The 72089-nt window shown below is 36.5% G+C and overlaps 1 protein-coding gene across 1 annotated transcript; it reads left to right on the top strand.

Moving 5' to 3' along the window:
* The first annotated feature begins 27936 nt into the window (after window positions 1–27936).
* On the top strand, window positions 27937–44452 carry LOC104887105 (hypothetical protein). The gene is made up of 7 exons (XM_010671694.3): window positions 27937–28434; window positions 30309–30368; window positions 30678–30926; window positions 33105–33181; window positions 35855–35931; window positions 43417–43549; window positions 43645–44452. Exons 1-7 carry the CDS (start codon window positions 27987–27989, stop codon window positions 43798–43800), a joined length of 1200 nt encoding a protein of 399 aa, XP_010669996.2. The 5' UTR covers window positions 27937–27986; the 3' UTR covers window positions 43801–44452.
* The last annotated feature ends 27637 nt before the right edge of the window (window positions 44453–72089 follow it).

The raw sequence follows: 72089 nt of genomic DNA, 5'->3' as shown, positions 1-72089 counted from the left end.
AACTTGATTTATATCAAATAGTTGTTACAACTTAAATATTATAGGTACCTAGAAGACTAAAAAAGATCATAGACATTCAACAACACAACTGAAAAATAAAAATAACAATATGTCAAAGTTCATTGCCGAATTCTAGCTCTCCAACTATTAAACATATCTTGAGCGAGAGTATTTCTGACGTTAGTCCAGGCATCCGAGGTTTCAAGAGTTGAAATTAACTCCATTTCGTCATCTGAATCACCATCTAAATCATCATCTTCAGATTCTTCATCAGAATCATAAGCTATGTCATATGTAGGCATAATTGTCCTAATGAGATTGTGGAGTAAACAACATACCATGACAATGCGGCCTTGAGTGCGAATAGGAAAGAATGATGGACTTCTCAGTATAGACCACCTCCCTTTTAGCAAACCAAAGCACCTCTCAATCACGTTTCTAGCCCTAGCATGTTTCATGTTGAAACACTCTTCGGCACTTCATGGTGGGTTATCCGTCCATTCTTTGAGATGATATCTTTGTCCCCCTAAAAGGAGCCAAAAACCCATCGCAGTTGGTGTATCCAGCATCAGTCAAGTAATATTTACCTATATTTTAAAAAAAATTACTACATGTTTCCTATATTTAGAAACTTTTTAGATATAGAATACTATGTTAAGTTACCTCGAGGAACCCTTAACCCATTTGGCCTCGAAATAGCATTCTGTAGCACACGACAATCATGTGCAGAACCTTCCCACCCAGGTAGCACATAGACAAACTCCAGATTAGGCGTGCAAACCCCTAATACGTTCATGGCTATGGTGCCTTTCCTTGTTCGATACCTTCTTATCTTTTGCCGGCACCCTCACGTTAATGTGGGTGTCATCTAATGCACCTAAACAATTCTACAAAACAAGTAATAAACTTTAAATCATTTGAACTCAAAACAATTCGACCCCTAATTCTATTCAATGGGCATAAAGGATTTGGGTGAAATACCATGAAAGGTTTCCATCTATCATCTTCACAGTCATCGGCTATTGGTGTAGGCTTGGTAAGTAAGTGCTCATGTAACTTTAGGACAGCCATAAGACAAAGGTGAAACTTTCTACTCACCGTTTCTCCACTTATAATGAAAAAGTGTCCAATAGACCTATTTTTCTTATGGTGAGCCAATATATACATAAACATAGCTACTATCTCCTTAAGTGACATGTTTCGAGTCCCACTAAGTCCTCCTATATCTCTAAGCATCTCACAAAGCACATTAAAAGTATGTCTAGTCACTCGAAGTTCATTTTTACAAGATACATCACTCTCTCGAATTAGCCTTCTTAAAGTCTCCATACGCATTTTTTTTTCTAGACTTTTTCCTCCCCGTCAAATCAAGACTCTTAACAATTGTAATGCTCATCATGTACCACATAAAATACGTTATATATGTAACACAAAATTAGTGACACTACCAACTGAATTTGTTGTCATTTCTTCTTCCTCCTTGATATTTGGTTAAAACGGTCCATTTCTGAAATAAAAAAAAAAGCTCCTAGAATTATCATTACACCCCACAACAACAACAACACATAAGTAAACATCCATAAATTAAGTTAAGATATATTGATTCATTCAACAAAACACAAAACAACAACATTGCCAAACAGAAAAGAGAAAAATATATAAGAAAAACCACACAAAAACAGTCACCACCCTCTTTATTTTTAAGATATCATAGATATGTAATTGATATTAGGCTCGGAATGGCCTCTGGCCAATTATATTGCCTGGTGGACTATAGCTGCAAATAACTAAACCACCTAGGTATAGGTGAGACATTTCGTACCAGTTGCATAAGTATTATAACTATAGTTATATTTAACTTTCTCACTCAACCATAGTTCTACTGCAGCTACGCCAGTGAAGAAATCATCAATAATCATTATTAATCACCATAAAAATACAATCAAGGAACATATATTTCGCAAAGCTGATGTTTCCATGGTAATCTGCACTTATAATGTTGAGAACTGTAGAATTTCGTATAAAGATGTTGATCAAATTTTAAAACAAGATCATGAACAACCAATTATTTTCCCCTTCTTTATATTTTTTGTTCAATCAACAACAGCAACATCAGGACAAGTATAGGCAAAAAAACCCTAGTTTTGAGAGGAATATAGAGATGGATACCTAAGCTTAATTTTGCTGAAATAACAAGGACAATCCTCGCAATTCCTTTGATCTGCGGAGAATTCGACAAAAAAAAAAGAATAAAAGCATCAATATAGTGAAAATCGCACAAAAAATACTGTAAAATCACTTGAAAATTACCTGTGAAAAAAAGATGATTGGTTGTTCTTGCGTAAACATCATCTTCAGAACAAATTTGAAGAACTTCGTAGTAGATTTGAAGATTTCGCAGCAGATTTGAAATATTTCGAAAAGATTTCGCAGCAGATTTGAAATATTTCGAAAAGATTTCGAAGATGAATAGAGGAGAGAGAAAGGACGTGAAGGGTTTGAAGATGGGGAATCAAAGTAACGTGATTTGTTTCCTCTGGTGGGAGGAGGGTTTCAAGATGGGGGAATCAAAATTGGGCCAGTAAGGGAGTGAAAAAAATGGATAACCCAACCAAACATAAAATAAGATAGTGTGTTACCTCAATCCGTTTCCAAGCCCAAAATATCTCCAACCAAACAGGCCCTTAGACTTCTTTTCCAAATCAGATTCGTATTTCAAACCTTTTTCAAAACATGCCTAAATAAAATATTTTTAACTTTCTTAAATCCTTAAAATAATTTCATTTGACTTTTAAAATAGTCAACCTTCTTTAAATAATCAAATCATTTAAAACTAAATTATACTTAAATATAAATATATAAATACTAAAATATAAATATATAAATACTAAAATATATTTATAAAATCCTTTAAAATTATGGGGGATTACAGTCTACCCCCTTTAAAAGAAGTTTCGTCCCGAAACTTGAAACGAAAACTGACATATTTTCAAAAGTTTAAAACGAATTGTGCCTCTTGTGCACACTTTTGCTAACTTAAAACACTTGTGTTACTTATGAACACATTTTCTTATGCGGAGAATCTACTTCTTTTGCACTAACATGTGCCAATTGCACAACATAGGCATACAAATGCATAAAAATTGACAAAAAGTATCGCATTATATCCCCCTTAAAGAAAACGAGTTACGCCCTCGTAACTCACCTCAAGGAATAAGTCTAGATACTTCATTTTCATCTCATCTTCGGCTTCCCACGTTGCCTCTTCAGACTTGTGGTTAGAACAAAGTACTTTCACGATGTGGACGTCCTTATTGCGAGTACTACGCACTTTCCTGTCGAGAATCTTAACAGGTCTTTCCTCATAGGTGAGGCTACTATCGATCTGAATTCATTTAGGCTCTAGGACATCACGCTTATCAGGGATATAGCGCTTCAGTTGGGAAATATGGAACGCATCATGCATCTTCTCAAACTCCATTGGCAATGCCAATCTATAGGCTACTTTCCCAATTGTCTCTAAAATCTCATATGGGCCTACATACTTAGCACTTAACTTGCCCTTTTCCCAAATCTCATGACGTCCTTAGTGGGTGATACTTTCAATAACGCCTTATCACCTATAGGAAACTCATCCTCACGTCGTTTCAAGTCAGCATAACTCTTCTGTCTATCTTGTGCAGCTTGAATTCTAGCCTGAATCAGTCTGACATTCTTGACGGTTTCCTCAATAAACTATGTCCCCAAGACTATATTTTCACTAAAGTCATTCCAGCAAATGGGACTTCTACATTTCCGTCCATATAATGCCTCAAAAGTTGCCATCTTTATGCTCGCATGATAACTATTGTTATAGGAAAACTCAATCAGGTCTAATTGGTCCTCCCAACTACCTTGAAAATCAATAGCACATGCTCTCAACATATCCTCCATAATCTGGTTAGTCCTCTCGTTCTGGCCATCAGTCGCAGAGTGAAAGGGTGTATTCATTTTCAATGTTGTCCCAAGATTTAATTAGACCTTTTTCCAAAATTTCGAAAGAAGCCTAAAGTCACGGTCAGAAATGATATCCTTTGAAACTCCGTGTAGTCTCACCACATGCCTAATGTATGTCTTAGCAAGTTGCTTCTTTTTTCATGTCTCCTTAATAGGTATAAACACAGTGGATTTGGTCAATCTATCTACAATAACCCAAATAGTGTCATTTCCACTCCCCGTTTTAGGTAAGGCAGTCACAAAGTCCATAGAAATAGAATCCCACTTCCATTCGGGAACCTCTAAGGATTGAACCTTCCCCATGGGTCTCTTATGATCTATCTTCACCTTCTGACAGGTTAGGCACTTAGACACATACTCGGCTACCTCTCACTTAATATTTGGCCACCAATAGATAACCTTAAGGTCTTTATACAATTTATCACCCCCAGGGTGACAAAATATAGAGTATTATGCCCCTCATCCATAAGATGTCTCTTAAGGTCATTACACTTTTGTGGTACACACCACCTCCCTTTAAACCTTAGACTTCCATCATCATGAATCTTAAAGTTAGCTTCCTTACCTTGCCTAATTTTCTCCTTGATCTTATCTAGGTGCTCATCCTCAACTTGACCCTCTTTGATCTCATCGAAAACTGACAAACCCACAGATAGAGTACTAAGTCTTGCCTCACTTTCCCCGGGATTTAAGATCTCTAAGCTCAGCCTTTGCATATCCCGACATAACTCGTCATGGATTATTAAGGCACGCAAGCTATGACTCAATTTTCCACTCAAGGCATCAGAAACCACATTTGCTTTCCCCTCATGATACTAGATGTCTAGGTCATAATCCTTAATCAACTCCAGCCATCTTACAATTTAGGTCTTTTTGGGTGAAAATGTACTTCAATCTCTTATGGTTTGTGAATATCTTACAAGTCGCTCCATAAAGGTAATGTCTCCAAATTTTCAGTGCAAACATTATGGCAGCTAACTCTAGGTCATGGGTAGGGTAATTAGCCTCATAAGGTTTCAATTGACGCGATGCATATGCAATTACCTTTCCATTCTGCTGTAACACACATCCTAGACCATTCTTCGAAGCATCACTATATACCTCAAATCCCTCATTCCCATCAGGCAGGGTCAAAACAAGTGCAGAGGTTAAACGATCTTTCAAGATCTGAAAGGCTTCTTCACACTTTTCACTCCACTTAAATTTTGACTCCTTTTTTTTCATCAAGTTGGTCATAGGTCTCACTATCTTCGAGAAATCTCTCACAAATCTCCTATAATAGCCAGCTAGATCTAAGAAACTTCTAATATCTGACACGCTCTTTGGAGTTTGTCACTCACTCACAGCTTGAATCTTAGCAGGATCTACAGAGACTCCTTCCTTAGACACATAGTGACCCATAAGCGCTACCTTCTCCAAACGAAACTCACACTTAGAGAAATTGGCATATAATTGGTTTTTCCTCAATGTCTCCAAAATGATCCTCATGTGCTCATCATGCTCATCGGCTTCATTCCCCATATATATTAGTATGTCATCAATGAAAACCACCACAAACTTATCTAGAGTCTCATGAAAGATCCTATTCATTAAATCCATAAATATAGCAGGAGTATTGGTTAACCCAAATGGCAGTCTTAGGTACATCCTTATCAGCTACCCTCAATTGATGATATCCCGAATGTAAGTCAATCTTTGAGAACACACTCGCTCCATTCAACAGGTCGAATAGGTCATCTATTCTAGGCAAAGGATATTTATTTTTGATGGTTACATTATTCAACTCCCTATAATCAATACATAGCCTCATGCTACTGTCCTTTTTCTTCACAAACAACACATGAGCTTCCCAAGGTGATGCACTAGGCCTAATATAACCTTTATCTTAGTTCTTGCAATTGAATTGTTAGCTCACTCATCTCAGAAGGTGCCATTCTATAGGGTGCCTTAGATATAGGTATAGTTCCAGGATCTAACTCTAGTGAACTCAACAACTATTGCAGGTGCCATACCTGAAATCTCACTCGGAAACACATCCATAAACTCATTCACAATTGGGACATCCTCAAGCTTCACTTCAGCTTCCTAAATCACATCCTGCACGCTACAGAAGAATAACTCACACCCCTTTCTCATCAGTTTCCTCACTTGCATAGCAGAGATAACTCCAAACTTCTTGGGTTTCCCAAAACATCTATAAGAGGTCAATTTTCCCAAAGGCTTTCTTAACACTACTTTCTGAATCTCACAATCGATATTGCCCTTGTAAAGACTTAACCAGTTCATTCCAAGAATCACATCCAGGTCTCCCAAATTGAATTCTATTAAGTCAGATGTAAAAACACAGTCTCCTATCTTCAAAGGTAAATTTCTAAACAATTTGGTACACCTTATGATCTCTCCTGTAGGTATACTAATAGACAAGTCAATTTCTTCGTAATCCACTAACCCCAGACTCTTTAGGACAGAAGATGATATAAATGAATAAGTTTCCCCCGAATCAAATAATGTTTTAACAAGGACTGAGTTAATAGAAAAATTACCAGAGACTACGTCAGCAGATCTCTCAACTTCCTTTCGACTCATCACGTACATCTTTCCCGCGAGCTTACTCTGGTTGGGGTTATCACTTGCAGGCTTATTATAGTTCCCCTAGTTTTTTAGTTGACCTACAGACTTAGGACCATGGTTTCCAGACTAGTTGAACCCTGATATGACTAATTACCATTCCTTTGACCTTCCTGCTCCTTACCGTGCTTAGAGTAGCACTCGTACTCCCTATGACCCTTCTTCTGGCAGTAGTTACAAATCACTAGGTCTCCCTTACCGTCTTTTCTAGGGTGATTTTTGTTACAGCTCTTGCAGTGATGAACTCTCTCAGGTTTACCCTTGTTGCGGTTATCTTGGTTGTTTCTCCCTTGGAAATTCCCATTGTCATTTCGAATTCTCTTGAAATTCCCTTGGTTTCCCCCAGCATTAAAATCTTTCCTCTTCTCACCTACTACCTCATTTTTCTTATCTCTCCTTGACTGTAGTCCATAATTATGGGATGATCTCCCATACACAACATCTAGGGATATAAAGGTCTCACCTCCTAATCCCAATTGTATCTCATCAGTTAAACCTTGCTCAAACCTTTGAGCCTTAAGTTCTTTAGTGGCTACAACCTCAGGTGCAAATCTGGACAAGGCTATGAATTTGCCGTAGTACTTAGAGATGGTCATGCTACCCATCCTAAGATTAATGAATTCTTAGGCTTTTTGCTTCCTCGTAAAGGCAGGGTAAAACTTCCCTCTCAAGGCAATCACAAAGGCATCCCAATTGAATCCTTCAACAACACTCAATCTAGCTCCACTCTCTCTCTCTCTCCACCATAAATCAGCCTCATCTTTCAGATATAGTGTAATACCCCATATTTTCAAGTATTTATTTATTAATTAAAATATTTATTTTCTAAAATAAATATTTTAAGCAAAGGATATTTTAGCAATTTCACTCGTTTTAAATTATTTTAGCGGAAGATGGCGCCAAAATTGGATTTGTTAAACTTTTGTTTTTAAATCCTAGTCAAAATTATTCAAAAAAAAAACCAAAAAAAAAATTGTTTTTTTAGGCCATTATTTTTGACGGGATTGTGAAGTTAATGGGGGAGTTTTGTTTTCCTAAAACTTCCAAATTTATGATGAAGGTTACAAATCTTGGTTTAATCTCCTAATTTATGGTGAAGGTTACAAAATCTTTAATTTTGAAGATTAAGTACTACCTATTCTACTCCGATAAATACCCCACACCTTTGGCCATCTTTTCCACACAAAACTTTGGAGAATCCATACTTCAAGTTTCTTCTTTCTCTTCTTCTCTATTCTAGTTTTATATTTCTTATTCAAGTTCTAATTTCTTGGGTTAAGAAAAGAAAAAGATTTTCCATGTTTCTTACTCAAAAATATTATGCTCATGATAGGTTATTCATGTTTGCATTCATGATTAGGTTCATGTGATAAGTTACTTATTAGATTTTTATTATTGGTTTGTTAGGAGATTCATGATTAAGAATAAGTGGAGATACTAGTATACTTTTTATGCAAGATCAAGGTATGTTATGTAGCTAGATCTTTTGAAATATGATTTTATGTGATAAAGTTGTTTATTGATTTAATGGTTGGATTGGTTTAGAGATTTGGTTTGAAATGGTTACAATATTTTATTTTTCACTCTTGGAAGTGAAAAGAAAGAATGATTTTATCAATCATTTTTATATAGAAGTTTTGTTATCCTTTTTGGAAAATTAAATTGATTTTACAAGAAAAGATTGATTAGTTTTTATGAACTTTGAATGTTCAAAAAGTTATTTATGAAGAAAGGAGGTTTATTCATGACTTACAAGTCATATTATTATTATTTCCCCTTGATTAATATCAAGAGATTCAAAGTCCACTTGTTGGCAATTATAGTTTACCCCTTGATATATCTCCGTGATGAGATGACTAGCTTGGGGGGTGTGCACACTTAGCAAAATAGAAGGGGAGATAAGAAGAGGAATTGTTTTCAGGATTATTTTTAATCCAAGTTGTTTGGAAAGAGTTTATTCATAAAAGGTTATTCTTGAATTACTATTCAAGTGTTTGGAAAGAGTTTGTACTTAAAAGGTTGTTCTTGAATTACTATTCAAGTGTTTGGAAAGAGTTTGTTCTTAAAATGTTATTCTTGACTTATTATTAAGTGTTTGAAAATAGTTTATTCTTAAAGAGTGATCCTTGAATTATTGGTGACGGAGTTTTCGAAATGAAAAATTATTACGAACTAACAAATGTGTTACTTATCTAGTACATTTCGTACTCAGTTTTATACTGACGCGTATTTTCTTTTTCCTATTTGGCTTTTCCCTGTTTACCTTTTTGGTAAGCAGATTTGTAGGTGAATTTTGGATGTGCATGGGAGCATACTAGGAAGGGGATCTTCACCTAGATTAGAGTGTTTCATTTATTTTGAGTATTGAGACAATATTTATTTTATTAATAAAAAGTATTATTATTTTGGTTAAAGTCTTCCGCTGCAAGTTATGTTGGTTAGTTAGTAGTTGGTTGCCGAAAGTGTGTTGGTCACGTGGCGGTTATACTCCTAAATTATTCAAATATTATTTACTAAATTATTTATTTAAAAGTGAGTAATTTGGGGTGTTACAAAGTGGTATCAGTTTTTCAGGTCTTGAAAAGATCAAAGTTGAACATTAAAATTGATGGGTAGACATAAGATGGGCATATAGAGTTGCATTTGCATTCTAAATTATTTTTGTTAAGTTTAATTTATTTCTTTTAACGATTTTATAGATGCATCTTGCTAGTGCCACAAAAAGATATATATATATGTATATATATATATATATATGTATATATATGTATATATATGTATATATATATGTATATATATGTATATATATATATATATTTCTAATTTTATTTGGAAAGATGAAGGGTGTAGATATGTCGGGGTAACAAGCTCTGTCTAGGATTAGGAAGGCTCTCCAAGACGTTGTGGGTAACTTCCTTACCTGGGAGCTATAATCACCTTGGTTATTCTATATCTTGAAATCAAGTATACTTAAAATTTTATATGATTTTTTTTTTTGAAATAAATATTTTAAGCCAAAGTGGTGCATCTAGTACAAATCTTGAACTATATTTAGTTATCATATATTAGTATTACTCTTATGATATTCTTGTAATATCTCAATTCTTTTTAATTTTATATGATTGTTGTTGGAAGTAGAGGAAAAAATTTATGTTATTCCCTATGTATGGGATAAGTAAGGAGGTCATGCTGCATTGGCCAGCAAATAGTAGTATTATGTGTATTATATTTCTTTTAATGAGTAATTTTGTTAACAGATGATTAACCATATGAGGGACATGTATTACTCTGAAGAACTTCTTTTGGAAGGAAAAACGGTCCCTGATTTTATAGATGATATTGTTGAGGCCAGTGGTATTAATGCATTTGACTGGGAGCCATGGGTCAGTGAGGAACCCTACCAAATTCTGTTAGCCTTAATTCACCTTCCTCAGACACCCAAATACCAAATCCTCCATGATAAGTACGCTAATGTAGTCTTACCAACTGGGGAGTGGAACAGAGATAATCATGAGTTCCAGGGAGTTTGGTTAGCCACTATTCTTCATTTTGGCACCGAGTTAATGTATATAGAAATAGATGGAGCCCAAAGGGGTGGGGATGCCATTGATATTGACCTACCTAGCCCAGTATCCACAATTTCTTCAGTTGATAGCATGGGATATGAAGGTTCATCTGAGCCTGATAGCCCAAATATACCCCTCGAGAATACCCAGGCCAATATGATTATATGGCTATTGACGAGTTGGAGAATGTTATTGAGGCGGGCTACCCAGAGTTTGAAGTCTCCAGTAACCAAAGGAATATATAGTTTTGTTTCGGCCATGAAACGGCCTAGTTGTCTTAAGAATATTTTGATACACTCAAATGTTCTAGTAGTTGTTATGAATAAGGCCTCATATTTGGCCGTGATGTACGAAATATGTGATTGCTATATTTTGAACTAGTTATACTGCATGGTTATATTATGAATTGTTTGGTAGATAGACATATTCTCTGAATGTTTATATATGTATATTTACTCAAACACTTTTACTCCTAGCAGAATGGCAGAAAGAAGGAGAAGGAGTATGGTTCTATGGTTAGAAGGCTAGCAAAGATCACTGAAAACATCACTCAAGTGATAGCTAATCAAGAAACCAAGCAGAGTGAGACTGATAGTTTTGGTGAGGTCTTTAAGAGGGTAGCAGCTGTCAAACCTCCGACTTACCATGGGAAAGAGGACCCAGCTAGCTTAGAAAACTGGATCCGAGAATTTGATAAGCTTTTTGATGCCATAGTGTGCCCTGAAAACCTTAGAGTTAATAATGTGTTTATTATTTGAGAGATGAGGCAGACCTATGGTGGAAACAACGAAAAGATGATCTTTTAGAGGATCCGAACTTTGGGTGGGACGAGTTTAAAGAACCTGAGGACTAAGTTTTATCCTGCGTACTTAAGGAAGCAAAAGGCTATGGAGTTCACCAATCTGAGAATGGGGACTATGTCTATTAATGAGTATTATAGCAAATTTTTGGAGTTGATGAGGTTTGCACCTGAGATAGTACCATCTGAGACTTTAAAGGCCCAAAGGTTTGAGCAAGGGTTAACCTTAACTCTCCAAAGTAAGCTGGAGGAGTAACTTTTGAGACTCTTGATGAAATTTATGGTAGAGCTGCTCACTTATATGGGATTAAAGGAAGAGAGATTGAAGGGACTTCCTCTGGGAAAAGAGGAAGTATAACAACAATGGGAACCAACAAATTGGAGATAAGAAGCCTAAGCCCAATGGTGGATTTAACCAAACTAGAAAGACAATAGGTACCCTAGTCGGAAGCCTAATGGGAACCAAGGGAATGGGAAGAAAGCTGAAAGAACCTTTTTCTGCAAAAGGTGTGATAAGAACCACCCTGGAAAAGATTGTCAAGGCAACTTGGTGACATGCCATTATTGTCAGAAATTGGGCACCGTGAATATGAGTGCTTTAGAAAAGCTGGTGGAGAACCTGCAGTCAAACCTGACCCGAGTAGTAAGGCACCTCAGAATGATCAACAGAAGTTAGCTTCTTCCAATGCTGGTGTTAAACCAGGGATGGGAAATCAGTCTAAAGGCAGAGTTTTCGTCATGAACCGCCGTGAGGCTCAGAATGTTTCTGAGGTAGTAGTTGGAACCTTTTTCATTAATTCCTTGTCTGTCAAAGTGTTATTTGATTCAGGAGCATCTCATTCATTTATTTCTAGCACTTTAGTAGAAAAGCTCCAGTTAAGCAGTCCAGTGTCTATTTCATTAGAAATTGCATTGCCATCAGGGGAAATGTTTAATTGTACTAGGTTGCATAGTCAAGTACCTTTAGTGATAGTTGGGTGAACTTTCCATCCGACTTAGTTGAGTTTGATTTGTCAGACCTCAATGGTTTTGGGGATGGATTGGTTGGGAAGATTCAAGGCTCAGATTGATTGTGAGGCCCAGAAGGTGTCCTTAGTCGGTCCAAGAAAGAAAGGGTGACTTATAGGAAGCTTGGGAAGGAGAAGGGAATGAAGATAGTGTCTGCGATGAGAATTCAATCTTATGTGAAGAAGGGGTGTCCTTATTCTTATGTGGAGTTCAGAGGATTGAAAAGGAAGAAGAATAGGGAGACCAGTCGTACCTGAGTTTCCTGATGTGTTTCATGAAGAGATACTGGGTGTCCACCGGTTAGGGATCTTGAGTTCACCGTAGACTTGATGCCAGGAACCGGACCTATTTCAAAGGCTCCGTATAGAATGGCTCCAGCTGAGATGAAAGAGTTAAAAGTTCAGTTGGAGGAGTTATTGGAAAAAGGGTATATAAGACCTAGTTCGTCTCCTTGGGTGCACCTGTATTGTTCGTGAAAAAGAAGGATGGTAGTTTGAGGTTGTGCATTGATTATCGGGAGTTGAATAATGTGACGATCAAGAATAAGTATCCGTTCCGAGAATTGATGATTTATTTGACTAGTTGAAAGGAGCGGGAATATTCTCGAAGATAGATTTGAGGTCAGGTTATCACCAATTGAGGATTGCTGAGGGTGATATTCCTAAGACTGCGTTTAGGACGCGTATGGTCACTATGAGTTACAGTGATGCGTTTGGTCTGACCAAGCACCTGCAGTGTTCATGGATTTGATGCATAGGATTTTCAGGCCATACTTGGATAAATATGTGGTTGTGTTTATAGATGATATTTTGATATATTCAAAGGATAGGAGCTGTCATGAGCTGCATTTGAGGGAAGTTTTGTCCACCCTAAGAGAGCATAAGTTGTACGCCAAGCTCTCTAAGTGTGAGTTTTGGTTGGATGAGGTTGCATTTTTAGGACATGTTATCTCAAAGGAAGGAGTTTCGGTGGATCCTACTAAGATTCAAGCGGTGCGCAATGGCCAACACCGAAGACGTGTTGATATAAGGAGTTTCCTTGGGTTAGCTGGTTACTATCGAAGATTTGTAAAGGATTTCTCAAAGATATCGAGACCAATGACTAGCCTGATGAAGAAAGAATGTAAGTTTGTTGGACTCCAGAGTGTGAGGAAGCTTTTTCGGCTTGAAGGAAAGGTTGACTACAACACCTGTTTTGGCTCTACCTGATGAAAGCCAGCAGTATGATGTTTATAGTGATGCTTCGAAATTTGGGTTAGGGTGTGTATTGATGCAGAACCGGAAGGTCATCGCTTATGCTTCTAGGCAGTTAAAACCATATGAGGTGAATTATCCAACCCATGATCTTGAATTAGCTGCAATAGTGTTTGCATTGAAAATATGGCGACACTACTTGTATGGAGCAACTTGTAAGTTGTACACGGAGCATAAGTGCTTAAAGTATATTTTCACTCAGAAGGAGTTGAACATGAGGCAGAGGAGGTGGTTGGAGTTGATCAAGGATTATGATCTGAGATCCAGTATCATGAAGGGAAAGCTAATGTTGTTGCTGATGCATTGAGTCGAAAGTCGAGTCATTCAGTTAATGCAATGGTGCTGCCAAGTCAGTTATGTGTCGAGTTTCAGAAAATGTCATTGGAGGTACTAGAAGAAGGGGTGTTGAAGAATTATTGGGTTCTTTGTCGATTCAACCCTCAATCTATGATGAGATTAGGGAGGGTCAATCAAAGGATGAAAAGTTAGAAAAGATTCGAGAGAAGATCCAGGATGGTCAGGTATCGGATTTCCAGATAGCCGATGATGGAAGTATTCGGTTCAAGGGAGGTGGTGTATACCAAGTAATAAAGAAGAGTTGAAGCGGAAATTAATGGAAGAAGCTCATAGCTCACCTTATTCAGTACACCCAGGTGGTGATAAGTTGTATAAGGACATGAAGAAAACGTTCTGGTGGCCAAACATGAAGCGAGAGGTAGCAGAGTTCGTGGCTAAGTGTCTCACATGCGAAAAGGTCAAGTTTGAGCACAAGAGGCCGCAAGGGAAGGTTCAACCTCTGGATATTCCGAGTTGGAAATGGGATTCTATATCAATGGATTTTGTGTCTGCATTACCAAGAACTAAGGCTGGAAATGATACAATTTGGGTAGTGGTAGATCGTTTAACTAAATCGCAACTTTCATACCTATGAAGAATACTTGGTCGATGGATCAATTGGCTAAAGCATATGTGAAGTGGGTGGTGAAATATCATGGTGTGCCTAAGGACATTGTTTCGATCGTGATTCACGATTCTTGTCAACTTTTGGCAGAGTTTGCAGAAGGCTTTGGGTACTTAATGAGTACAACTTTTCATCCGGCTACAGATGGCAAACAGAACGAACAATTCAGACTTTAGAAGATATGTTGCGATCTTGTGTTATGGAGTATCAGGGTTCGTGGGAGGATTTCTTGGATTTGATAGAATTTTCCTACAACAACAGTCATCATGCAAGTATTGGTATGGCTCTGTGAGGCTTTTATGGTCGGAAGTGTAGAAGTCCAGTCTGCTGGAATGATATTAGTGAAACGTGGTGCTTGGACCCGAGTTCCTCGAAGAGACGGTGAAGCAGGTGAAAGTGATTCAAGAAAAGATCAAAGCAGCTAAGATCGGCAGAAGAGTTATGCTGATTTGAAGCGAAGGGATGAAGAGTTTCAGGTTGGGGAGAAGGTATTGTTGAAAATATCTCCAATGAAAGGGGTGATGCAATTTGGGAAGAAGGAAAGTTAAGCCCAAAGTATATCGGGCCATATGAGGTGTTAAAGAAGATCGGAAAAGTGGCATATAAGTTGAATTTGCCAAATGATTTAAGTCGAGTCCATGATGTTTTCCATATATCTCAGTTAAGGAAGTATATTCCGGATGTGTCTCATGTGCTGCAACCTGAGACCATTGAATTAGATGATAGTTTGACTTACGAGGAAAGACCTGTAAGAATCCTTGATAGTAAAGTTAGAAGTACTCGAACTAAGGATGTAAGATTAGTCAAAGTATTATGGTCAAACCATCAGACTGAGGAAGCAACATGGGAAGCGGATATGCGCAAGAAATATCCGGCATTATTTTCCGAGGTTAGTTGTCGAGTTACGGGGTCGTAACTCCTTTAAAGGGGGTAAAATGCGATAGAGTTTCGCGCTTTTACTATAGTTATTACATTTTAGCATATTTTTGAGTCATTATATCCATTTTAGACATGAGCATTTGAGTTAGAAACTGCAATTTTAAATTTTAATCAGTTTTTGGAAAGTGATCATGACTTTTTGTCTTAAGTTTCGAGGTCGAAACTTCTTTTAAGGGGGGTAGACTGTAATACCCCATATTTTCAAGTATTTATTTAGATAATTAAAATATTTATTTTCTAAAATAAATATTTTAAGCAAAGGTATTTTAGCATTTCACTCGTTTTAAATTATTTTGGCGGAAGATGGCCCAAAATTGGATTTGTTAAACTTTTGGTTTTAAATCCTAGTCAGTATTATTCAAAAAAAATAAAAAAAAAAATTTTTTTTAGGCCATTATTTTTGACGGGATTGTGAAGTTAACGGGGGAGTTTTGTTTTCCTAAAACTTCCATATTTATGATGCAGGTTACGAATCTTGGTTTAATCTCCTATTCTACTCCTATAAATACCCCCACACCTTAGCCATCTTTTCCACACAAAAACTTTGGAGAATCCATACTTCAAGGTTCTTCTTTCTCTTCTTATCTATTCTAGTTTTATATTTCTTATTCAAGTTCTAATTTTCTTTGGGTTAAGAAAAAAAAAGATTTTCCATGTTTCTTACTCAAAAATATTATGCTCATGATAGGTTATTCATGTTTACATTCATGATTAGGTTCATGTGATAAGTTACTTGTTAGATTTTCATCATTTGTTAGGAGATCGCTCAAGATTAAGACTAAGTGGAGATACTAGTATACTTTTTGTGCAAGATCAAGGTACGTTATGTAGCTAGATCTTTTGAAATATGATTTTATGTGATAAAGTTGTTTATTGATTTAATGGTTGGATTGGTTTAGAAATTTGGTTTGAAATGATTACAATAATTTATTATTCACTCTTGGAAGTGAAAAGAAGGAATGATTTTATCAATCATTTTTATATAGAAGTTTTGTTATCCTTTTTGGAAAATTAAATTACTTTTACAAGAAAAGATTGATTGGTTTTTATGAACTTTTTTTTTTTTTTTTTTTTGATTGGGAAATTAAGTCAGCCCAAGGGCTAACCCCTACCAAGGCTACTAGCCTTGTAGGAACTACCAACACATTGGCTGGTAAAGCATGCTAAGGAAATACCCCAACATAATGCTGGGGGTAAGGATCGAACCCCTGACCTCAAGGATCAGAGGGGAGTGCTCTACCACATGAGCTAGCTCCTCATCCTTGGTTTTTATGAACTTTGAATGTTCAAAAAGTTATTTATGAAGAAAGGAGGTTTATTCATGACTTACAAGTCATATTATTATTATTATTTCCGCTTGATTAATATCAAGAGATTCAAACCTTATAGTATGGTGGTTTAACCTTAGCTAATCTTTCAAACATTTTCCCAACAGTCTTGGGACACTCAGCTCTCTCCTGAGTCAATTTCTCCGCCAAGAGGCGAATAGCAACAGCTAGGTCGTTCTTGTTAGCCATTCTACTTCGGGACCTGAAAGTAATATAACTCTAGGTTAGGTTCCAGCATAACTTACATGTCCATCTAAGAAGGCAACATTTGATTTGATCATTAAAGATCGCATCAACAAACAATTTATCAACTAGTTTCAAGTTCAACATGAATTGTTCTCTAATAATCATATAATCATCCATGTAAAATAAATTTAAATCAACATGCAAGTAGAAACAAACAAGCAAGAATATAATCACATAATGAAAATTAAATAATAAAATATTCTTATCACGTGCCCAGAATAAATTCTTACTCACTCATATAAATAAATAATGGCTTTTATTCCTCCATAAAGGGTACTTAAAAAAATCAATGTTACTATAATGTTATACTTTCCTAAAAAATATGGTTATATAAAACTATTCTAACACTGTTAGTTAACTATCCAACATTATTATATAATTCTAATACACTATATTATTTTGCTAATCAGAGACATATAATAATCTAAGGTACTACATTGTCAACCTTATCCTTAGCTTCCTGAAGGTCTCATCTTCAGTTTCCTCTACCTCATCCTCATAGTAGTAGACATATTTTCTTTGCCGCTTTGATCTTCTAGTGGGTTGAGGCTCCTCATCTTCCTTAGGCTCAGTATCAGTCTCATACTTGAAAAATGCATGATAGATGTCTTCTCTAGTTTGGCCTATAGCATGGTCAAGTTCCACAATGAGCTCGTCATCGCTAGTCAATCCTGACCTCAATATTCTACGCATGGTCCATTCCAGATTGGTATACTCTCTATCATCAATAGGTGTAATGTCCTCATCAACTTCATCGTCACTCAGGACAATGGGGTTATAATAGCTTCCTAATCTGGCAGACATATTTAAGGATCTACAACAAATAAACCTATTCCAATGGATATACTTAGCACTCTCCCTGAACGCAATTCCCAACAATAAACAATAAAGAGTTACCCTTAGTATCATAGGCACAAGAATGTAATAATTAGCAGGGAAGAAAATATAAACAGTTGGCAAGAAAGAAAAATAATCATGAATAGTTAGCAGGGAAGAAAAATAATAACATCCTGAACTAACTATTCAATGCAGGCATATAATATTTCTATCATATATGCCCTTTCTAGACTACCCATTTATATTATGTTTACACTATATTCTATGAAATAAACCTGTATTAAAATACATTTATGCAAATAGACGACGTAAAAAATAAAAAAAGATACAAACTGTAAAACATGCACTACAACAAAATGTCACTTGTGCCACGGTAAGAATCGTGGCCCAAGTTAAAGAAACCCGTGGCTATGTAATCTAGCCACGGGAATTTTGGAGAGTACTCCCGTGGCGCAAGTGGTCGTGGCTAAGATTTTGCCACGGGAAAATAGAGGGTGTGGCATAAAGTGAAATGTATGCCACGAATACTCCCGTAGCTAAAAATATCCTTTGCCACGAGTATTACCGTGGCTGCAAAGCCTTTGACTCAAGTACTATTGTGGCTAAAATAATCCCATTGCCATGAATTTTACCATGGCTAACAAATCTTTGACTACAATATTCTCTCATGGCTAACCAATTCAGTATGCATAAGATCTCCCGTGGCAAGAAAGAGAGTACACGATTCTATATATGTTACCAATTTCATATGCCAAATATATATTATTGTGCAAATAAATATATAGTAAATCATAATTTTTAATATGGAATAAAGAAATATTATTATTAATATAAAATTTTTAATATCTTTACATTAAATGTACTTGAAATAAAAAAGTTTCATTGACAACTAAATAAAAACGCAATATTCTCCAATCTTTTTACATAGAAAAATTATAAACTACATAGTACTTTAATTGTAACTAAGAATGCGTCTTGTGCTTGATATTATGTACCCTCTTTCTCCAATCTGTAACAAATCAAAAAAAAATTGTTAAAATACTATAGTGACATCCATTAATCTTGCTTTGAACACTAGAAGGGATCTCAGCTTGGCGTGCCAATGGTTACATGGCCTATATTATGGTGGGAACAGAGGCAGAGGAGAGAAGAACAAAAGCAAAAAAGCTAAAAAAATTGGCATATAAGGCTGTTGAAGAACATGGCTCATCATATTCAGACTTAACTGCATTGATATATGAGTTAAGCGCCAATCGCCTACAAGAGCAAGAGTAGCATATAACAATTTGTTGAATATAGCTCAACAGATTCTTTTTCTACTGCTAACGAACATGCCAAAGCAGAGTTAGTTATAGATTTCTGGCTTATTTCTTCTTTGTTTACTCCTTGTTGTAAAGCATATAACTACACATAAGCTGTAATTCTCTAGTTTTAATTCAGTTAATACAATACGAACACATTCTCTTCTATCTACAATTATCTCCAGAAATTTTCTCTATACTTCTCTAAGTTCTCTAATGGAGGTTGATCACACCTCATACTACAGTTTTTGACATGGTATTAGAGCTGCGAACATTTCTTCAATGAATCGCTGATGATTTACACATTCTAAAATCCAGAAGTCATCTGTAAGTTTTGAGTTCTTGAATTCTGGAAAATCTTGCTTTATCTTTTCTTTCGTTTCTTTCGAACAGCTGAAATCAAGCTACTTCTGATTTTTTTTATCTGATTGAAATAATCACTCAAATTGTTATATGAATTCTTGTTGATCGATTGTGAATTCATTTGTGAAAATCTGAGATCCTATAACTCCTTATTCTGCTAAAGTCATGTATCTCATACTTGATCTGAATCCTGATTATTCTTTCTTCTATTCATTTTACTTTCTCATCTAAAAGATCTCCCATTGGCTCCCACTGCAGGCAAGGAATACTCATGTTTTATATCCTGTCTTGTAGGGAATGGGATAATACTACTTGTGCTGTGAAACTCAACATTTGATATTTTGTTCTGCAGGTCTTGGAGTTATGTCACCTTCTGGATTACAAGCATTGGAGTCTAGTGATGTTGTGATGGCTAGTTCAGGCGATGTGTATGATAAGGTTCAGGACAGGCACATTAGTGTCATTACTTCTAGTAATGCAGGCACACCAAGATGGCACGATTAAGAAGGAAAAAGCTAATAAACGCTCTGCAGGGAAACAGAGCTCTGAAAGATCTGACAGACCAGAGAATAAGTTGACACGGAAGAAAATAGATGGATGAATGCACATTGAAAGCTCTGAAAGATCAGGACGGGCACATTAGTGTCATTACTTCTGTCTCATTTTGTCATCGTGCCAATTTATTTTATTGATTGGTAATATCACTACGGCCTACCAGTTTTAATTTTATATTTTCGAAACACATTGTATTCAATCAATGAAAATAATGGCAGAACATCTTGATGACGAAAGTGGGTTGGATTATAATATACGAAATAGAGGAAGTATAATATAACAAATATGAAAGGAAAGTATGTTTTCCTTTTGTTATGCTATTTTGTGAATGTGAAACAAGAAAAAAATATTTAATTCACCCCATAAAACCACTTCATCCCCACTGCCCTGCACCCCTTCCCTCCCCTCCCCTGCACACAGCACTTCACAGCCCCCTCCCCTCCCCTCCCCTGCACACAGCACTTCATCCCCACTGCCCTGCACCCCTTCCCTCCCCTGCACCCTTCCCACTGCACAGCCCCCTCCCCTCCCCTCCCCTACACACAGCACTTCACTGCCCCCTCCCCTCCCTGACACTTCCTCACTACTCTTCATCAAGATCGTCATCTACATCATTATTCGAGACTCCAGGACTAAATCTTTCATGGATCATCCTAAATATATCATCACTACTACCTTCACCTAAATCATTTCTACTTCTTTTAAGTGGGGGTTTATATTCTCCATGATAAATCCAACGAACATAACTTCGCACAATGCCATTAAGTAGCAAATCATTATAGATTTCTTCCCTTGTTTTATGTCGACTATTGTTGCATCGATTACAAGGGCAAGGTACCTTTTTATCCTCTTCTCCTAGGTCACTACTTAAGGCCAAATTATTGAAAGCATAGTCAAGAAACTCATTAACTCCATTTATATATAAATCATCAAATCTATTTTCAAATTCCATCCACTGTAATCTTTTCTTTTGGACATCTGAATCATCCATGATTGAGAAGATTTCTTACTACAAGATAAGCAATATAATATATTTAATAATTAGAAATGACACTAATATATATAGTTCAAGTTTGAAATTAAGAAAATTAATTACAGCAAACAAAGAAGCAACAAAAAATAGAGTAATGGGAATGTACCAAAATCATGCCGTAGAAAAAAATGAGAAATTTGTTTCAGCTGTAATATGGAAAGCAGATGAAACTAAGTATTTCTTTTGTTTATTACAGTTTCGAATTTTAAATACACGATCTCAAATACCAACTTAAAGCAAGCACACAAGAAACTCAAACTAGATGGCAAAGATAAAACCGGAAGGTGCAACAAGAGTAATAGAATTTCAGATTATGGAAACAATAGAATTAAACTGTAACTGTAAGAGTGGTTACTGTGCAACCTTTTTCCTATGAAAGTGGGGATTTGAACTCTGCATATTTTTAACAATGTAGCTGAGATATGGTAAGCAGAGAACGAATTCGAAGCAACTTTTTCCTACTGCAACAAGGGTAACTATTGACCTTACATCTTTTATACTTCAACCTTCCATCTTCATTTTAGTGCATCATTTTCCTTCAATTGGCAATAACAATTTATTTATATCAAATTTCTTTCTCTGTTCACTTGAAAACTGAAAATTATCTTTCTCTAAAATTTATTGGTATTAGTTAGTAAACAATGAAGATGAAGAGTATACATTATGTCAATATCTGCGATGGGCAAAACTTCTGTATTCTTCTTCCTTTTTTTTTCTTTTTCACATAATCTTTCTTTTTTTTTTTTTTTGAGGTCAATTCTTTTTTGAAAGATAGTTTTGCTTTGGTATCAATCTATAGAAATAGATTGATGTAATTAATAAATTGTTATGATAAGTTCTATGAAATTTATACTGTCTGATAACAAAGGCCACATATTTCATATTTGATCAGGGCCCCTAAATTTACCAAGATGGCCCTGGCCCTGTAACTGCAGTTATGATTATGAATCCAAGAATCAAATTGATGTATGATTATCATGAAGGGTTACCTTACAGTATTTAACAAAAACAATGTATTGACTTTTTGATATCTTTTCCAATATTACTAGCTCTTGCCAATTCTATCAATATATTATGATATGGCTGCATGAATGGTTCCCTGTCCATCTAATGTTCTTTCGACATCACCTCTTTGAGATGTGATACATCTCTGTTGCTCGCTCTTTCTAACTCAGTTTTGGATTCTAAGCTTTTGAAATTGTTTAGCCTCAAGAAAGGAGTTGAATTGTCAGACAAACGAACAATAAAAGAGAAGAAAAGGAAGAAAAAAAAGAGACAAAAAGCCCAAATATAAAACAAAAAACATTCGAAGCAAGAAGAGCTTGATTTCAGTATCAAGTAAAGAATACATTTTTCATTACACAAAAGACAATTCAACTCCTTTCTTGATGCTAAACAATTTCAAAAGCTTTAGAGCGTAAACCACTAAAATCGGAAAATTGATTCATAATTTACATACAACACAAAACGACTAAAATCGAAAATCCCTAAAATAATCAAAACACCATGAATAAAGAGAGGATTGACGAATTACCAGTTCAACTTCAAGGATGGGTTCTTTGTCTTCTATTCTCTTTGGAACAAATTTCTGAAACGATTTCGATTATCAAAGAAACGACAGAACAAGAATGGTTGAATTGCAACGAATACAAATTCGTAAAAGCCAATCGATTGAATTGCAATCTTACCAACGATGGTGTGAGGGAGTAGTTCGATTGTCGAATTGCATGCGTGAATCACAGTCGGGCCTCTCTGTTGTGATGGTGTGAGAATTAATGGCGGTTTTTGATGACAAGAAGAATAGCGTTAGATAGATATGTGAGAAATAACTCAGTTAGGTTTAGATTTCGGCCAAAATTCCTTCTACGCCATAAGCATATGATTAGCGCCATTATTTTGGGTGCAAAAAAATTTGATCTAAATTTAATTTGATCTAAATTTTACGTTTAAGTAAGAAACAAATATTGAACCAAATATGCTTAGATATGTATGTTTAATAAATTAATTTGAAAATAAATACAAAGAAGAATAAATAAGTTAATAGAATTACAATAAATTTATTTACTTAAAAGACATTATTTATAGATAGATTTATGTGTTCCTAGTTGGTTGTTAAACACTTTTTTCGAAAAAAAACTCAACATTTCTATAAAAAAATGTTAATGTGTTTTAACAAAAATGGACCACATATACGCTACTTTTAATATGTATTATGTTTAATATACTTTTATATAGAATAACAAAGTCTGATGGCTAAATGTGATGAAAGGTATATTTATTGCCATGAAATTATATGCCACTATATTCTATTTTTCGGTGCCCAAAATAGATTTAGCCACGAAAATTTGTAATGTGGCAAAAATCGTGGCATAAATGTATGTTTTCCACGAAAATTTCTTACTCTTGCCTGAAGTTTAAAGTTTGCCACGAGAAAATATCTACCCGTGGCATAATTTTAATATTTGCCACGGGAAATTATTTACCCATGGCATAAATTTTTCTTCTTCTTTAGCTTTTCTCTTACTATTTATTTTTCACGTGGCTATATGCAATTATGCCACGAATTTTGATTTCTCGTGGCATAATTCGTGGCACAAGTGATGATTTGTTGTAGTGATGACTAAAAGACTAATTAAAATATATTTTTGTTATCAATGTATCCTATATAGGATACCAATATATGGCTTAAGGGGTACCAAATTATGGCTTCGGCGTACCATAGTTTGGTTTCAAGGGTACTAAAGTATGACTTATAGGACACCATGGTACGACTTCAAGGTTTCGGTTCAAGGGTTTGAAAAGTATCAATGCAAGAGTAGCATTGTATACTTTTAACTGGACTTATTTGAACTTATCTCAATTTATTAAACTTAAAAACACGATATTATTATTTTTAACTTATCTGATAATCATATTTTGTTTACTTTGGAATTCATAATAAGGTACTTTGGCATTCATAGTTTGGTACTTGATACATGTGCGTCAAGCCGACTCATAATATTCAATTTAGATGATCTTTCCAATTTCTGGATTTGGATCATCTTACAATCCAAGGTTGCAAGCGGTGTTTTAGTGTTGATTTTATACCCGGATTTGTTACTTAAATGGGAGTGTGATTGAAGCCCACTTGTTGTTGCATCAATATGGACGTGTGAAAGCATGGAGAAGATGGCATGTGTGCTTGAAATCATTAATTTATAGTAAATAACAATGAATTAATTCTAAGAGGATATTAAATAATACAACTCAATCAATACAATACAATTTAATGATATTTGGACTATAAAAGTTGAGTCTTAGGACAATAAAATTTCCCTAGGTCTAGTTTGCATTATATGTAAACCCTTGTCAGTCTTCGAACTATAAAAGTCAGTGTCCAGACTATAAAAGTCAGTCTTCGGACAATAAAATTTTCCTAAGTCTAGTTTGCATTATATGTAAATCCTAGTCAGTCTTTGGACTATAAAATTTAAGTCTTCGGAATATAAAAGTTCATCCCCTAAGTCAACCACATTTATTTGTCTACCCTGCTTTGTGTCTTGTCTATTTATTGTAAGTGCAAAGTCTAGTACTCAGCAAAGTCCAATCATTCAGTCTGCTTGCATAGTCCAGTCCACTCCATGTCTGCATGTGCATTTAGCTAGGCCCATATCTCCATCATGGTCAAGCCCATACTAGTCGAAAATCATACTCATTTCTAATTATTTCTCATTTTCATTCTTCCGTTTTTCCATTCCCATTTCTCATTTCAAAAGCTTCATTTCTTAAAATTCGAGGTTCATCCTATTTTTGTTCAGGACCAATCGTGAGATTATAACTTGAGAACGTCCAACAGAGAGGCAATAAGGTCGACCTACTCCCAGACTCATCAAGTGCATCCTAACCTTTTTAGACAAGTCCTTCGACTCTTCTGAATCACCATCTGAAATGGGGGACACAAATGAACAACTCAGTGCCATCATGGCTCAACTTCAACTAATGAACTCTCGTCTTGAGGAACAAGAAACAAATATCAAGGCACTAAGAGAGAAACTAACTAAAGAAGACGAACAACGCGACACTCCACCACCACCACCTCCAATCAAGTCCAAGATGGAGTTGAGCTTCGAAAACTCGAGAAATTGATCCAATCAATTCCTGCACATGAGAGTCAGGCTCATGGCCATGACATCATTGATCGTGAACTGAGGAAAAAACTTCCCTAAAAAGGTAGCGTTGGGTGACCTCCCAAAATTCATGGGGTCGAAGACCCATACGATCACTTGAGAGCCTTTTTCCATTTCTATGGTCGTCAGGGGCATGAGCAAAGACTTGTTTGCTTATGTATTTTCCTTGACCTTTGATACACATCCATCCAAGTGGTTCAGATCATTGAACAAAACCAAGCTGAATGACTGGTACTGCATCAGAGAAGAGTTCCACAAACAATATATATACAATACTCAACTTCCTATTGGCATGCCTGAGTTGGAGTTAACTAATTAAAACTCCAACAAAGACTTTGTCACCTCCCTTAACAGATGGAGGGATAAAGTAGCACAAATGATTAACATGCCAACTAAAGACGACCAAGTCTGACTTGTGATCTGTAACTTGCAGCCCAAATATAGGGATCACATCAAATTCCAACCCATAGAGTCTTTCATGAAACTCTATAAGGTAGGCCTGCTGATCAAAGAATAGGTCCAAACCTAAAAAAGTAAGGGTTACAACAACAGCAACTCTTTCAAGAAGAGTAACAACAATCCTTCTAGCTCCAAAGGTATTGATGTCAATGCCCTAGCTACTGAAAAGGGAGGTTATCAAAATCCTCAAAGAACCTTCACTCCATTGGGCATGACTTTAGAATAAGCTTTCAATAGGCTTCATAAAAAAGGAGCAGTATAGCATATCGATCTTACTCCAGACCTTGCACCTGAAAATAGGCACAAGAAGTGAAACCCTAATGCCTATTGCGAGTACCACCAAGGGAATGGACACCCAACATCTGCATGTTGGGCCTTAGGGAATACTCTACAGGACATGGTTGATAGTGGCGGACTTTCAAATCTGCTGGCAGCAAAAAAGTTAGCAACAACAGCAACCCCTTGCGCATCTTATCAACATTGCAAGGGGCTTAATCATTTCTAGGTTGAGTTGGAGAGTCCCTCCCATGCTCCTTCATTTTCTTTTCTGTCGAGTCTATTTCATTTAGGGCTCGATTTCTACTACATTAATTAACTATGACCTTCCATGAAAAAAAATAAACATTAAAACATCCTAAAGACATTTATTTGACTGTACATTGAATTCTATCTTCACTTTTGATTTGTTTCTTCTTTCTCCCTCCCTCACTTTCTTCATTTATCGCCAGCTATATATGTAAAGCTTCAATGAAGCTTTGCTCGATACTCAAGATCCCTTCATCTCACCAATATCATGTTTCAAGAAAACTATACTAACTGCCCTTAAAGATTAACCTATAGTCTCCCGCACTTCATTACACAACAAATTTCAAATTATAGCTTGCTTGAATGCGTTCGGGAGATACCTTAGCTTACCAGACCCGTCATCCTTAAAGCCCAGTCTTCCCAATGGGAATCGACTCAACAACTGATTATAATCACCCAATTTTTGATACTAGGCACAAGTAGACCCATAAGCAATCCATATAAGCACAAAGCAGACCAGAGTAGAGACATAAAAATATGAGGAATCAAAATTTGACATATATTATGATGAAATTCATTCGTATTGATACATCTTGAAAATGTCCGCATCTCAATATCTAGTTTGAACTCAAAAGATCAATTATATGACAAGCGAGACAATTCCACTACAGATTACACTTCACGAAATTACCTATAAGATTGCAAGCATCAAAGAAAACACGCCATCCTAACTTATTACTTATTAAACAGGTCATCGGTTCTCTAACCATGAAAACTTCTGTACATCACTGATTTTTCGCGTAGCTCACCCCCCAAACCTTCCCAGCACCATCCGACCACTACCACCTTTCGCCTTCCCCTGCCCAGCATCGGCAAGGCTCGCCAGCCACTTCCTCCTTCGTATCCCTTTCTCCTTCGCACCTCTGTTTATACTTTTGCCATTTTATTTTTGTTTTTTTATTCTAATAAATTAACAACAAAATTATTAATCAGCAACAATTGATAAAGTACCTTATTTCAAGTTTTTTCGATAACAGCTGATGAGGGAAAAAGACAAAGGTTAAGAGAGAATGAAAGTGAGGGAAGGAGAGAGAAGACTAACCCACATGCATGTAAATTATGATTGCTCCAGCTTGACATTTGTCTTTATTATGTGAAAAGACTAAAATGCCCATATGAAATGTCATTTTGATATAAGCCCATGCGAGATATCATTTTGGCATCTCTCCTAAAAGATCAGCTCTCGTGTAGTAAATCTAAATCTATACAAGAAATTGCAGAGTATAAGGTTTGATCTCAAGACCTCAAGTACATCTACTAAAGTTTTAACCAATAGGCTAAGTGGTACTTAGTGTTATTATTATAAAGTATTACTAGCCTTCATATGCACGCGATGCGTGCGTTAATTTCAAAATTTGTTATTTTATTAGATACTCCATTCGTACTTTATTTATGATTAAACTTAAATGTGAAAAATTCAACAGTTAGATGAATTTAGATATATTATTAATTCGCTAATGTAAAAAAATAAAAAGGTTGTGAGTGATTGTTAACATTAATTTTTTGTGAATGAATATTGAACAGAAAAAACAAAAATAATGAGTTGGTTTAACGGAATTAAAGAGTATCAAAGGTAGTGAATGTTCAGACTTTTCATGTGCATGTTATGTATGCCATCTTTTTTTATAAGGTATAAAGATTTTGTCCATTTAATTTTTGATTGAAGTATTTGATGCATATACCATTTTAAACTTGTTTTAAATGGCAAGTTGGAATGAGAATTTTTAAATGATTTGCTTTTGTAATTTTTTTCATTCCATTAATTAATTAGATCATTAAGGGTATTTTAGTTATTTCAAAAGAGGACATCACACCTCATCCCTTGGCTTATATAATAGAGATATTGATAGATGAATTTTTTTCTTACCCGGAACCGGTTCTAATAACTAGTTTACATAAAAACATGACACTAATGGTGCTATATTTCTAGCATCACTATGCAGTATTCACTAATGGTGTTCTGATGGCTCTCTCCTCCCTCCTTCCACGGTTCACACTTTTCCCTCTCTCTCCCTCTCCCAAACACCCAACAGTCCCAAATTATCCTCGCTCATGCCACTTCTCTCTTGGCTTAAATGGGAACTCCCAATTCAAGAAAAACAGCTCCCAATTCATTAGTGGTGTTCGAGCTTTTAATGGGTGGAAAGAATATGAGGAAGCAGTGAAAGAGAAGGACCTTGCTAGAGCACTCAAGTTCTTGAAATCTATTGATGGTATTCATATTCAACCCGATGAGGAAACCGGGTCACCGATTCGGACTCGTCCTGAATTGGGTCTTCCTCTATTGGAGAGAGATTGGGAGGTCTTGGATACTTGCTTAAATGCGGATGATATGAGGCTTGTAAGTAGTGCTTATGTGTTTCTCAAGGACAGAGGTGTTTTACCTAATTTTGGGAAATGTAGAAATCTTGGTAAGTCTTAATATCCCCCTACATTTTAATTCGATTAACGTATACTGTTATAAGTTATAACAGGGGATTATAGGAAGAAACTTAGGGGGAAATAGGGGGGTTTTGGGAAGAAGGTAAGAAATGGTGTTTTTTGTTTTTCTAATTGTTGTTGCGGCCATTTCTATTGAATTATCATGTAATTGGGGTAATTTATGATGTTTTTATGTTTATGGTTTTTGTTTTAGCCTTTACACGACTCGTTGAACTTTAAAATTGTCTTGAGTGATCAAGGGTAAGATTGTACGACACCTACCCTAAAAGCACAGACAGTAGGTTGTCAAATAATTAGTTTGTTTAAGAAGGCGCTATGATGAATCAACTGTTGAATTGACGGCTTCATAAGTCGAGTTTTGTCAACCAAGCTCACAGGTACCTGTATATTAAACACTGGGTATCTGTGTGCTAATCTTATAGCAAAGAAGAAAATCGAAAATTTGGACGTTGGGAGCCTGTAAGGGCTCGAATTGAGGAAGGCTGTGCAACTCCATGCCTTTTTTGTGCTAGCTTAAATGTTTTTGTTGGGGTCTTTGGATTCCCGTTTTTCAGTTTGATTACTTTAGCAGCTATGAAATTTTGTATTCATGCCCTTTTTGACTCCCTACTTGTTATTTGTAATGAAGCATGATTCGCGTTTATCATGGAATATTCAAATCTCAATGCATTTTTGAACACCATTCATTTCTTAGTTTGATTTCATAGCTGCCTTCCAGGTGGATACATAGATATATTTATATTCTGATCCTCTGTACACATAACCTGTCTCCTTTTGATGTTTTCTACTCTTTAAAATCTTAATCAAACTCTCTTCTTATCCATCCTTATCAAAGGCTTGTGTGACTCTGAATCCTTTCTCGTAAGTGCATGTGTGAGGGTGTTGGGCTAACCTTAGGGTGAATTGACAAATATGTGTTAGCACCCCAGATGCGCTGATTTCACCTATAAGGAACTGGTTTTGCCACAATTCAATGAACAGGACTTTTTCTTGATTTTCCTAGTTTCCTCATCCCTTTGAGCCTTGAAACACCTATACTTGCAACATCAACTGTTTCATTATTCCTTTATCTGTGATGAGGTCATAAGGCTATGGATGAAAGTGCTTGGATAGCTATTAAAGTTGTGGGTGTTAATGGGGATTTTCCTTTGGATATGAGTAAGGTCATATTGGTCCACTATTCCCCATGGATTTCTTATACCAGTTTACAGGTTAGGTCTTGTTTTCTAGGCATGCTCTTTGCCTCTTTATAGCTTAATCTTTTAGGTTGAGAGTCGAGACCATTGTAGATCTAAAGATGCTAATATTATTGCTCATCAAATTGCTCTTTTTATTCTTCTTCTCACTTGGCGGCGTGCGATGAAGCTGATGCTTGCAAAAAATATCTTTCCCCCAAGCTTGTATTAGTAGCAAAACTTAAGGGCTATTGCACATGTAATGTCTTTCTGAAGCGTGCACCTAATTGTTGTGAATCACTGGAAGGAAGGAGTCAACTATGAGCAATTGTAGGAAGAAGTGAAATTAGATTGTTGTGTAATTCTGTACTTCTGTCAAGAGAAATAGTAAAATAAAGCTCTATCACCTTTGTTCATTATCTTAGTTTGCAGTCATTGCTTTTGCTTAGTCAATACAACGAGAAGTCCCTTAGTCTTGTGTAGTAGGCTTAATACCTCTCTCACCCATGAGAACATAAAAAGCAATGCTAAATACTTCATTCCTTCTTCCTCATGCTCCTTGCCTCTGTCATACACTTGTCTCTCAGACTCTATTGACCAATTTGTTTACTAATACTTTTTGTTGGATGTTAATTAGCTAACACCTTTGTTTCTTATCATATATTTAGTTCTGGAAGGACCACGAAATGTCACACCAACAATTCTAAAGTCTTCAACTGGGTTAGAAGGTTTGTCCTCTGACACTCAACTTTCCACCCTCATGCAAACTTGGTCTTTGATCCAAATATTGGCCCACGACATTACTTACTGCTTGTTTTTCTTTTATGAAAATGCAACTGCGGCTTCATGCTTCATTTAAAATCTCTCAAATACATCAATTAATTATCTCTATTGTAGCTATATGCATCAATTAATTACATTGTTTTTTTTTTTTTTTTTTTGACGGGAATTAATTACATTGTTAGTACAGCTCAAATAATTGAATGTTTATTTGTTTTATTTTAACATATGTTTCTTCATTGTGTTTTTTCTTGTAGTGTCCAAACTCTCTCCAAAAAAGTGGGGCATCAGTGGAGCTTCTAGTGCTGTTTTATTTATCTTTCTTGGTGGCGTGTCTTATCTGCTCTCTCAAGGAATAGATTTGAGGCCCAATTTAGCCACTATTTTGGGATTAGCTTTAGTAGACTCTGTTTTTCTTGGTGGTTCATGTCTTGCTCAGATTTCTAGTTATTGGCCTCCATATAAGCGTCGCATCCTTGTTCATGAAGCAGGGCATCTTTTGACCGGTAAGTTCTTGTAGTGTTTTGTATTAAATTACATTGTCCAGGATAGTGCATGGATATCTTTGTGAATTGCAACATTTGTTACTCGGAGTTTCATGTTTCCGGAGACCATGTCATATTCTAGACACTCCAACTTGCATGTCGAATCTAACACTTGAATACATAAGCATGTCAAAAACACCAAGTGTCCAAGTTACGCTGTTTGACAATCATGCTACCTATTTATCTTTCTATAGATTGTAATAATGCACTACGTGAAAGAAAAAAACAAGACAAGGAGGATAGAACGAAAGGACTCAATGCTGTTATGTTTCTAGTTGTTGAAAGGGAAAGAGCTTGATAACATAGTGTTGTAATTCATTGTTATGAATTTATAACATGTCTAGTTTTTACATCTTTATGTCTCATTTAAATACATAGTGTCTCATTTTTATGAGTCTCATTAATTATAACGTTTTCTCATATTTATGGGTCCCATTTATATGACATTCTATCTCATTTTCATAAGTCTGATTTACATAATATGTGGTATCATTTATATATCATCTTGTCTCTTTTTATATGACATTTTTTTCCACTTTTGAGTATCATCTCTATTATCTCTATTGTATAAGCTAAGGGGGAAGCAATGATGTCCCCTAATAAATTTACTTAATTACCCCGTAGTAAATCAACTACTCTACCATAAAAAAAGATGAAAGAAAATCAAACTCAAATATAGCATAAAAAAAAGTAACAAAGAAAATTATATCAATCAAATATTTGATCAATTAATACACAATCAAGTAGTAAATCAAAAAGGAAAATACAATCAATTAACAAAGTGAAATGATTTAATTAAAACAAAATTCTTTGTTGATAAAAATATAAGAAATCCTTAATAAATCTGAGTAATATTCTTTTATCGCTCATCAGTTTTAATTTTAAAAATCTTAAAGAAAGTATAAATAAAATAAATAATAAAAGACGGGTCTGGTTAAGTGATATAGGCTTAATCAACAAAATTAACTAGCCCAAAAAACATGTCTTAATGTTCAAATTTTACCTTTGTTTATGCCCAAAAAAGTTATAACTTATGTTCTAAAAAAGTGAGGCACGCATCGCGTGCATAAATTGCTAGTATTATATATGGCAACACACGGGGGACACCAAAAAAATAGAAAAAGGAATAAAAGGAGATAACTAAATGCTTCATTTAAACGAAAAGGAGGGGGGGGGGGTAAAAAATAAAATAAGTACCACTCTTAACCTGAACAACAATTCATTGGAAAAAAAAATGCAAAGAAGTTCTTCCTATATGCTTTCGCAAGCATTGCATGCATATAAAGCTAGTTTATATGATAATTTGTCTCAGATATATGATAATCTGTCTCATATATATGACAATCTATCTCATATGTATGAGTATCATTGATATGATATTCTGTCTCATTATAATGAGTCTTATTTTAATCTCTATGTCTATTTTTTATGTGTCATTTTTATAACATTTTGTATCATTTATAGTCATTATAGATACGCCGCACCGCAAAAAAGGGGTGTGCCATAAGGAGGGCCCGCACAAGAATCTATATACTTCTTTAGTTTTGAAATAAGTGAAACACTTGTCTCTTTTATGTGAGAGCTTTTTGAGAGAAGTGTTTCACTTATTTCAAACATAGAACAAATTAATTGAGTAAAAAAAGTTCCAGAAAAGATAATACGAATAGCTAAAGAGTGTTTACTAGTTAGGCTCTATTCTCTTCGCCTCATTTGTTCTGAAATGGTGCTGATTAAATTTTATTTTTAACTAATATGACATATTGTTTCCTGATTAGTGTCGTGTCAAGCAAAACTTCCGCTTTGTCCTCATTCCCAACCTTTTTACCACATAGAGGCAACTTGAGGATTAATGACGTGCTAAGCAATCCATAGTGCGCCTCTTTGAAATCGCCTCGCCCAGCACAAATAAAGCACTTAAACCTAATCGCCTTGTGCCTAAGGCATACTTTTTTATACACTGCTTCTATCTCGCTAATTTATTGTCATGTGCAACTGTAAACTGGTGAGTCCAGGTCCTGTGTCAGGATCTTTGTCATGTCGTGTTAGCACTTGTATGGCTGGCTGCCAGTAGATGAATCTAACATACATTTGCAATCATTCTCCGCTGAATATTTTTGTTTGTATTGGATGCATTTTCAGCATATCTTATGGGCTGCCCCATTCGCGGAGTCATTTTAGACCCAATTGTGGCGATGCAGATGGGAATTCAAGGGCAGGTACTTATGGATACTCTGTTGTCTAGTCTTGTTTGATTGTGACTTGCCACCTGGTACATATCTCTGTTTATATGGCTATAGGCATGCATGGGCTTTATTTAAAATGATATTTCCAGTAACATTGGCATTAGATTGTGACGATTTAAGAAATGGAAAAAAATGCTCAAAAGAGAGTGAAATTGAGCTCTTGTGGTGTTTGTCTTACATATCCCACATTTGTTATGCTTAAGCAGCTTTAGCTTTACACTTTGTTTGGATAGCACTATAGGAGGGAAAGGAAGGAGAAGGAAAAGAAAGGGAGTGGGGAAATGGAGCTCAATTTCCCCTCCAAATCTCTCCAATCTGGGAAGAATGATGTCATTAAAGAGGGAGGGAAAATAGAACCTTTCCTCTACCTCCCCTTCCTTCCCTCAATCCCTTATCCAAACAAGGGAACTTGTTCCCCTCCCTTTTGTTTCTCCCCTTTATCTCCATTTCCTCCTATTCAAAACAAAGTGTTGATGTTTTCGTCTGCAATTAGAATTTGCTTGTAACTTTAATGTTTCTTAACATGATTTTGTCCTATATAGTTAGTAATTAGTACCACTTCTAAGAAATAAAATGTCTCCCAGCCTCGATTGAGTATTATGAATATCAAGCAAGGACTTTTTTTATGAGCCATATTACTAGTCCATATATATGCAACCTTTTGTTTTCCCGTGTTCTTAGCATCAACTTTTTTTTGGCAATTGAAGAGGTTGGCTCTCAGATGGAAAGTGTTAAAGCTTGTGTAATTTAGATTTTAACCAAAACAGAGGGTCGGAGCTACTAAGCTTGTACTCAAATATAGGGCTTTTTCCCTCCAAATTAAGATGTGATTGTTAAAGCCACTTGATCATGGTGTCTAGAGAATGACTATTTTAGTTTAGTCCATGGACATAGTTCAAAAATGCGGCTTCGATCACGATCGCGGTAACGGTCACCGTGATGCGCAAACGGGGATGATGCGGTTGTCATATCGCCAAATATCGGCATGGATATCCCTTGAACCCGTCTAAAACATGTTTTTTTTTACACCTTTATGATGCGGGTAATATCGGTTCGGTAGATTTGAAAACCTTTACGACATGGGCGATACAATACCAGCCTTGTTTTGACACCATGAGATCGGAGAATCAGCATGGATTATTTAAGCCAGTTCGTACTTGAAGCGGAAGATTTTCGTCTTACTATGTGGTCTTGATTGTCCAAATTCTGGATTACGCTCCAGTCTTATCCAGTTCAAATCCGCTTTCCGGTCCACACCAAATTGAACTAATTTCTTGAGTTTCTATAAGTCATTGTTTTCGTGAAACTTTCTTCTACTAATTGAGCCAAACATTATTTTATATTGCTAAATGAGAAAAAAAAGTTGTTGGATTTGAAGTCCATATAGAAACTAGGGAAATGGAAATGAATGCATATATGGAGAAAAACAAAATCACTTCTTCAACTCACATGCATCCTCAGCTTCGCACCCTAAATTAACGCTGAAAAAAGTGCCAAAGTTGATTGATATCTCTCTCATAACTCGCTAGCTCCAAATTGGCAATTGAAGAGTATCTATCACTTTTGTCAAATGATTTTTTGAAGTCTTATATCATCTGCAATGCTCTAAGAATAGGTTAGACTTGCAAACTTGCCAAATAACTACAACCATTTGAGAGGACAATTTTGGCATCCATTTCAGACCTTTCTTACTAGTCAATAACTACTAGTTCTTTTTAGCCCAAGAACGAAATTTGATTTGCTTGGTCTTTGGTCCATACTTTTGGGATACAGTTTTATTTCCAAAATCCGAATTAATCTCGATGGATTCTGGATTAGTCAACAACCCTAGTCAAGAAGATGATTGCTTTCTGACCTAGCTTTGATGTGCTTCTCTATCTTCTCTTAGGAAAAAGAGAAGGGTATAAATGCGTTGCTCAGAGGTCATGTTTAGTAGTACCAATCTTTTATTATGGACATATCTTTTAAATATGCCATTGATTTAAGAGTTACGATTTATTGGGTTTTTACTTTTTACTAGGAGAAAGTTGGAGTCTCTGTGCCGGGCATACAAATCGACGTTTATATGTCCCTTTGCCAACTCAATACTTGCGTTGAACCTTGTGCTAGTGGAGAATGTTGATAGCTTCCTGATCATAGTTGTCGGTAAATTGTTCTTTTTTCTGCTCGTGGAGCTTCATAGTTCTTCAGCTTTTAAAATTTGTTGCTATTTTGAACACAATGATGAAGAGTTATGTTTGATTGTTAGACTCAATTTTTTGTGAGTCTTTGTACACCAATGACATATCTGTAGATGACATCTATGCATTGCAATGCAATTGCCTTCTCCTAGTATGCAGTTTTGCTGGTGTGGATGATAATAGTTGGTTACTGCTTGCTAATGCTCCCTCTTCTGTTGCATCAAGTTATTCATGGTTTTATGTTATTGGAAATGTGTAATTGGCCCAACTCTTTGTTTCCATTATTAATTACTGCATCATTGACCCTTTGTCTTCTTCTAAAGCTATTTACCAATCATCTGACTCCAATTCCATTGGGTAGTCAGATTAGGTCATAGTTTCCCTTTTTCTCCACTCTGCACTTGTATTTATTTGCAGCAGATGCGGAGAAAAGTTTCAAATTTGATAACAGCTATATCTATTGCAGGCAGGGACCCAATTCTGGGATGAGAATTTGGAGAAGGAGCTTGCTGGAGGACGACTTAGCAGTACAGCTTTTGACAGGTAACAGTTGAGACTGCAGCTTTGTGCCATTTCATGTTAGATTACAGAAAAATTAGTATAACAACATGAAGGGACTTAAGAGGATGACTGAAAAAAATAAAAAATACAATCTTAGGATTTCTTGAAACTGAACGAGATTATAATTGAATTACGGGGATCTAAAGAAAGCATTTCATTTGTAAAAATGTTTATTTATTATGAAGATGGAAAGAAAAGGGAAGAATAGAATAGAAACTTGTTTACGTCGAGAAGTTAAGGAATTGTGGTTGGTTGAGAAATTTAATGTGGGTCCCAAGACGGTACGCTTGAGCTCTGTCATCCGTACATCGAAATCTTGTCAAAACAAGGTTAGACTGCCTGGGATGGTTCCGAGATTGCCCCTCCGATGCTAAGTAAGATGTGATCAATGTAGAAAGAGATGCTCTGGTTTTTGTAGGTGAGAATTCAATACATGTTCAATGATGAGACTGGTGCTATTTATACTGTGTGGGAAACAGTTAGCCTTGAGGAGATGGGCCCTTATGAAGGTAAGTGGTTTTATTTCCTTTGAAGGTAATCATCTTTTCCCTGCTTATGAGGACCTCAAGACTTTACTAGCCCCATGGGATTAGATCAACTCCATGTTAGGACCCACCATTGTTACTTGTCTCGTAAGAATGTGGACCCCATTGGAAGATGCTCGAATTGGCCAAAACAATTAGCCCTACACCAAAGAGGGGGTCATCGAGCCCAAGTCTGACTCGCAGCTTTGGCGGAACAAATGTCTCCCATGTTCCAAGTATCCAACTGATGTGCCCGTGTTGTTGGGGTAGGAGCCTTGCCTTACCGAATAGGTACCTCTTTTTGTACACAGCTTGTGATTTGGCTAAGTAGAAGTAGCGACTCGGCAAAGCTGAATGGGTTGGACGCTGTTCGGCCAAAGCTAATGAGCCCTACACTATTTGAACGTGTGCCTTGAGATACTTAGGCCAACATTTGGCTAAAGTATAGAAGTGACTCGGCAGAGCGGCAAGGAGCCCCATGTTGGTCGAGGTGGTTGGATGTCGTTCGGTCAAGTACTAATGAGCCTCATGCCGTCCGAACGGGTGCCTTAGATACTTGACCAACATTTGGCTAAGTGTATAAGTGACTTGGCGGAGGGGCTAGGAGCCCCATGCTAGCCGAGTGGGTTGGACGCCGTTCGACCAAGGGCTAATTAAACCCATGCTATGAGAATGGGTGCCTTATACTTGACTAACATTTGGCTAAGTATAAAAGCGATCGATAGAGGGGCAAGGAGCCCCATGCTGGTCGAGTAGGTTGGACGTGTTCGGCAAAAGGCTAATGAGCCCCATGCTGTCGAAGGATGGAAGCGAGCCTCATGCTACCGAGAGGGTTGGATGTTGTTCGACCATGGGATAATGAGCCTCACGTTGTCGGAACGGGTACCTTAGATAGCCGCTAACATTTGACTAAGTATGGGCAAGGAGTCCCATGCTGGCCGAGTGGGCTAAATGTCGGTCGGCCAAGGGCTAATGATCCCTATGGTGATCGAACGGGGCCTTCTACCCACCTCGCTGTAAATGCCACTTGGCGGCTCTATTCTTGAGTGTTGGGTCCGTCCTTTTTTGACTAAGTGGGTGCTTTTGGACTCTCAGCTTGCTACGATCCGTCTCCCTAGGACTAAGGCTGACAGGTAGTTTAGGTTCGACTTGGCCGGCTGAAAAACCGATTAAGAAGACGCGATGGGGTTGACTAAGCGCGCTCTCCGAGGTTTGCCTATATATATGGGCTAGGTAGCACACATACAGATACGGGTAGGGGACGGGTACGGGGATGGAAAATGACGATCAAATTTTCTAAAAACGGGTACGGCTTGGATTCGACAAAAAAATTAAAAATATAATACATTAATGAATTATATTACCTCACATTTTAGTTTCATAAATTAGACGGAAACTATAAGCTTATTAATTTACATTATTTGAATCACAAATGAAAGGAATGATGCTAGGGTGCAAGCCATAGAGTGCAAAAGTAAATAAATGATGCCGGCTGTAATTTTGTAAGTGTAAAAAAACTAAAAAAGTATTAAAGTATTGACAGCTTAGTTTTAAAAGGCGCAAGGCGCACCGAGGTGCAAGGTGAAGGGAGGCATAAGGCGCAATGCGAAGGCGCACGCATCTCGTAGGCGAGGCGCACCTTTGTTACCAAAAAGCTTAATAATAAATCCTAGAACCTAATTTAACTCAAAAGAAGATAATAATTAAAAAATACAAGGTATTGTAATTAAAAAATATAAGCTACTGTCCAAACTTTAAATTCGCTACTTTAAAATTTATAATTGCGTATTTATAGTGTACCAATGAAATTAAATAACTTGTTTGGAAAAAAAAAACACGGCCATATGCTAAGAACAAAAGCAGATAGGAAGAAGGAAAGAGGGTAAAGGGAAAAAAGGAAAAAGATAAAAAGTGGAAGATAAAAATCGTGTGGCCCACCTCAGTCATAAAGGCGAAAAAATAAAAGAAAAACAAAAAAAAGTTGGAGAAAGGAAGAGCCTCGATAGACAATTCAACAATCAAGTATGAGAAAAGCTTTGAAGAAAAGAAGAAAGGAAACTCGTCGGATAAATTCGTAGGAAAGAGAAGAGACAAGATCGAAGAAAGAGACAGAGATAGAAGAAGAGAAGATCGAAGAGAGATAAAACTCTGCAGGTCATCGGAGGTGGAATACGGTGCCGCGGGTCAAAGCGACAACCAACAATTTGCGGAATTGGCAACTTCTGTCAAAGCAACAACCAACAATTTTCGGAATTGGTTCGCAATTCACGAATTAGGGTTTTTCCCCAAAAATTAGAGCTTTGAGTTAAGGTTCAAGTTGATGAAATATCATGCAATTAACAAAGGGCTTTTGCTCGAAATCAACAAATTAAAGCAAAATTAAGTTAAAATTTGAACTTCTTTTGGTTTTTTTCCAACTTCTAAACGAAGATTTACTCTTTCTCCTCCCCCCTTTGCCCTTGCCTCTTGCCAGAGGCGAACGCGCTTGCTGTAGGTCGCCTCGCCTCACTCTTGGGATGCATTTTAGCCGTCGCCTGGATCCGCCTTGCGCCTAGGCGCGCTTTTTGAAACTAAGATTGTCAGGAAAAAAAGCCAAACAAAACACACAAAAAAACCAGGCAATATAATTTTGAAAACAAGTGAGGAGAAGGAGGGAATAAATAAAACAAAAACAAAAAAGAAATTAAGAATAAAACAATTCAGAATATAAAAATAAAACAATTCTGAAAGTAAAAATAAAATAAAACCTAAATGTTAAAAAAAAAAAATAGGTCCTTTAGGAAAAAAAAGAACATGAGAATTCAGAAAGTGAGGAGAATGAGAGAAAAAAATTAAACAAAAACAAAACGGAAAATAAAATTAAAATAAAACCCTAGATCTAAGAGAGAGATTTTCACTCAGTGAGAGAAGGAGAAACCAAAGGATGACCGGCGAAGAAAAACGACGCAATAAAGCACATCGACTGCGATGTGGCGAAGGAAAACTATGGACCGATGATTGGCGATGCAGTGACCGGCGAGGAGCAGTGAAGGAGCGAAGCACTTCGAGGGAGTTCTCACTTCTCAGTTCAGGGGTGAGAGAATTTGAAATTTTCCAAAAACCCTTGGATCTGATTTTTCAAGGTATGATCTTCTTCGCGTTTCTTCTGCCTTTCTTACTTAATCCATTATAAAATTCCTCTTTTTGACGACCCTGCCAAGCCGAAGAGAAAGAGAAAGGATTGATGTGGCCGACCGAGTCACTCTGAGAAGGCTCTAGCGAGGGAGAAGGAGTGGGTTGAGAAGGCCAAGGCTTCTCAACAAGTCGTCTCGGTCGAGTCGCCAATTCATGCAAATGATGTGGCAATTTCTTTGTTCTCCGAGGGGGATAGATGCCGCTCAGAGCCCACGTAACACTACCAGATCCCCAACTCCGGTCGAGGCTGACGTCCCCTTTACCAAGATTAGTCGTTCGTAAAAAAAACCAAAGGTGGCCCTTAAGCAGATGTATAACAAGGTTGACCAGGATTACCTGAATGCATAGGGGGCAACGAGACGAACGAGTCTATCGCTCACGGCTCGATGTGAGTTCCTTTTCTTAACTTTCTTTAATCAGTGGTGCAGGCATATGTTGGCCAACTCTTTTTCGTTTGACACTTCTCCATCCGAATGACAAACGTTGCTCGCAACCGAGTGTGTCTAGAAGAGCAGGTGGAAGATTTGAGGACGAAGGGCAAGAAAATTTTTGATGGGGACTATAGGGTCAAGGAGAAGCGGCTTGCTGAAGATAAGGTCGATGACTCCAAGAGGGCCATTGAGAAATATCAAACTGTCTTCGATAGAGAGCGGGAAGGGTGAGTGAAGAAAAAATTCGACCTCACCATGGACCGAGATGCTGCCCTAAGGGAGAAGGAGTTGGAGAACAGGTTGCACAAGGCCGAAGAGGATCTCTCGGCGACCTCAGGCTAAACCGATGCTTGCAACAACTACACCACCGAGGTCGAGGAGAGGCTGGCGAAGTGTCAAGAGGGTTGGTTTGCCGAGTGACAGCAAACCAACCCTTGCACCAACTACACCACCCAGGTCGACCATCATGCCCACAAAATGGGGGAAGATGAGGTCTTGGCTCGGATGGAGAAGGTGGTGATTGAGGCATTCCCGAAACTTAGCTGGGACACTTTCTCAACGAAGTATGAAGAGGCCTTCGTAGCCGAGACCGCGAAGCTTCGAGCAACCATGGAGCAGGCTACTGATATTAAATGGGCCCTCATGAGTTATGAGAATGATGACAAGGATGATTATTTTCGAAGACATTTTAGACAATATGTTATATATTAGTAAACAACGAGAAGCCTTTATTTGAAAGGTTAAACTTCCCGGTCAGATTATGGTAGTGCAACGTCATTCAACATACCAAAGTGTTATTTCGTCTAACTTGTCACGTGTTGAGGGGTTTGGCCTCTTTGAGTCATGAGCAACCAAGACTGTTTTTTTCAATCCGAGAAGAGTCAGTTGCGGTGTAGCTCAATTGGTTCATTTTGTTAAGGATTTTAGAGACTTCCTCCTCCTCAAGGTGACGTACTCACTATTGACCTGCTACTTCCATAACATAATTAAAATTAAAATGTTTTTACCTTGTAAAATCTTAATTTGTGTGTATTGTGGTAGGATGCCACGTCAACAAGTTGACGCCTTGTCCGATATGATGTGTCGTCTTTTCAATAGGACATGTCCGACATGTTTCGACACATATGATACATCCATGACCTGGACGTTTTTGCTGCCTACTAGATACGTGAAACGCATGTCGTAGGTGGTGTTGTCCCAAATGTCGATATCACACGTTGACCCTCCTGATTTAGTCGAACATGTTTGAAGTTGCATCCATCCTGATTTAGTCGAACATGTCTGAAGTTGCATCCATCCTGATTTAGTTGAAAATGTCCGAAGTTGCATTTGTGATATTATTTGTCACGTCCTTTAGAGGGAGTTTTGGTCGAGGAATTCGTGAAATTTACTTTTACTTCGAGGGTATCTTAGTCAGGTCGCCTTGTTTCGACTTGACGGACACGTCGTCAGTCTACGTGTCCATGGTTCTGTTGGTTGCCTTTACACACGGTAAGTGTCGACTTCCTTGAAAACCTTGGTATGTGGGTGCTCAAATGCAGCTATTGAGAACGTCCACAAAAGAAACTATCTTGTGATGTCACATTTGTATGACCGTGTAAAACAATCATTGTTAGTTTAAAAACAAAACTAATCTATTTTTTTCTTCCTTAGGAGTTTTGATGGATTCGTCATGATGACTTGTTAGGTTTATAGTGTCAAACTTGTTGTCCTCATCATTTACATGTCCGGACTTCAGCTCCTTATTGGACCTCACAATGTCATTTTTACGTAAGTGGACAAGACCATCTTCATTTATGTGTCAAAAGCTTGTCCAAAATGATATTGTTTGATAAAAAAAAAATCAATAGTGTGGAATTGTACCTACAAGTGAAAGCCTTCTGCTTGTCTTTGGGAAAAACAAGGGAAGGTGACTGAAAATGAAAATGTTGTCCACTAAGAAACTCGCATGGTCATCTTGGGCATGATAGTCACGATGGTCATCTTGGACTCAACGGTCAAGACATTCATCTAGCTTGGACACGATGGTCATCTTGGAGTTGACGGTCATGACATTCATCTTGGATATGATGGTCATCTTGGACATGATGGTCATCTTGGACATGATGGTCATCTTGGACATGATGGTCACAACGGTCATCTTGGACATGACGATCACGATAGTCATCTTGGACATGATGGTTACGACGGTAATCTTGGACACGACGATCACGATAATCATCTTAGACATGGTGGTCATGACGACCAAGATGTCCACCCGCACTTCAAATCACTTTGACGATAGCCGTTGGCTCGCCTTCGTTCGTCCAAAACTTCCACAACAATAGTTAGGATGCTATCACATCTTTTTTTTTTTTTTTGAAAACCTTTACAATAATGTTTTATGAAATTGGTTACTAGTTCGAAGGTCCTACTGTGGGTGCCGAATTGTTTTTGACAAATTTTACCAAGGGATCAATTTGCCTATGAAAAGAGGCCATCGATCTTAGTAACTCAATTGAAGTATAAAATTGTTTTTTAATGGAGAATTTACTAGAGTAGCCACATTGATGTAGAATACGAAAACTGATACTAGAAGAAAAAGAGAAGGATATTGGAGATAATCTCTTTACAAACGAGAATCAAGAATCAAGAAGAACAACAAGAAGTAAACTTGTACTAATTGCTTAGATTAGACTACAATAGATGAGAGTAAGAATGAGTGAGAGTGAGTGGGAGTGAGTGGGAATGAGAACTAGTACATTAACCTTTATTTATAGCAAATAAACCCTAACTAATTAGGTGGTCTGACTGGTCATGTCCGAGATGTCTTGCATCATTTCTGCTGGCTGTTGCAACCATCTTGACCGATTTAACCTACTTTTGCTGCATGTGCTGGTTGACTGAAACAATCAGCTAGGATATCGCCTACTCTTTAAAGGCTTGAAACTATCTCCTTTATACAAGAGATTCCCCTTCTTGTTGTTGACTTGTTATTTGTAACAACCCTTGAGGATGTTACTTACTTCCACGGGGTTGACTACTTGACCAAATATTGTAGGTAACCAACTTGAATGATATGTCCCTAATCAGGCATAGGTGAAATTTCACCCACAACAGTTTGTACGTGGTGGCTTAAGATATTCATGCTCATTTTTTACTTTTTTGGACACTCACACTTTTGTAACATCTTATTACACAATCCTAAATCGTGACTAGAACTTGCTTGTTTGAAGTTATAAGAGTGAAGAAGTTCTGTGCTGCATGATCATTGATAAATGCTTGATTACATAGCAAGTAATAAATTATATATTATTGTCCATTTTAGTAACTGGCTTCTGAGGCATTAAAATGGTCAGGTACTGCATCGTGTTATTCGCTGGTATTGCAGCTGAAGCTCTTGTCTATGGAGAAGCTGAGGGTGGAGAAAATGATGAGAATCTGTTTAGGGGTATCTGTGTACTTCTGCAACCTCCATTAAATGTTCCACAGGTTTGTACTTGCGTTAGTAACCATTGAACTATTTTCCACAAAGCAAATGAACTTCAAGAAATTATATTGCAACTGCTGTAATTTATCTTCTGTAGATGTCAAATCAAGCAAGATGGGCAGTTTTGCAGTCTTATAATTTGCTTAAATGGCATGAGCAAGCTCATAAGGCAGCTGTTAAGGCTCTTGAGAGTGGCAGCAGTCTTAGCAGTGTCATAAGAAGCATTGAGGATGCCCTTTCTACGGAGAGATGATTGTTGTTTTAAAAGTTCTCATCCTTTCCTGACATGTGTGTTTCGGTAGCTCATCTCAACTGTCATTACAACTTTTTTCACCGGCCCATAGAGATGCTTCCTTCAGCCTTTTTCTTTGAAGAGCATACAGTTTAGAAGACGACGTGCATTAAATGGGCATTGCCATAAGCCAGTAATCATCATCTTATATCATCTAATATATTGAAGATCATTGCAATTTTCTTCTGGGGTCAACCGAAATCATGCTTTCGGCTTGGCAGCATTTGAGCTTTATTCATCATAACACATCTGGCAACTGGCTGTCTCTCAGCTTTGATGGTGGCTCTTACTATCTCATGTTTTTGCTTGATCTATGGGGTCGAGCATCTGAGACAAATTCTTCTATACATGCCTGAAATAATGTGTATAGTCTTGTAAATTCGTATTCCTGTATAGATAAACCTCGGAGATTTCAAATGTGGTTTGCGTGGCCTTCCTTTGTTTGTGTCATTACACGGTTAAATACTTGGCGTCTTAAAGCTTTACAACTTGAGTTCCAACTCTATGGTATTCACCAACATACTCATTATTTGTAAGCAGAAAAGGGTTTATGGTCTTCTGTAAGTTGAATAGTAATTTGATTTTGGGAAAGGAAAGCTTTGTCTTTTGCAAATGATTTTCTCGATGGTCATGTGATGTCTATTGATTATGTTATAGTCTGTTCGACTCATTTTGATTTATCTAAATGACTTATAATATTTTTAAGGAAAAAATAGCATGAATAATTCCAATTTTCAACTGTCTTTTCAAAATAATCTCAATTTTGGATTATTCCAGAATAATTCTAACTTTGAGGAATTTTTCTCAAAATAGCCAAAATATCACTTTTCTTGCTTGTACTAATCCGTTTTAAGTCTATATTATATAGAAAATTAATAGTTTGGATTATTTTGAGAAAGTACTCCCTAAAGTAGGGATTGTTATAAAATAATTCAAAGTTAGGATTATTTTTAGAAGACTAGTAAAAGTTGGGATTATTCATGTAAATTTTTCCTATATATAATGGTGATGTTCTAGCATTAAAATAGATGTATGATAAACATCTAACGGATAGATATTTTCAAACATCTAACATTCATTAAATAATAATAAATATTGTAATTTTGGAAAAAAAAAATTGGTAAAAATGATATTTTAATTTTTAAGCCATTACACACATTGCCCAAAAGAATTGCAAATGTATAAAACTCTCACACATGCCAAGAGGAAAGTCTAGACCACTTAATAAGCGCCAAGTGTCATGGTGTTGTTGGCCCAAAAAATACAACCTTCACAATTTTTGAAATGTGTATATTTTAATAAATAAGTTTCAGAAAAATATACAAAAAATATCGGAATTCATATATTTTTATTCTCTACAAATAGACATTCATTTTGATATAATTCTGTTGTATTTTTATTTTAGCCTTCTCTAAGCATTATTTTGAGTTATGGTAAAACAACACAAACAATATTGTTTTATACACAAAAACTATATATTATATACACAAATACTATTTGTTAAACACGCAATTAATATTTTGTTATATACATACACTATTTATTATATAAACACACACACACTATATGTTTATCATGAATTCATATATTTTTTATTCTTTACATGTAAACGTCAATTTTGAAATAATTTCAATCAAATTTTTATTTTACCCTTCTCTAACTATTATTTAGATTTGTGGTTTAAACAATACAAATACTATTTGCTTATATAGAAACATTATATGTTAAAACAATATTTATTATATACACAGACACTATTTGTTATGTACACAAACAGTATATGTTTATCAATCCTTACAAACAAAATATATGAAGGAGATAAATAAGTTAGGTGGGCCATTCTAAAAAGAAAGAAAAAAAAAACAATTACAACAAAAAAAAAAATGCTGCCAATCACTGTTGAAAGCCACATATGAAAGAATGATAGGACTTGAAGGAGTCTTGTACAAAGACCATATTGTCCCTATTAGATGTTTATAAATATCTACTCGTTAGAAATTTATTATACCTCTTATAATATCATAGTATAAAAGGTATAAATACAATGTTATTTTTTTAAAAGGAAAGAAAACTTAGGAGAATCCCCTAATATGGAGCTTATCCTAAAATGTCATTGCGGATGAAAAGAGAAAAACCAATAATGGCATAGCAAGGAAAGAGGTACAATAAGACAATACTAGAATTTTTTGCACGCGATGCGTGCTTGAATTTTTTTCGAAAAAGAAACTCGATTTTTTTCGACATAAGAGTCAAAATTTGAACATTAGACAAACGAAGTATAATTGTTTTTAGTTGCAAAATTTGATTGGCTTAGTTTCTGTCACTTAAATCTCTCACCATTCTTTTTTTTTTTATATACTTTTGAAAGTTAAATTATATGAACAAAAGAGAAATTTTATTGAATTTATTTATAATTTTTAATATTATAATTTTTTAGTTGATTTTTGAATTAAGTACAATACTTTATAAATTGTAAAGAAAGTGTACACTTTGATTTCAAGTCAATTTTTTCATAGGTTGTAGTTTGTAAGTGAAGTTTTTTGTTTTTGTAAAGTTTATTCATTTTAGTGATTTGCATAACGTAAATTATGCAATTTTATGATTTTAGTTGACTTGTGAGTGATTGTTATAATTATATTTTTGGCATTTTTGTTTGAAGCCCACTTTGATTTGTAAGTGAATTTGTGATTTAGAATGAGAAGGGGGCAAAATAGGCATTTCAAAATAGGACACCATTGCTTCCCCCTTCCCTTATATAATAGAGATAGGAGTGCCCACGATACGCCATAAGATCTGCCACCCTATTTGTCTCGTGAAAGCAATGTTGAACCTCAAAAACAGAAATTTAGCCAATTTAATATCAACAACAATATTATCAATTTCCCATGGAACTTTCCAAGTTTTACAAACAGAGTTAATAACAACAAGATTTTCTCATTCTAACTACCAAAAAAGCCATATTAAGTGATAAAGCTGCCATAATGCCTTCCTTTAGACCACAAGCTTCATTAAAGATGTGAGGGACAAGAGAGTGGGCCCTAGCCAAATATAACACTCCAAAAACTTTATAAAACATTCTCTTTTCATTTAAATATCTTACCAGGCCTTTCAGGTGTTACCGCCGCATCTATTGTTAAAAATAAATGCAATGGTAAAATTAATCTCTATTATATAAGTCAAAGGAGGAGCTATGGTGTCCCCCTTTGAAAAGACTTTTTAACCCTTCATTCAATAAAAAAGTTTACCTATTAAGATTTTGAGATTTTTTTCTCAATCATTTCCTTTCCTAAATTAAAATATGTATATCAAAGAAATTCAAAGTAGCTAAAATAAACTTTCATAAAAATATGTGTATTGAAAGAAAAAAGTTTATGATTGAAAAATAAATTAACATAACTAAAGCAGTTTTCAAATCAATTACAAAATCAAAGACATAGAATTTTAATTTTACCTAAACTTTGAAGTGCAATAACAATATACCAACATCCATTAAGTAATAAAAATACCAAGAAAACAACTTCTTTATCAAGTAATTTTTATATTTTGTATTTACACCACATGATATTTAATTAGAACTAATGATGATTGTAAATTACATCCTTCAAACTTACACTTAGATGAAATCTAATATTTATCGCTAAAATAATTCACGCACGCATCGCGAACAAAAAAGGCTAGTATAAAATTCAACTCACAATCCAAATTACCAAAATAAACCAATCTATGTTGTTTAACTTAAACCAATTCAAAATTAAACAATCCCAATGACAGTATTGAATTATTTATTACTCTAGGTGGACTTAAACCTACAAGTATGCTCATTCTTGCTACGTAGTCCATTTCACCAATCTACAACATTTAAATAGGAAACGAGCAAAGAAAAAAAAATACAAAAAAAATAAATAGCTAAAGCTAAGTATTTAGGACTCTGTCACGTAATAATATATATTTAAAAAAATAAGTTTATATATAAATAATACAGACAAGTATATAATACACATAACTAATTTAAATTATTCAAGTTTTATATGATTTAAACAACAAATTTAATTATTAGGGGGGAATTGGACGTCAACAGGCCGAAACGAATTTCAATAATCACCTATTTCAACATGGATCGTCACCCAAATAAATTAAGAGTATTGGCCAATATCGTTTTGTAAAATGTCCCTTGTGCGCACACCCCTCACTAATCAATGGGTATCCGCAATGCGCACCAGGAGCATGTTGAGGAAGACAATAACAAAGTTGTAACAGAAGAAAAATTAAAGTTATTCATCGCTTATGGAGGATCCAAGTCCACATGATAATTCCCTCAATAATATTTTCACTTTACATGATTAATAGATTATAAAAGTTATGACATATAAAATAACAAACTAAACACTACACAGAAACATATTTAGCACAATAAATATTTTTCCTAACTTAACCACTTCATAAAATTATAATACTCAACCCCTGTAGTTCCTAATATTAAATATATCCATCATTAGAGCCTCGCAAAGTCACAATGTCAACTTTAATAGTAATAACTTTAGTCATAACAAGTACTATTACTATACATACAACATATTATATATCCCAAATAGACATAGGATCACATAACTACATGTATTACACATAGCACACAAATTCCTAAGAGAATTCTAAGTGTTGATAGACATTATAAATTACCTCGAATGTGTCCAAGTATTGCAATATGATCTTTTCTCAGAACCCACTCAAATTACATTTTCATATGGGGTTACTAAATGCAGCCTCACTTTACTAACGCAGCCTAAAAACCCCTTATAATCATATTTATTCTAAAAAAATCACTCTCTAAAAATATTTTCTCCTCCTCCTTTCTAAAACTTCATAGAGACCTAATTCACAAATTTTAATCTGATACTCAATGGACGATAATTTTGACTCAAGCGAATTTCAATCTGATGTATGTTGTTCATTTTTTTCGTCATCATGCATTGTCGGGCGATTATTATGCATCGATTTGTCTTATTTCGTGCAATCTGCATGAAACAGAATAGACTGTTTCGTTCAATATGCATGAAACAGTCTATTCTGTTTCATGCAGGTTGCACGAAACAGTCTATTTTGTTTCATGCAGATTGCACGAAACAGTCTATACTGTTTCGTGCAGATTGCACGAAACAGTAAATTCGAACTTTTAATAATTTTCGCAGTTTCTTCCAAATTGTAACTCGCAATTTGCTGTTTGCTATTTTGAAACCACGAAAATGGACAAAGGAGGAATAGAAATCACTGAATTTGTTGTGTTGTTATGGAAATCACTGAAAATGGAGGAACTCTTAGAAATTAAATTGGTACAACCCTAGAAAAAAAGCCAGAGAAATGGTAGAGGAGAAAGCAGGTATAAATTAGTTGATGGTGAATGAAATTATGGGGGATATTTTAGGTATTTTACTGGGCTGCGTTAGTAAAGTGAGGTTGCATTTAGCAACCATGTTTCATATTTGTCTTTTCTCTCTATTTCTTTTTGAAGGAAAAAATATCTATTAAGCTAAAATCTGATTTTCTTTTTAACTAATTTCGATTTTTTTTCTTTAGAACTTAAAACAAAAATAGCCTATTTATTTAAAATATATTTTCTAAAAAAATATGATTATTATTATAACTTTTTTAGAAACTCAATAAAAATATCTTATAAAAATTTAGGATATTACATCTACTCCACCTTAAAAGAATGTTCGTCCTCGGACTTTAATGTTAGCCTTTGATACTAATACGAAAACAAAAAGTTAGTATCACATTCTACCCCCCTTAACGAGTTTCATCCCCGAAACTCTAGCGTACCTGCTAAAAACGTTGGGGATAGCGGTTTTTTATATCATCTTCAGCTTTCCATGTAGCCTCTTCAGAAGTGTGACTTGATCATAACACCTTGACTAATATTACCGCCTTGTTTTGGGTACTTCGCGTTTTGATATCAATGATTCTAATAGGGCGTTGTTCAAAGGATAACATCTCATATAGTTCAATGGTTTCAAATTGAATGATGTGTGTAGGATTATGGACATAATTTCGAAGTTGAGACACATGAAAGACATTATGGACATTAGCTAACTCCATTGATAAGGCTAATCTATAAGCTACTTCACCAATTCATTCCAAGATCTCATATGGTCCAATATAACGCAGACTAACCTTCCATTTTCTACCAAATCTCATGACCCCCTTTTTGAATTTTTAACTAATTTCGATTATTTTTTCTTGCAATACTTAATAGCTAATTTATCTAAAACATTTTTCTAAAAAAACTGAGTGTTATTATAAATTTTGTTAGAAACTCAATAAAAATATCTTACAAAACTTTGGAATATATTACATCTACCCCCTTAAAAGAAAGTTCGTTATCGAACTTTGATGTTAACCTTGCTACTAATGCGAAAACAAAAAGTTAGTATCACACCAGAAGAACCTCATCCTTAGAATTTCGAATAACAAGGCCAAAAAACGGTACTCCATCAAGAACTTTATACCCATCAAAATTTAATTTTAAAAAACCAGAAGGAGAGGGGGACCAAAAAGAACAGGCCCAAAGCGAGGCCCTTTATTCAAAGCCTTACCACCTAGAGAAGGCGTAGAACCAAACTCCTCCGAAACAAGAGATTTGGACCAAGAAGAGACATAATTACTAATAATAAAACTAACCCACCAGGAAGACGTAGTTTCATCATTGAAAATAAGCTTATCCCTAAAAAAGCACCACACCAGCAAATGGAAGAAAATTGCGTAATATATATAACTTGGAAGAAAGACTATGACAAGCTTCCAAAATTGAACGAAAAGAAGAAAGATTTATAGAAGCTAATCAGACAGGAGGAATAGGCCAGTCATAACTAGTCTGGAGATGAGAAAAAATATCTAAAGTAAAACGGCAAGCAAAACAAACATGAGTAATGGATTAACTAGCATTATTATATAACACACATTGTTGGGAAGAAAAATATGGCTTTTCTCAAAACGTAATTTAGAAGGAAGACCATCATTAGATGCTTTTCACAAAAATTTTTTATTTTAGGGGGGATATATATTAAGCCCTCAAATCCAACTATACTCAACCTTTTATCAGTAGAAGGAAGAAGACCTCGGGAAAGCAAAAACCCCATCTTAACAGAGTACTCACCATCTGTCGTAAGACTCCAAATAAGATTATCAAATTGATCCGAAGACTAAATATAAATAGTGCAAATTTGAGAAAAAATATGCGAGGGAACCAAAGAAAGTAAAATTTGAGGATCTCACTAATGAGAAGGAGAAATACAATGACTAACAGTAATATTATCAATACCAGGGATATCAGTAATTATAGACTTAAGAGGGTATTGGAAAATCCAATTATCCGACCAAAAATTAATACTTTTACCATCACCAATTTGCCAAGGCATACCTTTCTTAAAAGTGTCACCTAAGTATAGCAAATTCCTCCACTGCAAGGATGCATAAGCTTTGACAAAGAAAATATTATTATTTTTAACATATCTTTTTTCGGACCAAATTAACCCACAAGTTGTTATCATCTTTGACAATTCTCCAAACAAGTGTCATTTTGAGAGCCCGATTATTAGTTTCGGCCTTACCAAAGCCTAAGCCTCCAACAAGCTTTGGCTTACAAATACGATCGCATCAAATAATATTAGGAGAAGCAGTAGCATTATCCCTGTTCGAAAAAAAGTTGCTCTAAGTTTTGTCAAGACTCATAAGCATAGATTTAATTAGGAAGAAGGGAACTATACATTTGATAACTTGCTTTAGCAAAATGGTTAGATCGAAGAAGAACAAAATCCCAATTTTTCCAAAGTAGTAAAAATATAACCCCATTTTAATCTATCATACGCCTTTTCGTATCAATATTAATGGCAATGCAACCATTACTACCAGACTTGCTTTTAAACACTAGGAGAATAATTGTTTATTGCTGCGGTGGTATTGTTGCAGTTTTACCCATACGCAGTAATATATCACGTAAAAAGAAAAGATAAAATATAAAATAAAGATATTGCGGTTTCGGCCTAAAACCGCAGCAATATGATATCATCAGGAAAAATGTTGAAAAAAAGTTGACTATTTGACCAGACATATTGTTGTAGTTTTTGACAAAAATCGCGGCAATATATTAAAATAATATTTTAATATATTGTTGCGGTTCTTGCCAGGAACCGCAGCAATATCATTAAAAAATATTTAAAAAAAGTATAAAACATGTGTATCATTAGTTAGGGTTTTTTTCCTCACTTTTATTCTCTCATCCTCTCACACGTCGTTTCCTCTCAACCTCTCAGCCTCTTACTCTGCTCTCATCATCTCAACGACCGCTCCTATCTCACTCTGCTCTCATCATCTCACCGGTCTTCATCGTCGGCCCAACGGTCTCAACCGCAAGTCGCCAATCGCCTCGTCGTTGTTGCCACTCTTCATTTATCTCTCCGTCGTTTGATCCTCCCAAACAACGAATTTGTGGCCTCCAGTTTAACCAACGATTACCTAAAAGACTAAACAACAATCAATGAAGATATTTTTCACCTTACCAGCAAAAGTATTAGATTTTTGAGATTGGTTCTTTACGCAACTTTATAAGTTTATTTTATTTGGATTCGTCTTTCGTTTTTGGATGTTATTATTTTTCAATAAATTCTTGTATATTATTATCTTCTCCTAATGTTTCCACAGTATACTACTATTCTACAACTCTTTATTGTCAAAGTTAGACGAATCAGAATTCCAACTTTTGTACTTAATATGTCAAAGCTTAATAAAAGTGATTTGGCTAAGGATTGTCGCTAGTTGATATTGTATGAATTTGAATGTTGTTGCTGAAATACTTGTTGCTGAAATACAGTATGCGGTATGTTTTAGTTACCTTTAGTTTTTATTGCATTTTAAGTATTTTTAACATTGAAGATTTTAGTTTCAAATTTTTTTTGTTAAAAAAGTGCACCTATTGCTGCGGGTTTCAGCCAAAACCGCAGCAATAGGTGCACTTTTTTAATATTCAAAAAAATACATATTGCTGCGGCTTTGGCTAGCAACCGCAGTAATAGGCTAACCTATTGATGCGATCATAAACCGCAACAATATGTAATTAACTATTGTTGCACCCTGAATTAATGTGCAGCCAAAACCGCCGCAATAGGTCACTTAATGACCGCAGCAATAAGCATTTATTCTATCAGTGAAAAGATTGAAAAATTGCATCTGCTATCAAGATATTTTCTTAAATTAGTCTATCGAGTTCAAAAGCACCTTGAAGACGATGAATAATCTGACCTATAACATCCTTCAACCGTTAAATTAAGATGTTTGAAATAATTTTACAAATTGTGGAACAAAGACTTATAGGACTAAAATGATTAGCAGAGATGGGTTATCTATTTTTGGAACTAAAGCTAAAAAGTGCGATTAATTTCCTTTAGAATTTTTCCCGAATGAAAAAAAGGCTTAAATAGCCCTTATAGCACAATTACCAACTAGCGTCCAATATTTTTGGAAACAAAACGGGGGAAACCCATCAGGAACAGGAGACTTATCTAGGGCGAAATAAAACGTAGCTAATTTAATTTCATTTTTAGAAATAGGCAAAGTTAAGAATATATTATCTGGTTATGAAATAATATCTCCTTATAGAAGGAGATTAAATTATGTAAATAAAATTTAGAGATAAATGCATTCGTTAATTCTTGAGCAATAGCTAGGGGAGTGGTAACTACATCACCATTACAAGAGATGGTGAGTTCTTTTATTTGATCCCTACTTCTCCTAATAGAAGCATGGATATGATAATAAGAAGAGTTAGTATCTCCGAGAAGAAGATAATTACGCTTACTTTTTTGTTTCCAATATTCATTATTGCTAAGATATAACAAATTAGATCGCTTCTTAAGGAAAATATCTTGTTTAACACGATAAGTAGAATCAAAAGGATTATTAGCAATACTCTTATATTTCCTTTAATTTTTCATCAACCTTAAATATTAACAAAGTGAAATTTATTCCAACTTTTAGATTTAATGCTAAGACTTTACATTTATTCACATGTCTAAACATGTGAGATCCTGAAAAATTGGAAGGACCAAGTTTTCTTAACAAAAGTGTCATAATCCTTCCTAAGACGACACAACATTTTTAAGGCAAAAAGGTGGAGCTTTAGTGATATTACAAGTGAGATAATTAACCGAAGTTTGGCAATAATTTGACAAGGTAAATACATCATGAGTAATTTTTACGCGAGGAAAAATTGATATCTAAGAACTACTAGCTAAACCTCTATCTTATTCATAAATGTTATCATTACCGACTCACTTTTTTCGTCAAGTGAAACGTTGGTCTGGAGAGGGAATTTCCACACAAGGAAGTTGATTCAAAATAGTTGCTATAGTTCAAAGTTTTGCAACAGAAACTGTTGTTCCCCCCTTTTATCATTAACATTAGATATTTCATTATGATCCCCAAGAACAATATATAGAATAGTCTAAAGGTCATTGCATAATTATTAACCTATTTCCAAAAAATTTCCTTAATTCTTTCTTACCGGGAGCATGAATGAACAAAATGAAATAAGTAATATTAGAATTAAACAAGATATAAACTGAGAAGCTTAAATATTATACATAGATTAAAAGGTTGAATATTACAGCTTTTCCACATGATACATAAACCACCACAATATCCAAGAGTTGAAATTACATCAAAAGAGTGGAAGCTACATTGACTAATCATAGCTTGGGATCAGGGGGGTGTAATAACCCATATTTTTAAGCAGGTTTAATTAAACGCTAATTATGTATCTTAGCTTAATAATAATTGTTTGGGTTCAACCATGGGCCCGGCCGATATCTACGCCACATCATCAGAAGTAACCAGATCGGTGGCACGATGGGTCCCACTTGGAAGTTAACCTAGATCCAAGTGGCTTAAGGATCCACTGATGGGGTTGAAAAGGCAACATAACCCTTGATCCCAAAGAGGCCCATCCCATTAATGTTTCCTGTTTGGGAATTCCCAACACTATAAATATCACCAGTCTCATCAATGAACATGTATTCAATTCTCACCTAACAAACTAGAGTATCTCTCTCTAGACTCTCTCTACCTCAATCATCAACTAGAGCGTCAAAGGGGCGATCCTAGAACAACCCCCGGGGTAGTCTAACCGTATTTTTCAAGTTTCCGGTGTATGGACAATTAATTCAGGCGAACGCTCTTGGGGATCACTCCTACTTAGCACACATCAGTAATCCTTATTTTCTAGACAGAAACAGTTTGGCACCGTCTGTGGGAAACTTACATAAAGTTACTTCGCCTCCACTCAACAAGATTCACCTCGTTGCTACTCAGCAAGATTCACCTCATTGCTACTCCGCGATGGCCACAACTAAGAGCACTCGCAACAAATAGCCTTCAGCACAAGCCAAAGATCTGAATGGGCACCCTCGCCCTCCCACCATCAGAGGTCTGAACGGGTACCTTCACCTCCCCCTCATCGGTCTCCCACAGTCCAGACCATCGATCCTAACCATGAGAAATCCAATGAAAATCGACCAACCTCTTCACAACAGCTACAACAAGCTGACCCTCAACCCCTGTTTGCAACAATTATCACCCCTATAGCTGCTCAGCTTCAACAAATCTTACAGCGTAGCATAGTGGGTATGCTAACCGCCATAAAACAGGGACACACTCATCCTGACCCTCGTGTCCTCCCCCAACCCAGGGAACAAACCCTGGTACGTTCCTAAAGGGAAGAACACAACCCTCGCTTGGTCCATGGTCAGCCTAGCCAACAAAGATCTAAGGCGAGGGAACCCAGCCAACATGACATGAAGAGATCTAGACACGAAAAAGACGAGCAACATCCACCTAAGGGGAGGTCCGCTCGGCGTGGAGAGTAAACCCATGGCTCCAAGTCGTCTAGAGGCGATGTCGGATGCAAACCCGAGGACGCCTGACACTTCCTCAACTAGAAGCGCCTCAGCCAAGGGTATGATGCTCGATACATCCTAAACAAGAAAGCCGCACATCGAGAGGGGCAAGGCGATTTAGCTCACTCTAGGCCCCCTCGGATCAACAGTGGAGTGCTTAAGTTCATGGTCCCATTTAGCTAAGAAATCCTGAAAGCACCTAGTCCAGGGAAGATCAAAACACCCACCATTGAACCATTCATGGGCCTAACTGACCTAGACGATCACATGACCACATACAAGGCTCAGATAAGCGTTCAGACCAATTGTGATGCAAGCCCAAGGTCCACGAGAAAACCCCATGCATTAGTGTTGATACTTATATTTCCAACAGCCATAACTCGGTCAATTTGGCTCATTTCATGGACTTTAATAGGTCCATCAATAAGTTCACATTCTGGACTTACGGAAAAAGTGGTCAAACACTTAATTTGGACACGTTTTAGGCCGAATTCAAGTGTTGCATTACATGGGATGTTAATTAAAGGCCCAAGGAGTTGCTGCTTGAAGTTAGACGTGTTAAGCTTTTTTTGTGGGTGTTTTTTACTTGCTTAACTTGGATGGCGGATTGAAAGTGACGTGCAATATTGAAGGGCCCAAGTTATGTTTGGGTTTCAAGCATGATTGTAAAGGAAGTCCAAGTTCTGTTTGGATTCCTATTTAATCTATTTGTTTTTCTTTGTTTTGAGTTGTAATAAATCATGAGCTTACTCATCAAGTAAAGCTGGCCATGTTGTTCATCTCCATTTTGTTGAAGTCATTTTTGTCGAATTCGGCAAGGGGTTTAGGAATCAGCTCCCCTTTCTCGTTCTTCTTTGTAACCTCAAAGTCACAGGTTTCAATTACCTTCCACACTTGGTAGTTTTCAGTTTTAATAAATATCTCCATATGATTCTTCCAGTATGGATAATGTTTGCCATTGAACATGGGTGGGCGTTGAGTTGAATACCCTTCATCAAGCTTTTCTCCTGTTGTGTTCATTGTTCCAGGTACAATCTCCTCAATGTTAACTGATTCTGGAGGTACTAAGCTCTAATACCAATTGTCATTCTAATATGAACACTAGACCAACTACAAGGGGGGGGGGGGTGAATTGTAGTTAAGGAGAAATTTTCAATTTATAATGCGGAATTAAACACAAAATAGAAATTAGAAAGAGACATGCACACGAGATTTTTACAAGGAAAAATTCCTAGGCCCAATAGGCAGAAAAACCTTGACCACGAGGGATTTTGACTCAAACTCTCTTTAATACACTAGGCCAAAAGACTCTCTTTTGTACAACCTAATATTGGACCTTCTTTGTTCCTCTAGGAACTAGTTCCTCAGTCACCCAGTTCCCCCTGAACTGATGACACTCACTATCGACTTCACTCGAAGTCTTCTCTCTTCTCTCTTTCTTTCTCTCTCTTTACAAGGATATTCTCTTAATTTTCTCTCACCCACACACTATGAATATTACAATGATGAGTATGTAAAGAAGAAATTACAGAAAAAACTTTTAAAGTAATGATTGACTTTGTTGCTTGAAAGTTCTCAAGTTTTTCTTTCTTAAATAGCTGCTGCAATACTTCCTTCATCTGGATATGTTGTGCTCTATGTTCTCCTCAAATGGCGCGAGTGGAGTAATGAAGATCATGGCCTGATTTTCGCTGCACTTCCTACACTCTTTTTGCAATGGAAATAAACTACCTCCATTAGCCGTTAGTGGGAGTATCTTCAGTGAGTTGGTTGGAGTTTGTTGGAGAGCTTCAAGGGATCAGCTTCACATAGTATGCCACGCAATTTTCCAACTGATTTTCACGCATAACAATAGCAACAAAATATCTAATAACCTAAAGAATATTTTGTACAAAGACTCTAAGTTACTAGAATATTAAGCATACCATATGATAAAAATTCAAAGTGTATAAATTAAATATCTTGACTTAGATTAAGTAATTAATCTTTCTCCACAAGATATAAATACAAATTTGAACATTACATTATTTTTGGTTTTTTATAATTTTCACTTAAATAAATACTATAGTAAAATTAACCTAAGTATTTGGGATCATCAAAATATGGAATACAACAGTATGTAAAGATCATGGATTTAGGCCATAGTTTTGATGGATTGAAGGATTTGAATGAGGGGTAGAACTTGTGTGTAAGCCCCCTAGCTTGACTTTTTATTTATTTGCCTTTGGCTTTTTTTTTTTTGTCCTGTGTGTTTTCTTTTGCTTTTGCTGTTTTTTTTTTTTTTTTTTTGCACTTTAATTTTTTTTCTTTTTTATTTTGCCTGACATTGATTCATTTTTATGTAGTGAGGATTGCACACAAGTTATTGGTTATGGATAGTGAAAGGTTTGAAGGTTATTTATGGAGCTTTGATTTTGAAGGGATTGTTTGGCTAGTAGGGATGGTTACTTAAAGGATGATGAAGGAAAGAGGGGGAATAACTCTTAATCCAAAGTACGTCCTTTCTTTCATTTTTCTTTATTTTTATTTCAGATATTTTTTTATTATTATTAGTCAAGTTCATTAGGTGATTTAAGTTTCATTATTGAATTAAAAGCATAAATAAAAACGATGGAAGGTCAATGAAAATGAAAGTGCGATTATTTTTATTGATTAGAAAAAATAGAACAAGACTTATTAGAAAAAAAAAGTCCTAAATGACATAGACTCGACATGAAAGGAAATGAAGGAGGTAGGGTAAGGACTCTCTGACTCAACTTAGAAAACTAGCGTTAAATGACTAAGCCTCCTGCATTGTTGAGATGATTCCCAAGGGGTTGTTTTTGTTATTGACTTTTGATGTCGGCGGAATTGGAAGTCTGTCATATTAATCATATCATGCAGAGCATTCTTTAAAGTCCAACATGTAGATGTTGGGTGTTCATTCCCTGGGTGGTACTTGCAGTAGGCATTAGGATCGCACCTCTTGGATCTATTCTCGGGAGCATGGTTTGCAGTAGGGCCGATAAAGAGGCTGAAATGCTCCTTTTGCATGAAACCTGGTGAAGGCTTCTTCTAGGACATGTCTAAAGGTGTGAGTGTTCTTTGAGGCTTTTGTCTTTTCAGTAGCTAAAGAGTTGACCTTATTACTTTTGGAGCTAGAAGAGTTATTGTTACTCTTCTTGAAAGAGTTGTTGTTGTTGTTGTTCCCTTTGTTCTTGTTGGCTTGGACCTCCTCCTTAATCAGCAGGCCTACCTTATAAAGCTTCATGAAAAATTCTATGGGTTGGAATTTAGTATGATCCTCATACATAGGTTGTAGGTTACGGATCACCAGGCGGACTTGATCCTCTTGAGATGGCTTGTTAATCATTTGTGCAGCTTTATCGCTCCATCTGTTAAAGAAGGTGACGAAGTCTTCATTGGAGTTTTGTTTAGTAAACTCCAACTCACGAAGGCCAATGGGAAGTTGAGTATTATATATGTATTGTTTGTGGAACTCTTCTCTAATGTAGTCCCAGTCATTCAGCTTAGCCTTATTCAGTGACCTGAACCACTTGGATGGATGTATGTGCATCCAAGGTCAAGGGAAAGACATAAGCAAACAGGTCCTTTCTCATGCCTTTGAGAGCCATGAATATGGAGAAAGCTCTCAAATGATCATCTAGGTCTTTGACTCCCTTGAATTTTGGGAGATCACCCAATGTTACCTTTTTAGAGAGCTTGTCCCTCGGTTCAGGATCAATGATGTCATGGCGATGAGCCTGATTCTCGAGTGCATGAATTGACTGGATCAATTGCTCTAGTTTTTCGAACCTCAAATCCATGATGGACTTGATTGGTAATGGAGTGTCGCCTTGTTCGTCTTCTTCAGTTAGCTTCTCCCTCGGTGCCTTGATCTCTTTGTCTTGTTCCTCACAACGAGAATTCATCAGTTGAACTTGAGCCATGATGGTACCGAGGTGTTCATTAGTGTCTCCCATCTCGGATGATGATTCAGAATTTTTGGAAGATGTTTATGAAAAAGTGAGAACTCGTTTGACGAGTCTAGGAGTAGGTTAATCTTGTATCCTCTTTGTCAGGCGTTCCCAGGTTATAATCTCACAACCTGTTCTCAACAGAAATTGAATGGACCTTATAAATTTAGAAATGATGCTTTTGAAATGAGGAATGGAAATGAGGGATGGAGGAATGGAAATGAGAGATGAAGATGAAAGTGAAAATGAGAATGGGAAATGATTAGAAATGGGTATGATTATTAGACTAGTATGGGCTTGACCATGATGGAGACGCGTGCCTAACTATATGCAAATGTAGACATGGACTTGACTGGACTGGACTATGCAAGCAAACTGAACTCCACGACTGGGCTTTGGTGATGATAGGAGAGACTAGAATTTGAACTTACAGGTAGACTTCAAGGTGATGCAGGAGCATCTAGCTTAAGCAACCAAGGTCTTCTTCTACATGATCATAAGGAGAACATGGTGAAGGAGGTTCAATTTCTAAGCCTAACTAGCTCGGTTTGTCCTAAAACCTTACTTAAGCACCTTAATTAGGTTAATCATATGCTAATCTCTACTTAAGCAAGATTAACTAATACTAATGACACCTTAATCATCATTATGTATTGGTAATCAAGTTTAGTAAGTGATTAGTAGCCTAATTACATGCTTAAGTTATGTTAATTATGCTTTAAGAGCTAAGCTAGTTTAGCTTCATGTAATCCGGTTCTCTAAGCAAGCTTAGGAGTTGTTTTTGCTGCATTTTGGTGCCACCTCAAGCTGAATTGAAGACTTAGGGAAGAGTAGAAACCCATATGAAGTTCACATGGGCAAGGGAAGCTACATCCAATAAGAGAAGAAGACTTCATGAGGAGGAAGGCTGCTCCAGCTCCAGCGTCCCAGCAAGCTTCTTTTTGAAGCTTTTGGGCAGCAATGATTTGTGCTGCAAATGGCTCAAGATTTTGAGGAATATTTGTTTAATATGTTTACTTTAATATTCTCTTGGTAGTTTTTCAGTTTCTAGCTTCCAATAGGCTAACTAAGCAGTTTGTAGGAGGTGTGCTGGACAGTTTGTAATTTTGTTCCTTGTATTTTATTAGCTTAGTTGGCATAGCTATAGTGTCCAAATCAGCCGAAATTTGGACACAATGTAAACAAATATGTTAGCTTTGTACTCTTTTTGGAATTAAGTCATTTGAATCAAAATTGAGAGAGTTACACTCAAAACATTAAGCTGTGTGCTTATTGCTTATTCCGGTCAGTTTGGCCTTTTTATCAATCTTTGCTTAATTCTTTCACTTAACGTTGATTAGTGATGAAACCAAAGTAGATCAAGTTAGAAGCTTATTGTTATAACTTGTCTTATGATTGGTGGTATTTGGGTTAGTGAAAGTGGTGGTTGTTCAATCTAATTGAACCGGTTTGTAACAACATCTTAGTTCTCTTCTTTGTTCTTGCTTATCTTTCGAATGCTCTTGAATGCTTAATCAATATGTATCATTTGGTATCAGAGCTGTAGGTTGATTAAGAGCATTCTAATTCATCCCAAAACACATTAAACACACATACAAAACCAAACACAATCCCCCCCAAAACCGAACCTAATTCTAAGCCAAACACACTTCTTTTCTTTCTTTCTAGCCTATTCTTGTTGAGGTTGAATCAATCATGAGTGGAGGTGAAGAAAATCAGTTTAGAAGAGGTATGAATTGCATGAAGCAAGGTGGTGGATGGAGAATCAAATGCCACTTTGAGTGAGCAAATGGCTAATTTGATGACGTTGTAAGAGAAGGGTATAGAGGACCTTTAAGGAGAGAAAATGTGGAGGATGAAGGTGTAGCTATGATAGTAGTGAGGGTTTCTCTGAATCTTCAAGAACTAGGAGAAAACCACAAAAGAAAGATGATTTTAGAGACATTAAGTTAGAGTTCCTGAGTTTGATGGAAACCTTAATCCAGATGCTTATTTGGAGTGGGTTTCAAGGTGTGAGAGGATCTTTGAACTTAAGGAGTATGATGATGTTAAGGCCTTTAAAGTTGCTGTAGCTAAACTAAAGGGGTATGCATCCCTTTGGTGGGAGAATGTTGTTTAGCTAGAATAGAAAACAAAAGCCTAAAATAAGAGTTGGAGTAAGCTTAAAAAGAAAATGAGGGAGAAGTTTTTACCATCACTTACACCTTGATTTATATAACAATTGGCCGAATTCAAGACCATAAAGGGGTAAACATTACATCCATGAGTTTGAAAAGTTGTTAATGAAATTGATGTTCAAGAGAGAGAGGAGCAAACAATGTCTAGTTTCTAGGAGGTTAGAAAAGACATTAGGAGGAAGGTGGAGTTACATCCTTATTCTACCTTAGATGAACTCTTTAAGTTAGCTCTTAAAGTTGAAAAACACATTAAGGAGAAGAAGAAGAAACCTTTTGTGAAGGGAACTACCTATTCTAAGGGAGTTTCTAATGTTAAAACACCATACACATCTCCTTACACCCTAAAGGTGATGGTTGAAGGTGATTGATAAAGGGAAGAAAGTAGTGATGAAACCTCAAAAAAATATGATGTGAAGTGCTTTAAGTGTCATGGTTATGGTCATTATCAAGCTCAATGCCCTAATAAGAGAGTAATGACTTTAATTGACATTAAAAACATTGAAGAATCACTTGAACTTGAAGAAAACAAAGAAGAGGAGTCGAAGAGGAGGCCGAAAGTGATGAAGCTTTGGAGGTTGGAGAGGTGACTCAAGGTGATCATTTAAGCCTTGTTTTAAGAAGAGTTCTTCATGCCAAAGAAGCTGAATTGGTTCCATCTCAAAGGGATCAAATCTTTCAAACCAAATGCTTGATTGGAGGGAAGATATGTTCGATGATCATTGATGGAGGAAGCTGCACCAATGTCGCCTCATCTTCTATGGTGGACAAGCTCAATCATGCTACTTTCTCACATCCAAAACCATATAAGCTTCATTGGCTTAATGATGGCAATTGTGTGGAGGTAACAAAACAAGCTTTAATTAGCTTTTCTTTTGGTGATTCTTATAAGATGAAGTTTTATGTGATGTATTACCTATGGATGCATGTCATGTACTCTTAGGTAGACCTTGGCAATCTGATAAAGAAACGTTGCATAATGGAAGGACTAATACTTACACTTTCATGCATAAAAGAAGAAAATTGTCTTAGTCCTAGCCATGGCCGAACCATTTAAACCAAAACAACCTCACCTAAAACACAAAACAAAAAAACCTTAATCCTTTCTAAACCTCAACTTGATAAAGCTGTAGAAAAGGGGAAGGTTATGTATTTGTTGTTGTTATTGGATGAAAATGATGAGAATTTTAATGAAGTGCACGAAATGGTGAAACCTTTAGTGAAGGAGTTTGGTGATGTTTTTCCTATTGATCTTCCATGTGGTTTACCCCCTAGTAGAGGAATTGAACACCAAATTGACTTGATACCTGGCGCCCCTTTACCTAATAAACCAGCTTATAGATGTAATCCTGAAGAAGCTAAGGAGTTGCAAAAACAAGTTAGTGAGTTGTTAGCTAAAGGATTTGTGCAAGAAAGTCTTAGTCCATGTGCTGTGCCTGTCATTTTGGTTCCTAAGAAGGATGGTTCTATGAGGATGTGTGTGGATTGTCGTGCATTAACAACATAACAGTGAAGTATAGGTATCCAATACCTAGGCTTGATGATTTGCTTGATGAGTTACATGGTTCCACTATATTTTCGAAGATTGATTTAAGAAGTGGTTATCATCAGATTAGAATCAAAGAGGGTGATGAATGGAAAACAGCTTTTAAAACTAAGAGTGGTTTGTATGAGTGGCGTGTGATGCCATTTGGTTTGACAAATGCTCCTAGTACTTTCATGAGACTTATGCAGAGGTACTCAGACCCTTCATTGGTATCTTTGTTGTTGTTTATTTTGATGATATTCTTGTGTATAGTCAAAGTGAACAGGAACATCTAATGCATCTCAAGAAGGTTTTCCTTAAACTAAGGGAAAAGAAGCTGTATGCAAAGATGGAGAAGTGTGAGTTCTTTACTTCAAGTGTGACATTTCTTGGATTCATAGTGTCATCTAATGGCATTTCTATGGATGAATCTAAGGTGGAAGCAATCAAGTCATGGCCAGTTCCTAAATCTATCACTGAGGTTCGAAGTTTCCATGGTTTAGCTTCTTTTTACAGGAGATTTATCAAGAACTTTAGCACCATATTGGCGCCATTGACTGAGTGTATCAAGAAAGGGTCCTTTATTTGGACTCCTGCAGCACAAGAAGCATTTGATCAATTGAAGAACATGCTTAGTAAGGCTCCTGTTCTAGCCTTACCTGATTTCAAGAAAGTGTTTGAAGTGGAGTGTGATGCAAGTGGCGTGGGCATTGGAGCTGTTTTACAACAAGGAGGGCGCCCCATAGCCTATTTCAGTGAGAAGCTCAATCAATCTAGACTCAACTACAGCACTTATGATAAGGAGTTCTATGCTATTGTTCGTGCCTTGACTCATTGGACTCATTATCTCAGACCAGCTCATTTGTGTTACATTCAGACCATCAGCTTTGAAGTACATAAATGGACAACATAAGCTCAGTCCAAGACATGCAAAATGGGTGGAATTCCTTCAGTCCTTTGATTTTGTTTCAAAATATAAAACTGGAGTTTCTAACATTGTTGCAGATGCTTTATCAAGGAGGCATTCTATGCTTTCTCTATGGAGGCTCGTGTACTTGGCTTTAGTCATCTTAAAGATTGTATTATGATGATCCAGATTTCTCTTTATTTTAGAAGCATGCAAAGAAGGATCTCATGGAGCTTATTCATTGCAAGATGGCTTTCTTTTTCGAAACAACAAGCTGTGTATCCCTAAATGCTCATTAAGGGATTTGCTAATCAAGGAGGTTCATGGAGGAGGACTAGCAGGACACTTTGGCATTAACAAAACTGTTGATGTATTGCAGGAACACTTCTTACTGGCCGAAACTTGCAGGAGATGTTCATGCTATTCTAGCTCGATGTTCTATATGTCAGAAGGCTAAAAGTCCTTTCATCAAGGCTTTACACGCCTCTACCTGTTCCAGTTCAACCATGGGAAGATGTGAGCATGGATTTCATTGTTGCTCTACCTAGAACTCAAAGGAAAAGATGCAATCATGGTGGTGGTAGATAGATTCTCTAAAATGGCTCATTTCATTCCTTGTAATAAAACTGATGATGCTATTCATGTTGCTGATTTGTTCTTTAAAGAAATAATTAGACTTCATGGAGTTCCTAAGTCTATTGTTTCTGATAAAGATGTAAAGTTTCTTAGCTATTTCTGGAAGAACTTGTGGAAGCTTTTAGGTACTAAGTTGCTGTTTAGTACTACTGCTCATCCTCAAACTGATGGCCAGACTGAGGTGACCAACAGGACATTAACTATGCTGCTAAGGACACTTGTGAACAAGTCTCAAAGGGATTGGGATCTAAAGCTAGCTCATGCTGAGTTTGCTTACAATAGATCACCAACTTATGCTACTAAACACTCACCATTTGAGGTAAATTATGGGATTAATCCTTTAAGTCCTATTGATTTACTTCCATTTCCTATTGAAGCACATAGTAGCAAAGAAGCTGAAGTGAAAGCAAAGGAGATGAAGCAACTTCATCAACAAATTCGAACCAGAATAGAGAAGGTGAATGAAGCATACAAGGTTCGAGTAAACAAGCATAGAAAGGAAGTTCTTTACAAGCCAGGTGATCTAGTGTGGTTACATCTAAGGAAGGAGAGATTTCCTACAAGGAGGAAGAACAAGCTAATGCCACGAAGTGATGGTCCTTTCAAAGTGCTAGAGAAGATCAACAACAATGCATACAAGATAGAGTTGCCAGATGAAATGGGAAACATCTCAGCTACATTCAATGTTGGTGATTTAGCTCCATATCTTGCAGATGATTCTGAGTTACAAGAAGACCTTTTCGAACCTGAGGAGAATGATGCAGGAGCATCTAGCTTAAGCAACCAAGGTCTTCTTCTACATGATCATAAGGAGAACATGGTGAAGAGGTTCAATTTCTAAGCCTAACTAGCTCGGTTTGTCCTAAAACCTTACTTAAGCACCTTAATTAGGTTAATCATATGCTAATCTCTACTTAAGCAAGATTAACTAATACTAATGACACCTTAATCATCATTATGTATTGGTAATCAAGTTTAGTAAGTGATTAGTAGCCTAATTACATGCTTAAGTTATGTTAATTATGCTTTAAGAGCTAAGCTAGTTTAGCTTCATGTAATCCGGTTCTCTAAGCAAGCTTATGAGTTGTTTTTGCTGCATTTTGGTGCCATCTCAAGCTGAATTGAAGACTTAGGGAAGAGTAGAAACCCATATGAAGTTCACATGGGCAAGGGAAGCTACATCCAATAAGAGAAGAAGACTTCATGAGGAGGAAGGCTGCTGCCCAGCTCCCAGCGTCCCAGCAAGCTTCTTTTTGAAGCTTTTGGGCAGCAATGATTTGTGCTGCAAATGGCTCAAGCTTTTGAGGAATATTAGTTTAATATGTTTACTTTAATATTCTCTTGGTAGTTTTTCAGTTTCTAGCTTCCAATAGGCTAACTAAGCAAGTTTGTAGGAGGTGTGCTGGACAGTTTGTAATTTTTGTTCCTTGTATTTTATTAGCTTAGTTGGCATAGCTATAGTTGTCCAAATCAGCCGAAATTTGGACACAATGTAAACAAATATGTTAGCTTTGTACTCTTTTTGGAATTAAGACATTTGAATCAAAATTGAGAGAGTTACACTCAAAACATTAAGCTGTGTGCTTATTGCTTATTCCGGTCAGTTTTGGCCATTATCAAATCTTTGCTTAGTTCTTTCACTTAAACGTTGATTTAGTGAATGAATCACAAAGTAGACTCAATTTAGAAGCTTATTGTTATAACTTAGTCTTTGATTGGTGGTATTTGGGTAGTGAAAGTGGTGGTTGTTCAATCTAATTGAACCGGTTTGTAACAAACATCTTATGTTCTCTTTCTTTGTTCTTGCTTATCTATTCGAATGCTCTTGAATGCTTAATCAATATGTATCAAAAGGAAGGTTGGAAAGTAAGGTAGGCTAGACTCTTAACTTAAGGGAAGCAGGTTAGACAACTAGACTTTGAACTTACGGGTAAGCAAGCAAGCTAGACAACTAGACTTCAAAACTTACATTAGACTAAGTAGGCTAAACTCCATGTGGACTTATGGAATGCTAGACTTTGAACTTATAGGTGGGGAAGCAGGCTAAACTTTTGAGGAAAGCTCAACAATAATGGAGATTAAGCTCTTAACTTACGGCAAGTATGCTAGGTAACTAGACTTTGAACTTATGGATGAGCAAGTAGGCTAGACAACTAGACTTCGAAACTTCCATTAGGCTAAGCAGGTTGGACTAAAAAATTGCCTATGTGGACTTACAAAATGCTAGACTTTGAACTTACGGGTGAACAAGCATGCTTTGACATCACAATAACTCTATAGAACGACGAGTTTGCAGCAATCACCACCATAAACACTCTTCCTTGACATAACACTTCAAAAACACAAAGATAACTCTCACTTACATTAAATGCTCTTGCAAGAGAAACCTTAATTAACCCAGATGGCTTGTACTTAATATAAAGAAACATGAAACCTTTAACCCAATTAAAGCTCTGTTGAGAAGTCGACAAAATCAGTCACCATTCCAGACGAATTCACATAACTTAGAGCCAAAAGGGGAATCTGTAATGATTTCGTTGAACATAGCTATAGCTACACCCTTTTAATTGAATCGGAGAAAACTCATCTACCTCATAATTAAAGCCTAATAATGAGCTAAAATACAGAGGAAGGAGAAGAAATAGGATTACATAAAGATTTCGGATTGATAAAGGCATAAATGAGCTGGAATCACATTGAAGCGAGCCAAATTGAATTGGGCGAAATTTTAGGATTAGGGGAATTGAAATCGCAAGCTAGGGTTCCTTTTTTTTTTAAAAGTTTCTTTTTTCTAAAATTTCTCTCTCATATTTTATTCTTTATTAAGGCTAAATACAATTTACGAATAAATACAATGTTATTTGATTAGTAACTCGCTAGCTCAGCATGAATCACATAATTAATCATGTAAGGAATCATGCTACATCAATATACAAGTCAAACATAGTAAATCACGTAAAGTGTAACTTGATAGTAATAAACTTTAGACTGGTGCACGTCTGAAGTTGGACAATTAGGAGTTGGGGTTCATGGTGAGCATGCCATGGCTTTTTCTGGAAAATGGATTGATCACCCTTCCTATTTTTCAAAGGTTCCTCGATATTGTAGGTCATTCTGGAATACGAAGTCGCGCCAGTATTTCGTCTTCCTAGGTGAAGGCATGTTTTAGTTAAACAACTCGGTCCAATAACTATTCCACTAAAGTAATAAAAAAATGGTTAGAGTTTAGTTTAATAAAAGTTAACTGCAGGATGTTAGATTGTTGTATTATTATTTATCTCTGCTTATTATTTTATTAGTATCATGTTATGAATGTTTATTATTACGGTTTTTTCCAAAATGCCCTCGAGTTTTCGATTTATTCACGAGGCACCCTCACACTTTTGAAAATACAAGGGGTACCCCTCAGTTTCATAATAATACATCCACGTGCCCTCAGTGACTAATGGCGATTAACGCTGTTAGTTTTAACCCTTATTAGACCCTAATTAACCCTAACTAACATAACTAAATCCTAACATCTAACCGTACCCCAACCCTAAACTCTAATTTCAAACCCTAACCTCACTACCACCCAACCACCACCCCTCCCCCCACCCCACCTCTATAGCCGCCACCCCCACCCTCCGCCACCCCTATAGCCGCCACCCCCACCTCTCCGCCACCCCCACAGCAGCCCCCTATCCCACCCCCCTGCAGCCGCGCCACCTCACCCCTCCCACACCCCTCGCAACCCCATAACAGCCCCCTCACCCACCCATCCCCGCAGCCCTCCACCCCCTCACCCACGTATCCCCGCAGCCCCCACCCCCCGCAGCTTTTGCACCCCTTCCCCCACCCCCGTCAATTTTTGCACCCTCCCCTACCCCCGGTGATTCCCGTAACCCCCCTCCCCCACCACCCTTTAATTTTCTGCGAAAAAGGCTGCTGGGGGTAGATCGACGAGTCGCGTAGGTAGATTAGGAGAGAGAGTCGCGCCTGGGTGGGGGAGGGTTGCTGCTCTGTGGGGGGTGGGGGTGTTTGGGGGAGGGCAGCTACAGGTTGTGGGAGAGGGGGAGCCACGGGAGGGTGGGGGAGTTGCTGGGGTGGTGGGAGGGTTGATTAGGGTTATGGTTTAGGGTTAGGGGGTTAGGGTTAGAAGTAGGGACAGGATTAAGGTTAGAATTAGGGTTAATTAGGGTTTAAAACACAAAGTAGGATTAATGACTAACGGTGGTTAACGCTGTTAGTCATTAAGGGTATTTGGATGTATTATCGTAAAAACTGAGGGGTACTCCGTGTATTTTCAAAAGTGCGTGGGTACCTCATGAATAAACTGAAAACTCGGGGGGATTTGGTGAAAAAACTGTTATTATTATTATGTAGTACTCAGCTTTGCTGATTACGTGCTTTGTTTGTGTATGTTGATCATTGCTTTGCCTTATTGATCCTGTGATGACCCATTTTGGTGAGCAGATTCTTTAGAGCATTGACATCTACAGGTGTGCAGATGTTGCATCATGGGGATCTGGGAATAGAGAGCTTGTGTAACAGATTGTTTAATCTATTGCTTAGGAAGAACATATTATTAAGTTTGGTTTGAAGTTAACATTTATACTGTGTTGGTTTTAAGTAGTTTGATTATTTATTACATTTAAAGGATGAAGTTTAGTTATATGTTTTCCGCTGCAAAATTCTAAATAAGCCGATATGTTATCACACGGGCGATAATGCTTTGGTAATTCTCTATGTTTTATATTGAAAAGGTATTTTTGAAAAGAGAGAATTATCGGGGTGTTACACTCTCTCTCTCTCTCTCTCTCTCTCTCTCTCTCTCTCTCTCTCTCTCTCTCTCTCTCTCTCTCTCTTCGGACTCTCTCACCCTCCCCATGAAATCTTTCGGTTTCTCTGGCTCACCTCGGTTGTCACCTCCACCGGCGTTTCCCTTTTGTCGCTGGAGCTTCGTCACCCTTATCAGCGTTGCAGTTTTTCGAGTTTTCTCTCTCCTTCCTCGAAACTCTATCTCTCCTTTCTTGTCGGCGTTGTGATGTGCGGGAGTTGCTCGTGTTGCTGTTGGGTGTTGTTGTTGCTACCCTCGATTGTCGGTGATTGTTCTTTGTCTTTTTGTGGTCGTTGTGCCGCTGCTTTTTGTCGGTGTTGTTCCACTGCCTCTTTGTTCACTACTCGCATCTCCTTCCTTCTATGTGTGCCCTGCCGCCGCATCTACCACCATGTGATGGTAATAGTTCGGGTTATCTCAATGATAAGAGGTTTTTAGTGTGTCGTTAAGGCACTAAGAACCGCTTTCCAAACAATATTTATAGTCCTAACAAGCAATTACTAAGGGAATAGTAAGGGCAAGTCAAGGGTCGATCCACGGGAAATAGGGATTGGTTAAAGTCTATCAAGTCTAGACTACCTAATTGAAGGGTATTTGGGGTTTAAAGAGTTTTGGTATCGATTAAGTCTAACTAATAGCACGAACAAGCAAATAACACGAGTTTAAATATCAGATAAAAGACACTAGAGTTAAGGTTACTAGTATGAATAAGAATATCAATGAATGCTAATGCGATTGTGTGTACGGAGATGATTACGCAAGTTTTAGTTTTCCTCTAAATTACTTGAGTCCTCTCTCGAATGGTCCTCAAGAGTAATCACTTAATCAATCAACTAAATCCTCTCTCGAATGGTCTTTAGTTAATTGATTAAGAGATTCAATAAGTTTGGAAAACCCCTAATGAAGGATCCCCTTAATTTCCATCCAATATCTTGGCATAGAAATTAAGTTGATTCTTGGGGATGATAAAAGAGTTCAAAATTCGATTAGAACATTTGAAATCAAAATACCAAAGTATAAATGTGATCAATATCTATCCTAAGGTTTCAAAACACCAAGATCAATGCATAAACTTCTCTAAACATCACAATCAAATCGACATCATATTTAAAACCCTAATTCATACTTTCACCCTAACCCTAGATTATGAAACTACTCACTAATCATGGAGTTAAAGCAATAGAAAAATGAATCTATGACTAATCTAAGGCTAAACATGATTAAACTAATGAAAATCGCAATTACAAAACTAAGAGAATGAAGATCTTAAATAATATAAGAACATAAACAAACACCAAAAGAATGAATTAAAAACTGAAACTTTGAATTAAGATGAACGAAAAGTACCTTCAATATCAATAGAATCACAAACTATGATCACTAATCTCAATTACCAATGAAAACTAAAGTGTTTTCTCTCTAATACCAAAACCTAGAATGTTGTGTGAAAGATAGAATGAAAGCGTTTGTCAAAACAAAACTAAACTATCGTTTAATGAAGGCTCGGATTTTTCTTTTCCGGAAACGAAGGGTGCGGGCGCTCCACAAGGAAGTGCGGGCGCACCAAGATGAGGTATGGGCGCACCTCATCCTTCTGCCTCAAAACCAAAATTAGTCGTCGGACGGTGCGGGCGCACCAAAATAAGGTGCGGGCGCACCAAAACAAGGTGCGGGCGCACCAAAACCAGGTGCGGGCGCACCTTTCTTTCTGATCTAGTCGGACAGTTCAACTTAAAACGAGCATAACTTCTTTGTTTTATATCGAAATCAAGCTTATGACCAGTCGTTGGAAAGATATTGAAACGAGCTTTCACCTCCAACTAGAATTACCTTCATACGATTTTTGGTTTGAAAGTAATGTCCATTTGAAGTTCTATGCTCAAGATTTTATTGTGTAATGTGCTCCTTTGTGCGAGCAGACATGGGGAATGGTGCAAGCGCACCATTTCTCAATGTGTGCTTTGTTTTCATTGCTACCTTTTCCAACTTTACAAATCGTGGCTATCTTAGTAGTTCCACCTATATCAAGAACATAGCAAAACAAGGTGAAAGTAAATGTACTAGAAATTCGGTCAAAAATGACTAAAAATCTAGCAAAAATGCCACTATGATCAAGTATGATCAAGTGAATGAAATAGAAGGGAAAAGTGAGGAGAAAGAGGGAAGAAAGGGGAAAAAGGGAACGAAAACAAGCCAAAAGGAGGTCATAAAGTGCGTTAGAAACGCAGTTATCACTCAACTAGAATCTCTTTCGCTGTATCTAATCCTCTGTAAGTTAGTCGCGAGAATTC

The sequence above is a fragment of the Beta vulgaris genome, chromosome 2 (genome assembly GCF_026745355.1).
Source record: "Beta vulgaris subsp. vulgaris cultivar EL10 chromosome 2, EL10.2, whole genome shotgun sequence".
NCBI classification, from domain to species: Eukaryota; Viridiplantae; Streptophyta; class Magnoliopsida; order Caryophyllales; family Amaranthaceae; genus Beta; species Beta vulgaris.
Note: the sequence above shows the minus strand (reverse complement) of the source record. Positions and strands in the feature narration are given on the sequence as shown.

Excerpts from the sequence above, each read along its gene's own strand:
- LOC104887105 (XM_010671694.3), top strand. The coding sequence starts at position 27,987 with ATGGCTCTCTCCTCCCTCCTTCCACGGTTCACACTTTTCCCTCTCTCT. Across the intron at positions 28,435-30,308 it reads TGGGAAATGTAGAAATCTTG|TTCTGGAAGGACCACGAAAT; the intron begins GTAAGTCTTAAT and ends TCATATATTTAG. Across the intron at positions 35,932-43,416 it reads AGCAGTACAGCTTTTGACAG|GTACTGCATCGTGTTATTCG; the intron begins GTAACAGTTGAG and ends TAAAATGGTCAG.